Raw genomic sequence first — 72,089 nt, forward strand, 5'->3', positions numbered from 1 at the left:
TAATTTGTTTACAAAGAAGCTGAACTCCAGCAGAAATCTGTTGTTAGGTCTACCACAGTTCTTCATTTTAAGATCACATCCCAGCACACTAAACATGACAGCAGCAATACGAGCACCAACAGATGAGTTGGGTTTCTTTCAGATGCAGAAAAAAATCTAAGAAAACAAATTGCCAAACCCAAGTAAGTGACTATTAGGAAAAAGCAGCAGTCCTGCCTATCAGTTATGGTATATGTTCTAGCTGTTTCTTTCTGTTTTCTTGGTGTCTTTCATAATTCCTTGTCTCTCCATCTTCCTTCCACTGGACCTCCTTCTTTACTTTTACAATTTCTAAGAATCCAGCAATCACACTAACAATGACTCTTCCTGTGATCTGTCACAACATACTTGTGCTGCCAGTCTTCTGGTGGCTATTCTGTCTCCACTTTAAAAAAACCCACTATATTGCTGCATTATAATACTTCTCAGTCAGCTTAATATAATTAGTTAATATTTTCATCAAACTAAATACGCATTTACTTAGCTTATTTTTAGGAAAAAGAAATAGCATTGCTTACTTGCCTTGGTTATTAAGGCATGAAGATTTGGAGTCAGACTATAATTCTATAAGAGTACTGCCCTTTTTTGAAGTGCAGTCTTTGGAGTAATTTACTGTGTAAGAAAGTAAAATCTAAAAAAACAGGGAAGGATACCTATATGGAGGAGACATTGATAAATTTTGGGGTGCAGCAGATAAATCCATGCTATTCTGATGAAGCAATAGAATTTATCGCCCTGGAAAGACCAAGATACCAGGAAAGCTAGAACAGAAGTCCTGGAAAGCAATCCCCAAGTGGTAGTGCTTTGTTCACATAGTAAGATATTGTTTAATCGCTGCTGCAGGTGTAGTTACCTGCAGTCGATGGTGGATGTGACTATAGGAAAAGATTGACTTCTCCCTTGCTGTGATAAGATCTAGCTGTTCTTATCACAGTATCACAGAATAGTTTGGGTTGGAAGGTCACTTTTAAAGCTCATCTAGTCCTACCCCCCTGCAATAATCAGGACCTTCTTCAACTCAGATAGGTTGTTTAAAGTCCCCTCCAATCTGATCTTGAATATTTCCAGGAATGGGGCAGCTACCACCTCTCTGGACAAGATGTTCCAGCGTTCCACCTTGCTCATCATAAGAAATTTCTTTCTTGTATCTAATCAAAATCTACACTATTTTAGATTAAAACCAGTACTCATTGTCCTATTGCTACAGGCCCTACTAAAAAGCCTGTCCCATCTCTCTTTTAAGTCCACTTTAAATACTGAAAGGCCACAATAAGGTCTCCCCAGAGCCTTCTCCAAGCTGAACAACTCCAACTGTCTCAGCCTTTCCTCATAAGAGAGGTGCTCAAGCCCTCTGACCTCCTTGTGGGCCTCCTGTGGATTTGCTCCAACAAATCCATGTCCTTCTTTTGCTGGAAGTCCCAGGTCTGGATGCAGTACTCTAGCTGGGGTCTCATCAGGGCAGAGGAGAGGGGTAGAATCACTTCAACAAGCTCATGCTAATTAAGACAGCAAGCTGAATTAAAAATCCTGAGATACATCTTTCAGCCAGATCACAGCAGGTAGATATAGAGATATACAGGCAGACCAAAATGCCTGTATGCAGTTTCACCTGTCCATAGAACTATGTCCCTAAGAACTACTCAAGTGAAACACAGCTGGCTTCCATGGGTAAAACAATAAAAAGTACTTCCAACAAAGGCATGTTGTTCAAAAAAGGGCAGTGCAACTTTGGGAATAAACCTGAAAATGAGTTGCCTCCAAGGCTCCCTGAGATACTATCAGAAAGGTAATGTCACACCTCCTCTAGCTGTCCCTGCTGAAGAATAGTGTGTAAGCAGGATGTCCTCTGTACATGACACAATATAGTTAATGGATTTACACCTCCTGCTGAGGTAGAGTTTGAATGCAGTGAGACGAGAATGTCCTCTCTGATGTCACAGACAGTGAAGGTGACTGAGCTTTTAATAGACAGGAACACAGCAATCACATTTTCTTGCTAATTTTTTAAATAAAAAAAGGAAAGTTGCTGGATTTAAAAGGTATCAATTAGCTGCTTCATGCATAGGTCCCAGCATTTAGTTGATCCTCCAGAGTATCTCACTGATGTGAGTTTTCTGAGAGGTGTTACTGGCATATCATGGCAGTAACTAGCCCCTCAACACTGCCTGTCAGGAGCTGGTGCAATACACAGGATGAGCTGTGTGATTATTGTCTGCCAGGAGAGTACATGATGGCAATCCAACTGTTATCATTCCACTAATGTGTAACCAGCTGTCTTGTTGGCATGGACTCAAGATGAGTCCCTGGGATGAAAACACTGATTAGCACCTCCACTGGCCCAACTCAGGCCCCTGTGCAGTTCAAGTACAACCAAAAAGCAGCAGTATGCCCCACATTTAATGGATGTGAGCAGGCTTGTTGTGGTTGAATTATACACTACTTATCACAGACTGAAGGGGAAGTTACATTTTCCCTTTGGTAAGCTGTTTTTCATTTTAATTCACCATTTATTAAAAGGCCTGTTTTTCTCCCTTAAACACAGCACTGGATTCCTTGAATGGGTAGCACATCCATTTAGCTGAAGCCTATCAGCATTTCAAGTACATTACCGAGTCATCAGAGCACAACCTCCATCCCTGACAACCCATGACCTCCTTGCCTGACAATCACCAGAAATTTACTGCTCAGAAATTGACTGAGCAGTATGGTGCATATATTCTCCCAGGAAATCCTAGCACATCTGCTCAGGTACACATGTCCATTTTTGAATAAAACTGGCTTTACAATATTTGCCTCTTTTCTGTAGTTTTACTGTGATACCTCCTTGTCAGATTAGCTGTCCATTTCCCTTTGAGATTTCACTGAAACTGTGGGCAGAACTGACAGGCACCTTCCCTCTTTTTTCCACCTGTATTTCAGTGTCATTCATTCAAGGCAATGTGAAAAGACCAGCACTCCTAAACAAATGAAAACAAATGTTTTATTTACAGGAAAAAATCTGTACACTGTGTATACATAAAAATATACAAAATCATAATAGAAAATATAAAAAGTGTTAAAATGTATACAAACACTGCTTAAAAATGTGACTCCTGTAAAATCTTAAGGTTTGTTATTAGAGTACACATTCATTTAAAAAAATCATCATACAAAATAATTCTCAAAGCTATTAAAAAAGTACACAGTCTAAATTTGAATAGTTCATTGACTACGTATTTTAAGAGTGATGAGATGATATGAAAAAAAGTAAGGCTTTTACACAAAACTCTTATTTGAAGAACAAAATTCTGAATCTGATTGCTAAGCCAGAGAGAAGACATCTGCACTGTCAAATTTCATTAAGTGATTCATGTACCCCTGACATGGGCTACTTTAATTTCAAACAGTTGAATCAGGTATCGTCCTTGTGTGGGAGAGGACAGATGCTGGGAAAGATTCAAATAATTTTAACAGCAGGCTTCTGAATTACCTACTTCAAAGCAGGATTTCATTTAAATATGCATCAACTTTAGAGAGCATGAAGGGAAAAATAGTAACCATTTATTGTTGCAGTCAATGCATTTAATACTCCTTTCATAGTACATCTGTGTCACTGTCCAAACGGCATTTTCCATCCTTAAAAACTTCTGAAGAAAAAAAGAGATAAAAAACCCCACTATGGATTGCTCCACATGTGTTTTGAGCTCCTGTTTAATTCAGTCAGTCTCTAAAATGACTGTGCTCAGTCTGTGCAACCAGTGAGTGTAGACACTTGTCTTCACATAAAAAAGAACTCTTTTGGTTTTTCTAACTTTGGCAAGAGATCTACAGCAACAAGTTCAGAATTCAGATGTCTTCACCAAAGGAAATGTCTTTACCAAAGACAAGAAATGCTTAAATTAAATTTGTACAGAGCATATTAGAGTGTTTATATCACCCGTCTCTCTCTCCAAAGGTTCATCATGGTAATTTCACTGAATTTACCAGAGTTTCTACAGCATAAAATGGCACAACAAGGTAAAAAAAGATGTAGTAGTTTAATCCAAGGACTGACTGAGCTATGAGTTTATGCTGAGGTAACCTTTAAAACTGTAGAAGAATGGAACAAAATAATGATTTTTTTTTCTAGTAAAAAGATTTTGGCTCAAAATGAGGCAAAATATTTCGTAATTTTTTCTTGATTAAACAAAATAATACCTTGATTTAACCATCCAAAACTGAATGCATAAAATAACAGAGCACCGCAAGTCAGAAAGTTACAGAATTCACAGTGGGGAAAGAAGAGCATAATCAAATTCAGCATAAACTCAGTGCATTTCCTTAAACTGCTGCTGTGTTTCTGGTTTGTTCCAGTTAACTTTAACTGTTGTCCACAGCACCAGGGCACAGAAATGAGGCTTGATAGTGTTTGAAGGCAACTTGTTCCTACTTGTCAGTAAAATTCCATAAATTTAAAGCCTACAAGTGCAAAGGGAGCTCAGGGGCCCAATGGCAGAGGCAATTTCTTGGCTAATGATGCACCCTGAGATGCACCAGGTTTGTGCAAACCTCTCTTGTGTAAGTGCTGTCCCACTCTGTTAGTGTGGGACAGACACATGGGAGAGCTATGAAGCCATGCCTGTACCTTTTCTCCAAAAAGTCTCATTATCTTGGTGAAAAAATACACCTCCTTTCACATTGCTCCATTTAACATGCATCTAAACCCTGCACTCTCATCCATTATTTTTAGAAGAGCTGTGGTTCAAGTGTTGTTACATGTTGACTGCTTTAAATTTACTGAATGTGGTTCTTTTCAAACATTTCTCTGCCCTCAGAAGGGATGGGGAAATGCCCATGAATTCAAAAACACTCAGAGGGCTCTTATAAAAGCCTGAGTTCCAATGCCACAGAGAGTAAGAAGTGGTGAGAGGAGGACCTCTGCAGGTCCTCTATGTTTCCCCTTAATTTCTGCCCCTTCCCCCTTGCAGCAAGTGGACAGGAGCCCTCAATTAGCAGATCAAACACACTTGCACTTGTGCCAGAATTTGAAAGAGGACAAGACAAGGTAGGAGAGAAAATGCTCTTTAAACAACCACAATGTGTTTGAGCAGGCAGACCAGTAAATCATCACAGTGGATACCAGTGTTAGAAAGCCATTCCAGGCTCATTTTTTAAAGGTGGCATCACAGGTTGGTCTTCCAGGTTTGCAGCACAGCTCTGAAGCATCTTCTGAGGTGATGGTGCTGTAACAACTGCATTTGCACTCATGGAAGGAGGACTGACTGCCATATAAAGAAGGATATGGCAAAGAAACAATTTTGGCTGCAAGGGCTTGAGTGTGCAGTCCAGTAAATTAAAAATATACAGCTCATTTTATAATATCTCGGACCTGGTTCTGCATTGGTATATAAATGATGTACTGAGTAGGTATGCTTAGCACTTGTTACATGAAATGTTGTAATTTGCCTTGTTCTGAATAAGCAACAGTTATGTTGAAAAATTATTGAGAGAATAAATAATACTACACAATCCTGCTGTGGGTGGTTGAGCAATGCAGTTAGTATTTTTCTTCTTTGTGAAAATTGAAATTAGAAGTTAGTAGCTGAAGGCCAGTCAAAGTGATTTTTTTTTTCTTTTTGGAACTCTAGTAGTTCCTGCTTATTGAAAAGTAGCATATTCACTAGTCTTAGATAGCTAAACTCCCTTCCTTTACAGTTATGTCATAGCTAACCCAGGGTACAGCAGAGAGAGACATATTTGATCACACTGTTCAGACTGCTTATGTTTTGCAAACAGGGTACCAAACATATGGAAAAATAGATTAGTTCTGTGTAGGCTATCTATCCTCCATGCATTTAAATAAGAATGTTATTACCTTCAAGAATAAAAGTTGCCACCACACATAACATAGAAAAGAAATCGGTATGTAATACATCCAGAGTCCAAGCCTAGTGTGAGTAAAACTTATTGATTTTGATATGTACCAAAATGCATTATGGACATAACTATCCATACAACACAGAAGCACAGTTATTAGATCATCTACACATGATTTCTGTCAACAAGAAGAATCTTAAGATCATCATAAAACCCAAAAAAGAAGGCTAAGTCCTATGTAAGACATTTGTTCTTCATTTTGAGGAAGGAAAATAATCCTTTCAAAAGATCCTTCCAATACTGCTTCCCAAAGAGCTGGGCAAGAGAAAAAGGATTTTGTGATTATTCTTACATTAAAATTGAAGGTGAAATAATCATTAATGTTGTTTACTTTTCTTTGCCTTTCTGGCAAAAGGCTTTTTGCTTAAGTCAAAACACAAAAACCACTTTCCATCATAACCAGTCAGCTATTCTTTTCAATGTCCCTTTGAGTTGTCTGCTTTTTTTACTGGACGGACATGAGTAGGATATAGCTGTGCTTTTGTGTACACATATTCCTGCTGAACTTACTCTAAAAGAAAACGTACAGTCAGGTGGGAAAAAAACCAAACCAAAAAACTGATAAAACCACTCTAGACCATTAACTTTTAGAATTGCCTTAAAGAATATTGTTCTTGTGTGTTATGAATGAAAATATCAAGCCACCTCCATATGCAATCTGTTGTCAGTTTTTTTGCAGGCATTACAGCTTTTGGGGGTTATAGTCTTTCAAGCATTAAGTAAAAAATGGTGATATCATCTTCTTTTGTCAGAAAACTTCTCCTTTCTGAACAGCAAGAACTTGTGAACAAGTGACTTTGATTCAGATACCAATGAAACACCTAAAAATAATGTCGGTATTCCTGAATGCTATCTTTGTTGACAAGTGGCGAGCCCCTCTATGCTTCCTTTTCAGTGTATTGGGTGAATGCTGCACAGCCTCCCTTGGCTTTCTCTGGATCTTTTGTATCTGGGCAGACTGGGGGAAGGCACCATTTCCATCTCACACCTTCCTGATAGTCCATTCAGGGAGAGTTTTTCTTCCTAATTGGGTTACAAATATGTTCTTTTTTCTCTAAAGAAATGGTTTCTCTCTTCCCTCTTCAGTCAGTGTGAGCATGGGAGATGGGCATCCAAAGCCACATCCAGTAGTTTAACAGGTTTAGCTGTGTACAGCCATCTCTGACTGCATTTGCTTCAGGGCTGCCCTAAACCCCTGTTCAGCTGGAGGCCTAGAACTGAGCCTGTGTAGGAACAGGCATTCAAATCTGCTCTAGTGAATGACTGCACAGCTTGGAGTAGCAATTACTTCATTCTGGGAGAGTGTGAAAATCCCGTGGAGCCACGGGAAATGCTGCATTGTTCAACTGGCCACTCTGTACATACATGAACAACAGAGGCTGTTTCACAATGCCAGGTTTGACAGTTAAATAAATTCATTTTAAAAAACTTACAGCCTAGCATATGTGGCATGAGACCACTGACAAATTCTGACAGTCACACCAACAATGATATGTTATATTTCTGCCTAAGTATGTCCTTTGCACCTTCATGAACTAAGCTTTTACTTTTATTCTGTGACTATTTGCAAAGCAGTAATAAATACTCAGGCTCAGAAAAGAAGTATTTCTCATGCCTGCTACTTAATTACAATTTATAGACTCAAGACTAGATTGGTCTAAGATATATTTTTTCAAGTATTCTCTTCTTGTTTATAGTACGACAGTAGTACCTTATTGCACATTGTTTCTGAAAGATTTCCTTCTACAAGTGTGGGAAATTACTTCGTTTGGGGCACTTGACAGCTTTGAACCCTGGCAAAATGACTTTTCCCTTCCTATACAGATCATCCTGCAAACCTTTGTTCATCCTCTGCACCAGGAGCTTCTCGTAGAGCAGTGGATGGTAGGCTCCTAGGGTGCAAGCTGCATCGTAGTAGAGTTCATGGTAGTGGCACAGGTCGGTCTGTCGCACCGAAGGGATGTACTCGTACACGTGCACTTCATTACACATGGACATCATGATCAGGATACCTGCAACAAGAGGTGAAAACAAAAGTGAACACCAGCTTTCACTTTTCTTGCAGAAATTTCCCTGCACTCATCCAATCTATTTTTTCTTTCCTTCTTTTCTTTGCTGTGGCACACCTTAAACATTCTGTAAAATCATTAAGTTTAGCAATTTTTCCTTTTATTTGAGCAGCTTTCACTTGTTCCTGATACATAAAGATTGTGATCTCTGTAGAGTCAGTAGGGTAGGATAACAGTCATAAAGAAAGAGTGGAAAGCCTGTCAAGAACTCGCATATCACCATCATCCTCCTGAGTGAGAAGACTGCTCTTTCCCACTTCCCTCCATTAACTCTATGGACTGTCCACAAAACATTCCTCATAAGAATCCTTGAAACATCTCCACCTTATTGCAATGTCGGTCTTTCTTAGTCTGAAATGGAACCAATTCCACTTTGCTCATCCACTTGCTTCTCTATAAGCAGCCAGACTTGGCCAAACACATGCAGAGAGGCATATAAAGAAACATCACCCATGAAGTGGTGGCACAGAAGCCCACAGCTTCAGACAAGTCTCATGGAGAGACACCAGAGACGAATTCCTACTCAAAGCAGTGCTGTCATAAGGAAAAGCCCCTCACAACTTCCTTGCTCAGCAAGGAGAAATTCACAAAATGCCAATCCATTTTTTTCTGCCACATGCCAATGGCACACTATCATCAGCACCATCTTTATAGCTATGAAACAAGAGAAATATTGCTGTTGCAGCTGCACATTTTCAGATGGACTAATACCAGATAATGGTCAACAACATTGCCTAAACTACAATACTTTCACATCAATCACAGCTCCTGGAAGATTTTTCTGTTTCACAGAGCCACGCAAAAGGAAAGTGACATGAAGTAAGTTTTGGATGCCATTTAATTTTTTTTAAGATTTCACTTAGAAAATAAATGTGTGTAGAAAATGTACTGAGGCACTTGTAGAATTACTGGTATCCCTATCTGTGGAATAGGATTGTCAGCTCTCAGGGGAGGTAGATGTGTAACTCTGCTCACTTGGCACTTACAGATGAGAAGTGATGTAACTGTTGTTTGGGGCTTTTTTCTGAACAACAGCTTTGGCATCATCAAAGGTGATTTGGGTAGATCTCAGAAGTGAAATGAATTAACATAAAAAATATTTTTGTTTCTTAATTAAGAAAAGCCATTTTCTGAAGTTCACTTTACCATTTGGGAAGGCAGGGATTTCAATTACTTCCTAATGAAAAGAACCCTATGTTCTCCCTGCTGTGTATCATTAGATTATCAAAATGACTTTTCCCTGCCTGATGTGTGAGGTAACTGAAAACCAATTACTTCTGTGATTAAATGTTTTATCATAAATTAAAGGTTCTGAAAATATTCTATAATTTTTCTACAGCTTTACACTTTACAGAATCTACAGTGTTAGAAAAGCTAAGTATATCAATTCTGAAAATCTCAAATTTGAGTGAACTTTAGTCTTAAGCAGCAAGAAACACATATTCATGGTGAAAAAATATTTAATCTCTATTTGAAAAAAAAGTGCAATCTTAATAAACCAAGTTTCCTTGCATTGAAGGTGTTATAGAGATGCTCTGAACCATACCCTGCCAAGCAGCTATATCTAGAATTGTTTGGTTTTTTGTTGTTTTAGTTTTACAAATGCTTTCGCCAGCTTTTCCACTGCGAACCTCCTTCCTCCACTGATGGAGAGCCCACCTACCATTCCAAGGTAACCGTTATCCAGCTGGATCAGAGGGCAGACGGTGGGAACGTGTGCAATAATGAACCACATCCAGAAACAGACAGTAAAATGACTTCTCTCCTGTGCCCAGAGACAACTTCAAAAGCTATACCAGCACCATCTTAGAAAAACTGGCTCTGATGGAAAATACAAGCCTTAACCAAAGTGTGTTTTATTATTTCACTGCCACATTACCAAGCTAGCTCTACAAGTAATAAAGGAAGTTGCCATTTGGTGGGATTGAAAAACTGTCAAGAAAAAAAATTGTGACTCCCTAATAACAGAAAATTAGCCACTTAGCTCCAAATATGGTTCAACCATGACTAAATTTTAAGCAGTATCATTGACTTTCCTGTAAATCAATTAATGGAGGACTTCGAAGTGGTAGAGTTTTACCTTCTAGTCATCAGTGGTTCAGTGTCCTCCAGAATCAACCAAAAAGGTACTCTGGGCTATTTAATTTAGCTTCTTACTTTTCCTGCCTGGATTAATCCAGACCATTTCTTGGGATTTCAGTCTAGGTTGCTCATAAATAACCATAGCTTCTACTTTTTCTCATGCTGGACAACGATGTTTGGCAGGAGGAAAGACACTGACTTGGCAGACTATTTTTTGAGTGGTAACCGCTAAGTTATAGCACATTCTTGTGTTGAAGTCTGAAAGATGAGCTACAACAACAAGTAGAGATTACCACACACAGAACCATCCCTGTGCTAGAGGCTTATCTGTCCTGGAGGAACCAGGAGGACTCCTGAAACTTCCAGGCCTTGTTTACATGTCCAATGCTCAAACCCTAGTCTGGCTAAAAATGGTGGTCAGTGCCAGGCTGTTCTTTTAGCACCTCTAACACTACAGACCTCCACCCCATGGGACCAACAGTGTGGTACAACCAGGACTTCCATCCAAACCTTCTGTGGGTGAGATGCAGGATAACACATGAACCTGAGGAGGTAGGGCTCTCTACTTTGCTGGCAGAGCCCCCAGATTCTCCCTTGAAATTCTCTGCTGTTCTTCACTGCATTAAAAAAAAAAAAACAAAAAAAAACCAAAAAAAAAAAAACAAACAAACAAAAAAAACCAACACCAAAACAAAAAACCAAGGGGACGGAGAAGGAAGAATAAAAAAAAACATGTTCTTTTTGGAAAGGAAGCTATCTTTTTCGTACAGCCCTCTATGAAACAGAGAAGAAATGGTTTAATTTCTGTCTCATGCCTTGGAGTATGTGAAACCACTCCACAGGGGACAGTCCTAGTGTTATAGAGCCATTACTGCAAACTCAGTTTACAAAAAATGTTCATTGAACATTTTTAAAAGAATAGCAGTAATTCAGACCACTAGGACAATTACATCAGTCCATGTACTACGATATATTCAGGTTTTATTCTATGTTTTTTCTAATGCCATGTGTCTAGGTTGTTTTTCCTAAGTCCCTAAAACAGCACTGCCAACAGAGCTCCCTGGACTACAGGTCTCACATTCCATCCCATGTTTTTTCATACCACTCTTTAACTCCGTTCCTCTCTTTGCTTGGTTTTAACATTGCAGGGAGCTACTGACATCTTTATCCAGCAGATATAACTGTGCCAAGCTGTCTATATTTTCATCTACCTTCCCTTCTCCATTTAGCTTCAGTGGTATTATACATTTTTTAAATCACCAATTGCTTTGTGCCACTTACATGACCCCCAAAATAGTTTTTACATTTTGTTTGAACAATAATGTTTTGGTTGCAGTCTCAAAGCTAAAGAAGAGGAATGTGCCTAACTGCTTTCAGATTCCATCTTGGTTCCATTAACTCATTTTGCTCTCCTGTCTATTCTGAGAAGTATCACATTGCTTCCCAATTGTTAACTTTACACATTCTGTCTGTATTACTGCTTTCTAAGTTTCTCTTTTGTGGCTGAATTTCCTGGCATTTTCTCCCTCATCTGTAGTGCCAAAGTATGCCTTGTTTCTGCCCTATCCCCGTACTGCCCTCTGAGTATGTCTTTATACTTAGTTCTTTTGTCTGTGTACTTTTCACATCCCTGCCCAATTCAACATTATCCGCATCGACTTTGTTCCATATCTCAACACTCCTCCAGGATTATCAGTATGAATGAAAACCTCATTGTTTGATAGCCTGTAAGGTGAAGAATTTCCATATGATACACTTCAATATTTGTCTTTGGTAACAGTCCTTGCAACAATTTTCAGGTCAACGCACAATTATTATATATATATAAAACAGCACAGACTGTCTTACACGTGACCTAAGGAGCTATTAATAAACAGGATGGGACAGTCTTTGTCCCAACACAACACAGAGTTGATGCAGTAAGAATTATTAATACAGTAAGAATTAATCTTACTGAGCTGTTCATGCCCATCTCTGACCTTGCTGGTTTAAAGCACTCTTCACAGACTATGCAGGAGACAGGTATTTCTAGGGCAAAACTCATCTGACTTACTTTAGGTGTCTCCTTTAGGATGTGTTGAATTGTTCACTGATAGAGAACTGTCCTTTTAGTGTTGTTTCTCTCCACTGACTAGAAACCAAAATTAAGAGTCTGGCACTTGGCTATCAAGAACCTTCTCCTCTACTCTCCTCAGTAAGTAGCTTTTGGAGCATCCTGAAAAATAATATAATATTTTGTGCTTCTTTTCCAGAAGCACAATGAGAAGAAATAAAAACAAGGCAGGATCAATTGTCCCCCGGTGCAGTTACCCACACCTGAGATAGGTAGCACAGTCTGCTTTGCTGTCAGCAGAAGAAAGTGGGCACTTTTGGGAAGCAGTGCATGTCTAAAGGATCATACAAGCCATTCCCCAGAAGCTCCTGCCTTTTATTCTGTTGGCTGTAGGGGAAGCCTGGGAAGCAGCATGAATAGCTGCACTCCCAGTATGGAATGAAAATTTCCTATGTTGAGGACAATTTGGGGCTCACGGTAATATTTAAGAGGTCTAATAATTCTGAGAGTGACTAACACAAATACAGACCTGCACTGGAAACAGCTGAAGTCAGGAAGCACAAATCCTGCTCTCTGACTGACCCAGACATGGACCATACAGATATGGCAAATTTATGTGCAAGGATTAATCCTTGCTGAAGGGAGATGTGGGGTTTTTTTCCAGCATTCATAAACACTAAGGTACTGAAATGGGAGTAAAAACAGAGAATTACAAAGTATTTAGGGAAGGCCAGTAGACATGCACAACTTGAGAAAACATAAAACCTGAAAAGAAAAGCCTATAGGCTGTCTATAGCATCTAAATAGAAAAAAGATTTTTAGATCTTAGATATCTTATCCATGTTTCATATTAGTGAAAAGGTCAGGGTATCCAGCCTGATTTTAGTTTTGACAAGATAACTGGTGCTACCAGACATTCAAAATCACAACCAAAGATAATTCTGCATAGGCCACTCTAATCTAATTCTAATAGCCTTGCTTGATTTTTCAAAGTCCCATTTGGATTACAATTGTAAAACTGGAAAAATTCAAAATAATTCTGCCTGTTTTGTGGTAGAACATTCAAAGAAGGTGTGCTTTGTCAATGTTTTATAGTTGAATGGCAATGTTAGTGAACACCCAACTGAACATTTTAAAAAAAGAAAGGAAAAAAAAGAATTGTGACCATAGAATACTCTTTTAAAATATTATAAAAAATATTATTCCAAAGAAATTATATGTTTGTCAGAGAAACAGTCAAATGCAACTTTGTTATAACAGTGCAATTGTAGATGCAAAAACAGTATTACATTTTTTGAAATATAATATATTAGTGTTTCAAAATTCTTAGAAAAGTGTGTTATTTCTTCTTGTCATTTTGGTTAAGATCAAGTGGAATGCAGTAATTTCATTTTTTCCTATTTGGCAGATACCTTTGGTATTAGGAAGTGTTGGGTATAGTTTAAACTCAGTCCAAATGACACAAATAAACCTAGCTTTTACAATCTGCACTGAGAACATTTAAACTAGAATTATATGAAGATTTAATTCCTTGCATGGATGGTTTTTACAAATGAACGTGTTCTATGGATTCTAATCATAAGGAGAAAATGTTTTTTCATTTGTTCTTGGCAATTTGAATAATTCCAAAGGTTTTGATATTCCAACATGAATATTGTATGGTACAATTAAGCATTGTGGTTAGCACGCTAATTTAAAAAAGAATGTGTTCTAGTTTACAAATAAATAAAATACAGTTTAATATATCTGAATCAACAGATGCTGTATGAAAGCATCTAGAATTACAAGTGTAACTCCAACATTCATCAAGAACACAGAATCATTATAACATAATGCAAGAGATGCTGAAAACATTTAAATACACATAATCTGATTCATTCCCATAATGTATCATTTCACACACATCGTAAATTCAGTTACAGAAAATAATTTAGCTGAATATACTAGTAATTTTGTGTATTTGAAAGCATTAAAAACAAGCATAAAGCATTTAGAAGGCATAGTCTTCTATATGATAGTCTACTACTATAGTCTCTCTTGACTGGATTGCAGATACCACAGGAAACTCCTTCAAACTGGACCAAATGTGCCTCAGTTATTCTTTGGTACATGCAGTAAAAGTAGCTCTGGCTTTTTAAAACACTTTGTTTCTTAAAAAAGGTTCTCTTACCTCTGTTTAGTTCATGAACTATGTGAAAAATATTAACCACAAGAAAAACAAATTATTTATCAAAGAATTGTCACCAAACGGCCCTGTGCCTAAGCTTAATAATTTGTGCAATACTTGTCATCTTTGATGTATGGATACTAGCATTACATAGTAGACCTTGAAAATTACATATTTATAACCTGGTGAATGCAAAAAGCTCTACATTAATCACAATAATATATTCTGTAATATTAGCATGGACTGGAAAATACTGATCAGTAATATAATGTAATTCTAAATGTATTGTTTAATTTTGTGTGATACACTATAATAATAATTTTTTCCTGTGATTTAAGAGGAGAGTTTGCTCTTTTATGTCTCCATTTTGAGAAGTGGGAGATACTCAAATTTCAGTGGGCTTTTTATTAGAGTAAGAATAATTTGAAGCTTATGTATTGGAGGTATTATTTATTTGTGGGCTAATACTTGAACAACACTGAGCTGGCAAGAGTGAGCACTATTCTGTTCCTGCACCAACTGCTGTTAAAGCAACTGAATAACAGCAACAAAGGCAACTCTGAATATGTCCAGTTGTTTCTTTCAGTTCATGAAAGTGCATTTTTTTCTAAGCAGGGCTGGAGATCAGCTGTGTACTGATATACAACACGCTCTCCAAAGCTGTTTTAAATTTAAGTTCTTAGTCATACAATAACTTGCTAATGTTGCAGCATATTGATAACCTTGCTTGTACTATTATCTTGATGCATGCAAATGAAAATTAAAATAATGTTATCGACTATTACTGATGCATAATTGTTAAAACTGCAATGTCAGCTGTAAAGCCTCAAACAACATTACCCTCCTCCCAACAATAAAGTAATCTGGGCTTAGTTATTTTGTGTTCAGTGGACTGTATGTTATACTAAAATTTCTAGCACATATCAAAACTACCACCTACACAGACAACCTAAAATGTAAGAATCTACACAGGTCATGTTTTGACTGAAAACAAACAAACAAAAAAATGCAGTCACAGCTTTCAGCTAGCTTTTAAAAAGATAAAAGTCACTGCTCTCTAACAATACATAAATGTGAATTTCAATTAAAGTCACCTCTGAAGAGGTAAATCAGCAAAGTGTACTGATGAACTATGGTAAGTAGGAATTTATAGAAAATCCACTAAGTAAACAGTGGATAGGGCCAAAATCTCCACAGAAAAGCCTTTATATGATCTTGACATTATTAAAAAGTTCTCAGAATTTCCAAATGCTAATGTACCATCCTATCCAATGAGCACAGAATGCTGCTCTTGGGAAACTCTGCAGTTTTACTCATGGCCTTCAGATGACAAAAATTTAAGGATGGTATAGGCTGTTTACATTGGCTACCAAAGAGGGTACAGGAACAGTCAGTTCTTACAGCAGAATGGTAACAGTAGAGACTGACACTTTATATACTGTCAGATTCAATTAAAAACTGAGCTTTGATATGTACAGAAAGAAGTTCACATTTCACAGTGAAAGACTTATTAACAGGAAGTGAGAGGTGACTTCTTTTGCAAAAGGTAGGGCAAATCCTTCCCTAGTAACAGTACTAATTTAGGATTTGCCAGTGGAATCCAAGTCTGAGGTTTGGTGGTTGGATGCTTATATATCTTCCAGGAAATATGGCACAAATCCAAGTCCAAGACGAGATGTAAACCTATCAGTACTCATTTAGCAAACTGATTTTCAGCCAAATGTGAACCAACAACTTTAACTGTGAAAAGCCACCATGAAAATTGCCTAATGCTAATGCAGGATGATGGGAATACTGCGCAGAAATTTGTTTGGAAGTGTGAAGGCAGCAGCTGCAAAAGCAATGCAAAAATATGAAGGAAGGGCTACTCAAAGCTCTTACAAAGATTAGACTAGGAAGACAAAGAAATGGTTTATGGTGAGGAGAGAAATTAGCTAAGCTATGACATGTCACATAAGGCAGAGTTATAAGCCAGCTAAAGTCCATGCTGGTGTCACAGGAAACAAATGAAAAGAGACTCCCAGATTAAAATCAAAAGGTTGGTTTACCCTGTTGGACCTTAACCCACACATCCCCCCCCCTGCCCCAACCAATCCTGCTCTTCTCATGCTCTCATTTCCCCTCCACAGCTGGGACACACCCTGTGCTTCCCTCATCCAGCCACCAGCTGTCAAATGCTACTGCCTCTCCTGAGCAACACGGAGTGGTGCAGAGCTGATGTAGCAAGGTTTGAAGGAGGCAGGGGGTCCAGGCAGAGTTTATGCAGATATAGGGCAGCCCATACCCCAAAGGAAGAGCAAAACCATTGTTTTCCCTGGCTCCCAGGCAGCGAAAAGAACAGGGGAGAAGTTCTACCTCTTCTCTCTCTCTCATTCCTCTAAAGTCAAAGCACATGAGAGACTACCTCTTCCCCACTGGCTCCCTTTCTGAGAGATTTAATAATATTGTGACTTAAGCACTGTAATACAGTTATTAACAATGTTGAAGGATTCCCCTTGACATAAGTCACTGTGGAAGGATGCTGACTCATTGCAGCAGAACACCTTGAGGACACATTCCACCAACATCCTCCCTTTGGCAAGATTCAGTTTCTTATAAATAGTGCTAAGCAGCAGGAATATATACAATTGTCAGGAGAAAAATGTAATTACTGAAGAAACAGTGTAAGACCATGCTAAAACATTCTTGACATTTGTGAAAAGAAACATTCTGATGTTTCCATGTTTTAATTTATTTTGTAAATTGGGCCTAATGGAAGCTAAATGCTTGAAACAAAAGCGCCTCACTTGACTAAGAACCATTTTTGTAACCTTTTCTGTATGATTAGAATCATCATGGTTCTTGCTAGAAATTGCTCAGATTCAGGGATGTATATCTCTGTTAAAATTCATACCCCCTATTTAACAACAGCCTATTTCCTTCACATTGCTGTTTTAAGCACAGTGGCATTTAGTAGTGTGGTAATTTAATAAATTATTTTCTCTTCTTGAAATTAAGACACTCATATTTTATGATGGCCATCACTTACTCAATCTTTCCACTAATTCTATAGGAAATAATTTTATAGATTTCATAAGATCAGGTAGCAGCTCAGTATTCAGCATACCTCTTTCATACAGGTACACTAGTTGTGTCTGCCAGCTTCAGTTCCAACAGGATTATTTGCTTCATGAGTGATTGAGAGATACCTGCACTGAAGACCAACATGACTTTCAGCTTTCTGCCAAGCTGCATTATATTTTTTTGTGCTTTATCTTACCCTTTATGCCCCTGACAATATGCATTTGCTGTTTCTGTGCTACCTCTGTATTTAGATTATGTTACATGTGCAATGCATAGACATTAATTTGATAAGGTTATCAGAACAGGAAGACTCTCCCTAAAAAATATTTAAAATACATCTATCAGAACAGTAGCTAGTTATGAAATGGGGTGGATATGACATCCAATAAGCTCATCTTAATACCTTGTTTCTTTAAAGTTAGTAACAGCACACCAAAAGCACTGCTCCTTGGAAAAGAACAATTAAATAAAATTCCCACTTGAGAAGAAGGCAAATTTGCATCTGTACACAGAATATATTTTTCTGTACAGCTTTTGTTGATAAATTTTGCTTGTTTAATGGTTTATATTTTCAAAGCTTTCTCTGCTTGAAGGATATTTTTTTGTCACTAACATTTAGACTTGGGATTGAAGATTGCTGTTCTATTCTCATAGTGAAATTAATTCCAATTCTTCAAAGAAAGCTTTTGAAGTGTTTTTTATGCATCGTGGAAGTACAGATTGACAGCACAATGATCCTCTTCAATATTCTTACAATCAGCAGCTGTTAACCTATTTTTATCAACAACTTCATTGCTGCAAGAAACACTTTTGCAAAATGCAGCTGCTGAGATCATTCCACATGAACTGTCTTCTCCCTGTGAATTTTTACAAGCAGGTTCCAAAAAACCTCACTTCAAGAAGTAACCAACTGCCAAGGCCCCCTCCAACAATACACCAGGCATCCTTTACCTTCCACTTATGTTCCAGGTATGCACAACCCACTCAAGGCATAGATGGGCATCTCCCAGAAACCTCTGTATTCTCCCTCTGGGAGCTTCTGCACCCTCTCTAAGGCCTTTGGTGTGCTCCAAGGTGACCTAGGATGCCACTGCTGCATAGAGAACCCAAGATAAATGCTCAAAACTGGCTTTCCCATATCAGATGCAATCTCAGGTGTCTTTGCTTTCAGATTCAAATACAAAGAAAAAAAACCCAAACCATTTACTGACTGCAGCAAATACCTAGATCAATATCACAATGTCAGTGAGGAAAGGATGGAGTTTCCAAAGTGGAAGATGGTATTTGAAGCTCTACTGCCCTCTGAGTCTAGAAGCATAAGCCAGGATGACCCTGACTCAGCCTTGCCACTCTGCCTTCCTGCATCCTGTCCACACTCAGGACCTGCTGTACATCAGATAAGTTGTTCTGCTGTATGAATTGTGGGCAGAGTGCCAAATTATCCCCCCAAATATACTAAGGAAGGACCAAAAAATACAGTGAAACTCTATTGCTTCCAGTGAAGAAGAGAAGTGCTCAGACAGAGCACTAGAAGCCCTTGGCCTATGTAGGGAATACAGCTCAGCCTGCCATTGATTTCATCCTGTCTACATGATCTGCCATCTGCTTTCATTTGTTGTCTAAGGATTCTCTGCTTTATCATCCCAATGAGGAACTTCAGAATTGACAAGGTCCTCAAAAGATATATTACTGTGGAATAATACGAATTTCCCATGTTTTGATATATGCATGTTTTATAGATATGGTAGACATAATATGGATGTGGAGGGCAAGAAAGCAGAACATCAAATTCACTCAGCTATTTTCTAGTTCTCATACTGTGTGTTTTTGCTAGTCACTGTTTCTGTGCAGAGCACACAGTACACATTTATGGACTCGATCCTCATGCAGTGTATACGTTTGAAATTTTTTTTTTAATCTAACATGTCTACTGGGACCATCTTTGGTACACCTACCAATAAACCCTGAAGAAGGAGGGTTGGGCTGTATCTTCTCTTTAGTGTTCTCCTGAATGATGTCCCAGAGCTGCCATATAAACTTTGGATGGAGGATGTAGAATGGCTGGGTTGGATTCTTCCTGCGATGCTGTACGTAGGGAGTGAACAGATTGTAGTCTGGCTTCTTATACCACTGGGAGGAAAGAAGTCACACGTTTTTTAACAGTAAGAAACATGTTTTGAACACTGCATGTACAATAGCATAAACTGGCTTCATTTGGGTTTTGCAGAACAGAAGCAAAGGCGACAAAGCTGCCTGCACTGTTGTATGCTTCTGCTAGAAAGACATTCCTCACTCTAAGCTATTCTGCTTCTTCTCTTCATACAGAAACTCCCAATAAGTAATTGACTGCTGTGGGATGAGCCAAGACCATTTTTCCCCTCACAGATCCACATTAAAGAAGAGGTTCAAAGAGCTTTGACATGGTATCTGGGCCTGGGGGTGAAATCTTCCTGTGAAAGCGTCCCTGTCCCTGACGGAGGCAGCAGCAGCAGCTGTGACGCAGGGCGATGGCAGCCTGCGTGGGAGCAGGCAGCCTCTGGCATCTGTTGCTAAGGCAGTTCAGCAGATGAAGGCTTACTTTCTACTCTGCAGCCTGCTCAGCTCTGAGCTCCCTGTGCCAAAAGCCATCAGATCAACTTGTCTGCTGGAGCTGCAGCAACAGCCAAAGTAGAGACTCCCCCAGTGACAAGCAGATGGACGTCTGCTGCTCTCAGTCAGGGGGTGGACAGCAGGGCACAGATGGCTGTGGGACAGTGGACATAAAGGAGTGCTGGTGGGGAGGAGGCCTGAGAAATGGGGAAGGCACCCAGAGAGACTTTCACTAGGATGTTATATTTTGTTTGGGAAGGCAGAAGGGGAAGATGGGGAAAAATTGATGCAGTTTTTCACCTTTCCTGATAAAACCTACTTCTGAAATCTAGCGATGTTCCCTCCTTGGCAAACACACAGAAAACTCACTGTTATGTGAAAACAGCAACGTGTTATCAAACAAATGCCACCATTCATCTATCCTAGCATCTCAGAACAGTCCCTTCCAGTATAATTGCTGGCTACTAAAAAAGTTTTTGACCAATAAACCAATTTTGACCAATTCCTATAGACATAGCATTCTCCACTCAGATACAGACAAAACCTGGGGCTCATGGTGAAAAGGGAGAACCAGGAGACTAAAGCAGTAAATTAATTTTCTCCATTACTTTCAAATAATTGGGAAGAAAGGTCTAAGTGGATATCTTACCACGTTCAGATTTGCAGAGTAGGGAGCAGGATCCCAGGCTACTAAGATAACATCTTTATACAAGGAGCTGTCAACAAAGTGATGGTTTGGATTGGTGAGAATCTGCAAACACAAATGCAAAGAATTCCACAGCATTAAAAGCAAGTGGGATACAAAAAAAAGGCAAACCCTTCTCTCAAGTGAACAGCTCTACCCACGCTGCTGTTTGTTATGCTTCAGTTCTGGTTGATTTTAAGCATCTTGTTTTGTTAAAAAAATATACAAAAAAAGCTTAGCCATAAACAGCACTCATAATGGTCTGAAGTAGCAGTATGCTGAATTGCTCTCCATCTGTGAGGGATGTGACGGTACCACTTGAGATGCTGTGTTATTGTGTATCAACATTACTGAGTACTCTGGAACTTGAAAGTGAAACGGTATTTCAGATCACCTGTGGGATCCCCTTGGACACAAAGCAGCTTTCTTTGAAGGGCTACAGCCCCCAAGGGTACTGTCTTTCTCTACCAGCCACCTTTTTCATGGTTTTCTCATTTTAACAGAAAGTCAGTGTCACTTCAATCAAAAAAATGCAAATTAACCATGACTGTACAAACTGGAATACCTAGAGAAACAATTCCAACAGCAGGCATGTTACAGGGCTATTTTTGAAGGAATTGTCATTTTGCTCTAATCTACTGCTCTCATATAACTCCTTCCTGAACCTCCCAGTACTTTGTCTGATCATCCCAGCACACTGGAAGTCTACTCCTCACTCCTGCTAGCTCACCCCTTCCAGAACCCTCCATGTCTAACTAGATCTCTTTGATTCCTGGCGCATCCAATGCCAGGCAGTTCAGCATTGATCAAAACAGCATGAATTTTCTTCCAGCTGTTAAAATAATCAACATTCCAGACAAATAAATTCATAATAATTTTCATTTCCCTTTAGGATCCAATGAGCCATATTTAATTATGCATATTTTTCTTCAGAAAAATAATATTGTTGCCATAGCAATATTCTTCCTACCATAAACTTTGAGTTTAATGATTTCCATCAGCTTTCTACAGTAAGAACAGAATTAGTCATGCTGCTATCAGCATCCCCAACTTAATTTCTCAGAACAATTTTCACTTCAGAATGTAAACACCTTTTTTGAGTATACAGAGCAAATAGACCAAAAGGCCAAGATTTTAAAAGCTTGGTTCCACACTTACCACACAAAGGAGCTCTTACTTGCCTTCCACTTAACAAGAGTCCTCTGGAGGTTCTGTCCACATCAATTTCACTTTCAGAGAGTCTGCATTATTACCTATGAATTTTTGCTGCAATAACAGTATCTATTAATGCTGTTATTGCAGCCAGTGCACAGGCTTCCTTCATGTCCTTTGGGCTTTCACAGTGGAGAATATGAAGGAAGAAGGGGCCACAGCAGCCTTGTCATCAAGTGAATGCCAGAGTTTCCAACAGCGAGGAGGGGAGGGGGGTCACAAAACCAGTACAGGTAATCCAGCTACAGTACAGGTAGGGAAAGCAACTTCCATCAGGTGGCCTGTGCGGATTTCACTCTCAGAGAGGGCAAGGCTAATTTCTCACCAGGTGGACAGACCACCATGGAGGGCTTCTAACCTCTTTAAAGGAGCACAAAGGTGGTGGGAATACAAACAAGCCCTGTGAGGAAGCCATGAGAACTGACCCAGCCAGAATTTTGCTCTCTGTTTTCTTGAGAGGTCTTATGGGGAGCAAGCCTTACACAGTGCAGAAGAGAAGACCACAGGACCCTCCCTCCATTACCATCCCAGTGGGAATGTACTGCAGCAGCTCTGGGAGCCAGAAGACCCCAGTCTGCCCTGCATGGGGAGTAGCTAATTTAACCACAATCTCTCTGAATTCACTGGGGAGCTAAAAAGCTCAGATCACTCCCTGAGAACATTTCTCTCTTCTACAGGAAGCCTACTGAATCTAGTAAACTATAAAGAGTTTCTAAACCTTTATCCTTGCCCAGTTCAGGAGTTCAGGCATGGTCAATGTCAGGACATTTTGGCTAACAGTAAAATGGAGAATCATCAAAGAAAAGGGAAAAAACCAACAAAACCAAAAAAAGTAAAATAAAATACATGAAAATCCATGTTCCCTGATACACCGATTACAACACTTAAGGCAGAATAAGATATTTCTGCTTTCTTCTTGCAAACAAAAGAAAGGGGGCATATTTAACCCAAATCACTTCAAAGATCTAGTCTGTTCTGCAGCCTCACAAATAGCTACAAAATGAATGTGAAGAGAACAACAGTGAATAGTCCTACTTTTGATGGCAAAGAACATGAACTTATTCACATAAAGAAAACACCCACCAAGAAAACACTTAGCATGGGCAGCCACTCAAAGCAAAAGAAAAAATGAACTCAAAAAAAATTACAGTAACTGAAAATTTTGCTATCCTTCAACAAAAATCAATATGCAGAGCATACTACATGGTCAACCATACTCCTGGTGTTGACTCATTTCAGTATGTCATAAAATTTCACAGAAATTATGTTGCTGATTTTTTGTCTGCATTTCATAAAGAGCAAAGAGGTTTGGTTTGCCCAAGACAGGAATTCAGGCAATTGCATTTTTGAACTTGAAAAACTAATTTCAACCATAAGGTGTCACTGTAGCTCAAGTCACAATTATTTATTTACACCCATACACAGAAAATCCCATTTTCTCTCGTTTCCATTCAGATGACAAACTCACCTGATGTATAATACCCAGTACATACTAAAGTTTTTTACTAGTTCTTTCCAGATTTTTAAACCATGATGACTTGCCTAGTGTTACACAACCCAGTTCCCATTTCTTTTGCCTTCCAGCGAGGAAATAATTGGGGAACTGGAAAATATGAGAAAACAGCTTTGGAATCACCACAGCCTGAGCTCTATGAAAATCCTGCAGGCAATGGCTTCTCCAGGAGGTCAAGGTCTTCTGTAACAGCTCTCTGGCATCCTGCAGAGTCTTTACAGATTAGTTCACATGAGAAACTTTACAAACTGGTTCTCTGAAGCGAGGCTATCGAGCCACTCCACGCTGACAGCAGTGCCAACATCCCTGTAAGGGGAAACTTTCACCTTCTCTGCATGACAACTGTTGAATCACTACCTGCTTCCCATACCACCCAACACTTTTTCAGAGGTTATTAACTTGCTGTCATATTCCACAGAAGAGACATTCACTTGAACTCTGAAAAGGAAGATCTTACCTGAGAATTAATGATCCTCATGGTTGTTTTATTGCCAACATCTTTTTCATAGCCACGTGTTGGAGCAGAATTAAATCTTAAAACAGCATCATGAGAATCTAGAAGCACAAATGAGGGGGTAACTCTTTTTTCTTAATATACAGAACAGTAAGATAAAACCAGTTATCTAAACTAATACAAAGCTTACACATTTGTCCTAATCTGGGTGTTCTAAGGATGATGAATATTCTGCTATGCACAAACTAAAATCCTCTTGCATCTGCCATATGTTATTAACATAAAAGCCCACTGGGAAAAAGTTCAGATTCATCTATTAATTTAGCATGCAATACTAAAATACTTCTCTTAATTGGATAGACTTATTGTGGGAAGACTATTAGTACACCCAGTAAATACAACTGCTCACTACTTCTATCACAAAATTTACAGAGAATTACTCCATGCAAAAGCATGTAAACTGCAAGGATATCTAATTGCAGATTTGAATGAACAACAATGCTTAACTATAAGCTTGTGTTTCACAGTATTTTATAATACCTGAAAATCTCAGACTACCCTAAATCTACAAATCATACATTCTCAAGCTCAGTACAAATCTTAAAGAGCCTCTGTATGGAAGCCAGCCCACACATCTGCTCACACAAAGAAACCTCAGGATCCCTTGGTAGCAGAGATCTAACAGAGCTGAACTGTCAAAGTTACTCCACAAGCAGTTGACCTTGGAGTCATGGAGAAGAGAAAGAAGCTCTAGGTCAAGTATGGGTCAAGGGCAGACACCACATGCAAGCCTCCATTGGATAAGAGATAATCACCCTCACTGAGCTTCTTTTAAGGGGATCTCAAAGCCCAAAAGGTGTGAAGGAGAGCAAGACATTTTATCCACTGTCTAGAAACAATGGCCCCCTCTGGTAGCCGATATTTGGTGGGTTTTTATCCCTTCTATCCATAGAACCTGAGAATATGAAATGCCCTCACCCACAGGTAGTCTGCATAGCTGTTTGTCTCTAGTCATTTAAAATGAGTTCTCTGTAGCTCAAAACTGGAAGAGGCAGAAGTCTCCAAAGATAACCAACATCCCTCAATGGAGTCTTGGCTCGCTCCTATCAAACTGGGATCTTTCATCTTTTCCCTCCTTTCCTCTGCACTTGTTGTACTCCACACAAGGAAACACAGAGCAGCATGCAGCCTGCAGTCTGATCTCTGACACACATGTTAGCATTAATATGTCATGTCTGAAAAGATGAACCTAAGGAGTGGAAGTATATTCTGTGTCCCCATGCAGGGACAGCCCTAGCCTCAACACCCAGACTTCATCTACCAAGTATCTTGATTGTGCAGGAACTAAAGAAAATTAATAGAATCTGCAGGTACTTCACATAACTGGAGAAGGAAAAGAAAAGAAAAACACAAGCTTGTGGTAATGACTTTAAGAACATAAATTTGGAACCGTGACTGACAACTTTTAGACAATCTGTTGACTGAGAACTGGATTATGAAATGGGAATTGTATGATTTGCACCTTAATTGAGAGACAGTGTGATGCATTTCCAACAACACTCATGCTGGTTATTCATATACAGATGAAAAACTTCTTCTTTGCCAAAAATAGCTGGTTTTAAATAAACTGATTTTAATCTTAGTATGTGTTTGCAGATAAGCATTTTAATGACCAAAAAAAGTCTGAGGTTTGATCACAGATCCCTGTTACTTCCTGTGATGCCAAAGTAATTGGTTCTCTCAATTAATAGCATGAACACGATGGGAGTGTTTGCTAGACTTGCACAGTATTTCCATGCCTACTTTCATTTAAAAACAGTCAGAGGGGTGGGGGAGAGGAGGGCAAAAGGCAGAACACAAATTAACATTTTTGCTTGTGTTTCTAATAGGAACACAGAAGAGGGAGCTAAAGGCCTATAAAGAGAAATGTCCTTCTTTACTTCTTTCATAGGCATTTTTTTCTTTCTTGGGAGAATAAACCATAGAATCACAGAATGGTTTGGGTGGGGAGGGACCTTTAAGACCATCTAGTTCCAACCAGCCTGCCATAGTCAGGGACATTTCCACTAGACCAGATTGCTCAGAGCTCCATCCAACTTGGCCTTAAACACTTCCAGGGATAGGGCATCCACAATTTCTCTGGACACTCTGTTCCAGGGCTTCACCACCCTCACTGTAAAGAGTTTCTTCCTAACATTTAATCTAAGCCTCCTCTCTTTTAGCTTAAAATCGTCCTCCTTTGTCTACTATTGCTGTTAGCAGTCACTTGGCCTCCCACAGTCTGGGCCAAACCCTCTCTTCAGTCACTGGTATCTTCCCTGAGAGAGTTTTATAAAAAACCTTCTCTGATTCCTGGTGCCCCAACATCTCCTGGCACAAAATGTATGAGATCTGAAAATCCTATGTGGGCTTTTTCCAACCCAATCTTCCACCCTTTAGGTGGCATCAGATGACAATTTCCCATTTAAATCCAAAGTTCTTCTGTAGGAAATGACCTAAGCTTCTGTGCCCAGAAGCTTCCTAAGAAAATGGGTACACAGAGGAGCAAGCAGGCCCCAGGTGCCATGTCAAGCACCCAAGTCCATGCCTGGGCTGCACCTGAGTGTGCAAATATAACTTGAAGCATGCCGTAATATGTGATTATGTAAATATGTTACAATGTGCTATGGAGTCTACAGTACAGCACTAGTCCATACTGGTGTAAACTGGTTTTACTGGAGAACTGAAAGAAGATTCTGTTGCAGTCAAAGATAACACGCTGGAGAAGGTAGGAACTGCTAAGCTTTTTCACCCCAAAGATTTCTACATCAGTGAGGCTTCCAATAGAATTAGGGGTTACCCAGGTGTGATTTTAGCTGCAGGCTAGCTGGGCACCTCTGCTGTGCTGGAAGCCTATGGCAGGAGTTTGATAATCCTAGAAGCTCCAACATATCCCAGAGATTTAAAGAAAACCTATCTGTGTCAAAGAGATGACAGAGAGTGATGAGGCAAGTATTGGGATGTGAAGTCCTGGAAGATGGGGAGGATTAATGAGTGAACATCAAAAGGTTTTTTATAGAGAGCTGAAGGAGATAACTCTTCTTGTTTCAGAAACAAGTTCTGAAACCTTTCATCCTTCTTTCAACACTCTTAGCATACTGCACATGTACTACTAAAATGAAGAACTACTGAGACATTAACACAGCAATATTTGAAAAGAAAAAGTAGAAGTGACCTGGATTCGTTTTATGGTCCCACCATCCTTTTCTGAATAGCTACTACAAAACTCCCACCTCGAGGTGGGGGATTCTGAGTGACACTGACATCTCAGCACACCTGTAACCTCACTGACTCAGTGTAGCAATGGGAAAACAATGGGAGAACACGCTTGAACTCATTTAAATTCAGTCTCAGAAAAGAGGCCAGGGGACATAATCTCAGTGCATGAAGCTACTCAAGGGTCTGAATTCTTTATCTCTGTGAACTCTAAACTAGTGAGAGATGAAGAGGACACTCTACTGCTCTTTGACATGGAGACAAATGTCTGGGAACAGACATACAATAGCAATTTCTCATGAGCTACTGCAAAATAAAGACCAGCATAACACAGCTTTACAGAATAAAACCTGAACATAGCCCTAATCAGCTGAAGAAATAAACACATGTTGCACACAAATGTTGAATATGGCAGATCTGATGAAAGCAGTTCTGCCTCCCTACTACAAGCTGTAATATGATAAAAAAGCATCATTGTTTTCTTTAAATTAGATTATGACTTCAGTCCTGATTTTCCTTTCAGTTATATTGTTCTGAAAGTGAACAGCCTCACTGAAGTCCATTAGTTTACATTCCTGCAACTCTAGTGAGAGAGAACAACCAGACTTTACAGATCTGTGCTTGAGAAGCATGAAACTTTTGAAATTTAAACATGAAGACACACATATACATATATATACACATACATATATATATATATACACATATATATATATATATATATACACACACACAAATAGATGCATTTCACCCACCTATTTCATCCCCTAGAGAGGAGTTCAGTATTGCACCAGCAGACATAACTACTGCACAGCTCCCAAAGCCATGTGTATATAATTTGACCAGTGGAATTTGGGGAACGTGCTTTTCCCATCCAAGAGTGGAGAAGGGAGCCTCCTTGCCATCTATTGTTTTCACATTCACTCTTTCTTTTAGCTCACAGAATAGCTGGTCTCCTGTCAACTTGGAGTTTCGTTTCCCCTTGAACCGCACCCCATGCTTATTGGTACTCAAATAATCTTTCATCGCCTTCTGCAGTCGAGGGTTTAGCATCTTGGAAGAGACATCCCCTTTCCAAAGCTTGTAAAGAAAGGATTTCGACATTGTGGAATACAGCCCATCCCAGTCATCAGATTCATCAAGCATCTGGCCTCTCCTATGCTTTGTGCTCCTTCTCCTCATTCTTCTCTGATGGCTCCAGCTGTTCTGTAAAATATTTCCTTTTGGATTATTCACATCAACCGAAATGAACTTTTCTATCTCTTGAAGGTGGTTGTGGGACTGAGGCTGACCAGCAGCAAATAAATAATCATCATTCACTTGGTAGAAAGCACTTTTTGATTTTCTTCCTAACTGGGGTGGAAAAAACTCATCTTCATTTCTAAAGGCCTCTTCCAATACAGTCCATTTCTTAGAATTTCCAGTCCCCGATTTAAAAGTACCTAGGAGATCTTCATTAAGAAGTACTTCATTCCCATCAATGGTTTCAGAGAATGATGGGTCATGAATGGCTCCCATGATGACTCTCTGCTTGCCCTGAAGGGGCAGAAGTCTCTTAGTTTCAATGTAAGAAAAGGAACTTGGAACTGGTTCAGCAGTGTTGCTATCTGTAAAATAGATGAATATCACCAAGAAAAGCAGGCCCCATGCAAAGATACCAAAAAGCATGAGTTGTTTCCATTGCTTCAAGTTCGGTTTCATGGCAATGCCTTTACCAGCTCCTCTGTGCCTTGAAGTATTGGTGAAGAAAAATGAAACCTGTGGAGAACATCAAATGCTATTAAAAATCATTCGAAAACAAAACCAACTCAGAAATATCTTAACACATACTGATAGATGGTGCAGAATTAATCTCCAGGCAGTAGCACCAAGGATTCAGTAGCAGAAACGAACTCCAGATCCCGCAGACACTGTAGGAGTGACACGCTTTGGCCGTAACCACACCATGACAGCTGCTAGCTACAAAAGAAGCTGGTGGCCAGTTTCTACAGTAACACTGGATCCTGCCTTCAGGGAGATCCTGTGCCTGCCTGCTTCTGCTGTACCCAGCGTAGCATTAAGAGAGCAAAAGCAAAGCCCATGCCTGGCTGCATGCACAGTGGGTGCAACAGAAGCTGTCCTCTCTCTACCACTAAAAGTCCTTACGCAGGGAAACTGTGAGCAAGCCTGTCTCCAAAGGGACCAGGCAGGGAGCCCAAGCTCTATGTTGCAGCCTTCCTCTGCCCACAGCCTGGAAAGGATGGTGTTCTGTGCACATCATCAGGGGGTGAAGGGTAGAGCATCACACAAATGGGTCAGAGGGGAACCTCTTCCTCTGCTGGTATGAACTGGCACAGCCCCAGTTGCTACATCATTTCTTGCCTGGTATCAGACCTGAATAAGAACAACTCCTGTACCTCTGCTACGGATGCTGCATGCACACTGAAGTGGCATGAAGGAGTTGTACACATCAAGGTGCCAGAGGTTTAGATTTTCCAAAAAGGAGAATGGCTGGCACAACTATCTAAACACATTCATTTAAGATAAGATTGAGATTTACATAAAGGCGGTGGGTAGAGAATGTCAGACCTAGTCCTGGAAATATGTGCCCTACTAATACCTGGGGGTTTTGGACAGCTTGTGCATTAGTGGAGGGATGTATGGTCCAAATGAAACAAAGTCTGACTGAGGGGGCTGTGTTCCAAGGAAAATACATACCACATTGCTAGACCATCGAGCACACTATGCCCTTACACGAACTCACTTGCTTAATCAAGTGGTGTGACTATCAGTTGCAAGCCTGACTGAAGCAAATCCCCACCATAAGCCTTACCATTCACCTCCCTGCACCACAGACATCATGAGTGTAACTCAGTGTGCTAATTAGTGACAGATCACTCGCCTGATCCAAATTAAAAATAAGCCAAATCCCTTCTTCTGGAGTTTTCTTTCTAACCCATTTGTTTGCATGGCAACTTAATGGTGGGAGTTAAGAGCCACTTGTAGCAGCCAACTGTGCTCAGCAAAGGGGAATGGGAGCAGGGGCAAGCTTGGATTTCATTACCAGCCTGCGCCTCAGAAGCCACCATCCATCACATCATATCCAAACAGCTTACAGGCCTGTGAGAACACACTGCCTGCTCACCTGGCCATCAGGAGGGACCAAAACCACAGTCACCACACGCTATCACCTTTCTGCAAGCTGCTCAAGTACATCAAAGTTGAGTGCAAAGTTTAAACCAAAGCTGTAACTAAGACTGTGTTTTCACCTGAAAAAGAACCCAGCAGTAACACCAGTGTAAGATGTTCTCTTTCTGTCCTTCATTCCTGCACTGCGCCTCTGCTGCTGCCAACACCCCGTGTGTGGAACTGATACAGTAGGGAAATACATGCTAGAGGGTTTTCTTGGTTTTTTTTTTTTGGTTTGTTTGTTTGTTTGTTTGTTTTTAACTGGGCCAGCCCCTTTATCCACTTCAGTGTGGTCACACATCCAGTTGTTTCAGCACAAATGGGGAAATCACCCACCACAATGCAGGGGCGAGAACAAACCGCAGGTGGTATTAGCAGAGATACTTCAGGCTGTGTTTCTGCTGACCTCCTGAGAATGTGAGACTGCACTATTACGTTTCCAAACACAGTTTGTTCTAATGATCTCAATAAAGACAGCTGACTCGGGGGCTCAAGGCAGTGTCCAGCCAGAGGGAGGATTCATAAAGTTACGCTTGGATGACCAAATTTCATTGCAATTTCTAATACACAGGGGGAAAAAATCATGACTGTGATAACCCAGTGCTCCACATATGTTTGGCTTGGCTCAGCTCACAGAAACCACACGGAAGAAAGCTATTACTCCAACTGACCCATTTCCTACTTGCACTCTGTTGCTGCAAGATTGCTCTCTGCAGTACCTCGACACTCCCACACCTTCCAATTTTAAATCACTGCAGGTGATGTCCTGTGGGAGTTGCCTTACAGTATATGGCTGTTGTGCCAGTTAGGTCTGCCCTGAAGTTATTGCAGCCTGCCCACTCATCAGTGTTCAGATGGTTCGCATTTTAAAATCAGCATTCTTCACCCATCTGAACTGCTTTCATCTCTTTTTTATCATTTTCCCTGATGTGTTTCCCCAGCACTTTTCAACATGTGGCTTCCAAACCACTTTGTAAGTTAGTCTTTGCTCAGTCAGATGTTTCTCCTGCTGAATATACATTTCTTACAAGATCTGCAATGGAAGCATCTCACATGATCTTTTCAACAGATAAGCTTGCAGGAAGTCAAAGTCATAAAGGAAGAGGTCACTAATATTTTGCACTGAGTCACGTAGCAAGTCCAGACACAATTTAATCTATAAATCCTACAATTTACTCGTTTCCCTCGCCCTCCCAAGTTTAATTGTATCTTGTAACCAGAAGTTGCTAAGAAATAGAAAGGTTTAGCCCTAATTCAGGCTCGAGAATACAAATTTCTAATTGTCTGTGATCATATATGTTTGGCACAGCAGACTGCCACAGCATAATAAGCCAAGACTCAGTATTCAGCCTAAAATGTGAAAAAGGATTGAGATGCAATTATTAATTATTTTTAAATTAAAGCTAACAAAAATCTGCCCCCCCAAGCCCTCCACAACACATGTCATGAAAGCACACTCATCTTGGTCAGCATGTACATATTAGGATGCATATGATTAGCTTCTCTGTGCAGCAAAAAATTACGCACATAAAACAAAAAACTAGCATCCAACAGTGTATTTGTCAACACTACAAGCAAAAGGAGAGGCACCAGTGAGAATAAATCCAAAAACTTTACACATTAACTACTGCAGAAGCTTATCTGCAATTCCTTGTGGCAAGTGGGGCCTCAGAAAGGATACCCAAATCTCTTGAAGACTGGAGCTATGCAGGCAAATCTCTGGGCTGCTTTTATGTTTTTTGCTCACAAGCAATGCCTTGTCCTCCAGCAGTGCAGCTGAGCTGGAAGCAAATTCAAGGTCATTACTGTATTAGTTGCAAGAGGACCTCTACAACCTGACAGGATCTTGAAGGCTTTGTGTCGAAAGCTGCTCGAAGTTCAGAGAAATATCAGTTTATCTTATCTTCCTCTAAACATCCAGTCCTCTCCCCCTCAGCCCTTGCACCTTCTCATACCTCACAGTCCCTGGCTTTGAAAACGTTTGGGAGGAGAGGGCAGCCCTTCCACAAGCTGCCCACCATCTTCCTGCTGGCAGCAGACGCCTCTGCTGCTCAAGGGGGTATCTTCCCCAGCACCATCTGGGGATGCACTTGGACTCCTGCCCTGTGCTGCCTTCAGCAGCACATTTCAATTGCAAAGAGAAAAGCATTTGTGTAGGAAACCAGAAACGATGATTGCAACAAATTACACTGGCTAAATAAATAAAAACAGGTGGTTTCATGGGTGCAATTACTGAAGTCCACTGGATGCTCCAGGGTAAACTTCCATCTTTTTAACCTATGCTCAACATACAGCTTTTAAACTGTTAAAGCAATTCTACACAAGTTTTTATATTATCATTAGCATTTCTTATTGTCTCCAACTTCACCCCCCCCTGCTGTAATAATCCTCCCTACTTACAGACTGCTGGAGTCAAAGCTGCTGCAGAGGAGGAGCAGAGGAATAAGTCTACCCCTGGGGGAAACACTGGAGACTTAACCCAACCCAGCTTCCTCTCCAGTAGAAGTGATAAGCCTGTTTTGTCCCAGGGCTGAAGACCTCATTTTCCTATGTATCTCCCTTCTGATGGGCTCCTTCAATCATTAACTGATTTAAGTTCCAGCTACCATATGGAGAATGGCTTTTCTCCTTTCCCAGTCTGGCCATTCACACAAAAGCCCTGGAAAACACTAGGCAAGGTACAAACCAGTGAAGTGGGCAGAAAGGGAAGACTTTCTTAGTTGCTTAATAGAAGTATTGTCAGCAGCTATGAAAAAGAAAGGCAAACCCCAATGGTATCTTTGAGGCATTCCAGGAAATAAAGGCAATTCCCCAGTGGAAATTAAAGGCTGATTTTCCAGAAGCAGCACCCACTTGTGGGAAATTTCATCTTGCCAAGCTAAGATGCAAGAAACCAAAGAGTTCCCCCTCCCTTTATAAAGCCCATTGTTTTGCAACAAGGAGCACTTTTCATTTTTCTAAAGTAGGCCTCCTGACTATTTCTTAAATGAGAAGAGATGGATAAGGGAGATTTTTTTAATTCCTTTGAAACATTCCTTCCTTTCAACACTGTCTATTGTTAAAATTAATTTGTACAGACCCTGGCAGCTCAGAGGTCAGGATGGTTCAAGTTGATGTGCTAAGATGTGCACTGTTATGTTAAACAGGGTTTTTCTTGGCTGCAGCTTTGCAGGGAAGGTCACCACGGGGTTATTTGGGGTAGCAAATGTTAGCTGTGGGCAAGCATTCCCAAAGGGCTGAGAATCAAACCAAAGTTTATTTGATGGAAAGCTCAGGCAGCCTGAACAGATAGCAAATGCTCTGTTAGTTTGCTGCATCTCTTAGTCAGCTAATTCCAGAGTATTAAGAAACCTCTGGCATAGGGCAGGACAGCTGGAGGCTGCATTTCCAGGGTGGGGAATATACTTGTCCTCTCATGTGGAAAGTGCCAAATTGGTTTTAGTGTTATCACATCATTTCTGCGGTGGAAGCCATACAGTAGGCAGCAACAGACAGGCAAGCCTGTGGGGAGTGGTGACTGCCAAAAGATGTATATTAGTCTGTGGATGGCCTGTGCATTTGTCTTATTGGCTCTGATTAGGCCTCCTAATTAATGAATCTCTTTTGGACAACTTCCTTGTTAGTCCCAATAAATCTGGCTCTTTCCTTCAGAGGAGTCAAGCTGCGTTCAGTATTGTTTGTGGCAACCTGAGAAACTGTCTTCTGAAATAAAGAAAAAACACCCAAAGAAATCTGAAGTAGGATTTTTTTTTTCCTAATATTGCCTTTTAAACCTATATTTAATTATCTACTTAGAGAAAATTCCTTGGGAGGTATTGCTAACCTGAATCACCTATTAAATGTGAGCCAAGTGTCCCAGGTCAGAACATCTGAAAAGACCAGTCTCAGGCTCTTACTTCTGAGGATGCAGGCAGGCAGAGTGCCTGTTTTTAGGTCCTCAGATAAAACCTAGGATTTCGAGTTAAAGGGGGTAGGAGTGAAGCAACTTTTTAATTTATTTTTACTAATGACCCATTTCCAGGAGCTTAGGCTGTAAGAAAATTGCCAAATATAGTGAAACTTGCAGTAAAACTCACTCAAGCTGGCAACCCGGCAGCTGGAGAAATGCTCAGTGGGGTTTCTGCCAAGGAACGTGTCCTAGATTATTATGTAGGAGCATGGAGGCTTAGATGCATCAGTCTCTGGGGCTTAGTGGAAGGTCAAAGTTATCCTCTATGCATCTGATATCCAGTCTCCATGCTCCATCATCAAGTTCAAGCTTCCTGGTATTGAAGCCAGCTATCACTTTCCCACAGCCCACAGACCACATACAGGTTGTCCGAGTGTGGGCTGACAGGAGGGAAGTAAAAAAAGAAAAGAAAAGCTGCACAAGCTCTGATCCTTCACATGCAGACCTTCCCACCACCAGTGGAAATGTTTAACAGAGCAACAACTGCCAGGGAGAATCTGGTTTCCCAGGGACTGACTGCACCTTGCAGGTCAAACCTCCACCTACCCAACCTGCAGCAGCTTTTCTCAGGAGCCATGAGAGGAGCTCTCACTCTGAATTGCCCTGAGATTCACCACTCCAGCCAGGATTTCCTCACAAATTTCAGGTCAGGGGAGGCAACTGAACTTCTGTCTTTTCCAGAGAGGTATGAGCTGACCATGGTCTTGTTATCCTAACTGAGGGTTTCTATAGAAATGTAGTACATACCACTTTGTGTGAGATTCAGTACAACTTTAGTGTAAATCACTTCCAGGCTCTTTAATCAAAACTACAAAGGGGCAGAAGTGTCACAGAGTTGTGTGAAGACAAGCAGTTTTCACAACATAACTGAAATCACCCCCCACAGCCTCTCAAGGAGTGTCTCACAGAGCTCTGTACTACCTGCACTCAGCCTTATCTGCTTCTGAACCCCTTCTATGCCCTTTGCTCTTGCCACACCTTTGCTGTGTCCTGGTCCTGCTCCCAGCAAGATGCAAAGGTTCAAGGCTGCTTAAGTTGCTGCAGTTGCCAGTGGAGCTTGGTTGCACCAGGGCACACAGGTGCAGAAACCACCACTTTGGCCACAGTCCCTAGCATGCCCTCACACACAGCAAAGCAGCAGATGAAGTATTTTCACTGCCCTTGCAGATCTACCAGCTGGGTGTTTTGGATGGGTTTTGGTCATATTTCAGCTGTCTCTTGATCCAGATGGCAGGGGAAAAGAAATCCACTTGTACCTACACCAATATAAAACCACTGCAAATACCCAAAACAGTACAAGTCACTTCTCCAAAGTGAAATTCAGTGTGCCACAGCCCACAGTCATGGAGGGATCTGGGTTTGCACAAACACCACCCCAGCAGGCTCCACTCTTCCACCTCAGGAGTTCCTCTGCAGATCGAACCACAGAGCTGCATGTGGTTTTTCTGTGCTACCTTTGTGCAGCTCTCCTCCCTCTCACAAACTGCAGGTTGCAGAGGAACTGCACTTCTTCCCAGGGCATCTGATCACCATGAAGGTCCTAGGAAGCTGAATGCTGTGCAGACTGAAGCATCAAGCTGGCTGGAGATAAAAGCCAGGTGTGGAAACAAGGTGACCAGACTGATGGCCATCACTTACTTGCACATCCTCCACTCATACATAACCACTTTATTAAAGTCTTTAGGTTTATTGCTGCAGTGAGGCCAGTGAGGAGGAAGTGAGCTGTACACCAGCACAGGGAGGAAGAAGCAGGGGCTGGGGGAGGCTGTGGCACTGGGCCAGGAAAGAAGGAAGCCTGGCTGCAGGGCAGCAGAGAGGGCAGGAAGGCAGAGAGACTGAAAATAAACTACACCCATAGTGCTGGTGGAGGAGCAAAACAACACCTGCCAGAGAGGCAGCGACACCTCAGCACCACAGGGATGAGAACTGGAAGTGAAAACTTCCTCCCACCAGAATGATCACATCCTTCCCTTTGGGGAAGCAGCATGAGAGCCTTGCTACTGCTGAGGGAAGGCTCTGGACTTGAGCATCCTATCCTATTCCTCCCAAGATGGGAAAGAGGCTGCCACGTTCCTTCAGCAGATGGGAAGCCTGGGTGAGTGGCAGGACCCACGCTGTGTCTTTGCCCCGTACTCTGGACGGCCACTCCCAGGTCAATGTGCTGCTCCCTGCCACCCCTGTGACTGGGAAAGGGGACCCTGGAGCACTGACCCTGGTCCTTGCAGGTGGAGCACAACCCTTGCACCAGGGCATTTTCAGGCTGAGCTTTGCAATGGATCAGCACCCAGAAGAGTTGCACCTATTTCCCCTGTGAAGGTTACTTCATACCCCGTGCAGGGATGCTCTAACAAACAGACACAGATGGTGCCTGAGCACACACAACACAACCAGCAGTTTATGCCCATCTTCAGCACAGCCTGGCATTCTGTGGGACTTATTCCCCACCCACAAAGTAAGGTTTTAATCCCAATCCCCCCAGCAAAAGCAGAGTTCAGGAGCAGCCTGTGCTTATGCTCTGCTTTCATGTGTAACTGAACAGGATGGCAGGAACCTCTTAATGCACCAAAACAAGACAGAGAGGCACAGAGAAATGGATAATACTACTCAGTGTCTAATAGAACAGAAGAAAAAAAATCCAGCCAACACACATAACTGTATTGGGTTCCCCTCCCTCTTTTTAAGGGACAGCTTTTGATACCATACTTGCAAAAACACATAATTCAAAAAAGGAAGGAAGTGCTTTGAGGGTTTTTATTTAAAGCTTGACAGGATAAACGAATCACAGTCTCATTAAATCACACAAATCTCAGGCTGCACACAAGACTAAACCATGAGAAATAGGACGTTACAAATCCTCATGCAGTTCTACACTTCCAGCACAACAGCTCATTTTATTTCTGCTCTTGGCAAGGTTAGAATAAAAGGCTTCTTTTCTTTGCTCCATAAATGTTTTTAGATGCTATATTACTTGAACTTAACACAGCAGTAATTGCCCTGAAAAAGGGCAATCTGAATTGCTTCCATAAAGAAGGAAACATTTATAATAGCACACACATGAACAGAGAGTACAGTTACAAAAGACCTGCTTCAATCCCATCACAAAAACTTGACCAAATTCACTAACTCTTCCAGGCAGAAGTGATTGGAGAATTTTGATTTTTATCAAAAAGCAATAAAATGCAAGACTTCTGAGATATACTAAGTATGCACATACTAAACCAAGACTTCTGAGATATACTAAGTATCCACATCTCTGTGTAGCAATGTGTTTTTCATCTGCCAAGTATGTTCTTACTGTACATTTCTAACACTGTAGGCACCGTTTCTCTTTCTTTCTAATTACTAACTTCTTTATTGGACTGTAGTTTGTCTTTTTACATTTGTTCCAGAAAGCAAGCAACTCAGCCCTTGTTTAAAAACTCTAATACAGAACAATGTTAAACAAATTGTTCCCTATTTCTCAGCTCTATCTCAGTGCCAGTTCCCATTTGTTTATGTTAGCAAAATAATTGTAGGAGGATATTTAGAAAATTATCATTGTTAACATCTCATTTCTGTGTATTCATACATATACATACAAACAACATGCCTTCTATGTGCTTATTTGCCTTAGTCTAAAAGCTTCAGTGAAAAATTTCGCCCTGGAAGAAGGCTTGCCAAACTGAAGGATGAAGTCAGTTCAGCCCTTTGTTACATTACAATCTAAAAATGAAATTTCCTGGACTGAAACAATTTTCCCCTCTTTTTTGTATATTTTAATACTTAACATGATTATGCTGATAATAAGCCAACCTACACTAGCTGGGGTATTTTGGTTGGCTTCCTAAAACAAAATGAAGTGGTATTAGTATTTCCCCCCCCCACCTCTTTCTTTCTCTCTCCATTCTGGCACTGTTTTATGCATGGCTGTGGGCAAAATTAGTTTAAACTATGACTAGCTCAACAGAAATCTCTTCTGTGGGGGATACAGCTGTTTCTAACCTGACATGAACCACTGGAACATGAATCCTATCTGTCTGGAAATTTTACAGAGAAACAAGATCTCTAACAACTACCAGCATGAAACTAGCAGGAGCAATAGTGACAAACTGAGGCTGCTGGCTGGGTGCTTCATCCCCTTTGTCACTGATGCCCATGTGCAGCACATGGGATGTCTCTTCCCCCAGCACTTGCCATTCTCTCCCTACAAATACAACTGACTTTTACAAGATGGAAGGCAGCACAAAAAGGATGAGGTTCTCTGAAAGCTCTGACACCATTAAAACAATGAGACACAGAGGTAAGTGAGAAGCAATGCAGAGCTGGCTAGTTCCCAAGATTATTTACATTAGTTGTTTTTGTTATAAAAGTTAGAATCATGGGATAAGGTTGAGACCATCCTCACTGGATATAACTGTGGAATCACCATGTGATGGTAATTTTCACCATCATAAGAGACAACAACACCTAAAGCCTTGTATTTTGAAACCTACAGGCTACTACTGAGTCTGTGAAAGAGTAAATACTTCACTTTCCAAGATACTTGGTAGATATTTTTTGGTGTCTTTATTTCTAGAGTAAAGTCTCAATTTAAATACTGACTTTAAAACCTGAAGCTAACCAGTATATCTGCAATATATTCCCTTCCTTTGATTGTTCAACAGGTGGCATAATCAAAATTTTCATTAAAATATTTCTTAGTATTTCAAATACTGGCTATGCATTTCTTGATTTTCAGCCACCAAGAAGGCCTTTGAAATACCACCAATTTCATTATAAAGCCCTCCTTCTAACACTGCCTTTAAGCAGCAAAGACATGCAAGACCCTGTCCACCTTTTGCACACTCTGTTTGGAAGATGTAGATGCATCTGCTGAGAAGGTGACAACGAAGTGCATCCTCTTGCCCAGAGCAGAGCACAGCCATCCTCTCATCAGGATGTCAGAAACATCTGAAACTCTCCCTCTCCTCTCCCTCTCCTCAGCATCTATGGGAACAGACCTGCGTTGAGGAGCAAGTGGGATGTGCTCACACTGCCCTAGCAAACCCACCTGCTTCCTTTCCCAGGGAGCAGGGGACTCTTCTGAGACAGTGCTTGCTTCCCTTCTGGCTCATTTCCTTCCCAGGAAACAGGAGTTTTCCCCCATCATGGCACCATTTGCCATTTAGGAAACCTACTGGCAACACCCAAATCAACCATTGGGAGAATGAGGGAAAAGGTTTGCAATGGTGGAGATGAAACATTTATGTGATTTTGGCCCTTGCTTAGGATAATACAACCCCAACCCTTGCCTGCAGCTTTGAAGTGCTAAAGGCATAAGGTAAGTAATAAAGTAAAGCCAATTCACTGCCCTAAATCAATCACAAGAAGGTTTTCTCTACCAACATGAAGAGACTTGTGAAAAAGAAATCCTTGTTTTAACATAGATTGATTCCTCAGCAACACTCAATCCTGTCAAATATATTCTGCTAATGGAGTTTAGTCTTCCTTCAATCCCATTCAGACAACTTAAAATGGGGGAAAAGGTTAGTCTGATCTCAAAACTAATGCTTAACGTTTCTAAAATTTTCAGGATTTTTGCTTTTATTTTCTGATTTACATCTATATTTCTAGTCAGCGTGTTAGTAGAGATGTTTTACTAACAGTTAAAACTACTACAGCAGATATAGATTATCCTACACAGGATGACTGCAAGCAAAGCAAAATTTTCCTACTTTCATCACACTGGGTTGTTAGGTCTTCTTAAATGTTGGAGAAAAATGCACTGAAGTTCATACTAAGGACGAGTATAAAAATGCAAATAGATAAATAAGAAGCAATCATAAATTATGTCAAGTAGTGACAAGACTTTTGTTCTGGTGTTCAGCTGTGTTCAATCTCCTCCAAACTCTTTCAAAATTTTTAGTATCTATGCAAAACAGTCTGTTGTGCTTGCTCTGCTCTAGGAAAAGAGTAGAATTCTTACAAATCAATATTTGGACATGCAGCAGTACAGCAAGGTGCTGGCAATCAGGCAGGACACCTGCCACCAAGAGTAAACCTACCAATTACCAAACCTGGTTTGGTAAATTGATTAAACCAAATTTACCATTCCAATAAAGCAGAAGGAAATCTATATGGGAAGAGTAATGTTTTAATCCATTTTAATGCACTGTATAATTTCAAGGTACTTCCAGTAACTGCAGTGACTTTCATTACATAAACCCTCCAAATGTGAAAACTGATAATGGATCCAACATACCTGGAGGGTCATGAGAGACACCAGGGACTATTGGCAGAACTCTGTGTGTTCCCATTACCCACTAGTGCATTGATGCAAAGCTACAGGAGAATTCTACAGCACCTCACAATTCTAAAGGGTAGAGGGAGTGGTATATTCAGGTAGGGGCGTACAAAGATTTTAAGATGAATTTAGGGGCAGCTATTGGCTGGTCTACTTACAAACTACATTTATTCAAACATTTCTTGTACCTCAAATTCTGCTTTTCCACTTAAAGAGCCCAAAGCTGTGAACACTAACAGCCACATAATCTGGTTTTTTGACTTCAGCATAAGAAAATGAGTACCACTGAGCTTTTCTTTAACAAGAAGGCAGGCAATATGTTATGCCCTACAAGAACCAAGAGAAACATTGTTTGAAGTTAGACGGGGAGTGAGGAGTGAGTACTCACATTCACAGATCTGAGGTTCAGCTCTGGACCCAGAACCCCACTGACAACATTTGCACACAAGCAAGATCTCAGAATCTGGATACTGTCAAAATTTTGTCTAAATATGCTGTGCTATTACAGATTTTCTTCTATTTTAGCTACTTTTCAGATTCTCAAACTCCTTCAGATCGCTCCAAAAGTGGCAGAAACTATTAACAGAGAATTAATTTCTGATGAAATGGACTTATCGTACTAACTAGAGATAATTTTTTAAACTTTAATTGTTCAGATTTGATACAGCTCTTTAAGAATCCTATGCAATGTGCTTTCTCAAGTCTCAATGGATAATATTTATCTGACTTATTGACTAATTACTTCCAAGTTACAAGGTCCCTCAGGTCTGAATCATTTCTGATGAAAGAATGAGCAGACTTCTCTTCCCATGAGGGAAGAGAAATTAAAGGAGAAGAATTTGTATGGTTCAGATCAGGCTAAAGGCAAGTTTGATTTCTTTAAAGTGTTTTCTAACTTTATCATCACATGCAGTTAACAATTGGTATTTGCTAAGTCTTCTATGCAATTGCCTTGCCTAGATCTCCTAGGGTTTTATTTAGTAAAAGGAGATAATCATTAAGAGCTATGGCAAAAGCAGTATTCCAGACTGCAGATACTGTAAATATCACATAAAACTCTCCATAAACAAACTGAGCATGGACAAGCACATGAGGAATAACCACGCATTTTCAAGACACTTAAGCAGAACATGCCTAAGGGCACAGTGTAGAGGAGCCCATGTTCCACCAGTGGGTAACATATACAGTCTCCTTTCCAGGAGCTGAAGAATCCAAGTTTATGTGAATTCTAATACATCACTTTTCTGCCAAGCACACTTGTACAAAACAGGCACACTTCAGTTTAAAATCAATTCACTTGGCTTGGGCATCAGAGAATCGGGGGGAATAAATAGACTTTTAGTAAACGACATTAGCTCTCTAAAAGCATTGTCTTTCTTGGAAAAATAATATTGTTAATATAATAAATACTTTATGCACTCTGTGTACTTTCTCTACTGCTGCTATTTCTCCAGCATTTCAGCCAGTGACTGAAAACTCCAGATCACAGCAGTGTGTCTCCTCTGGCATCACCATATCACTATAATCACCTTGATTTCCAAAATTCAGAAGTAGTACCTCTATTCTGAACTCCAAGACCTATGAACCAGTCACACTGCTATAAGTCTTGACCCAATTTCTCTTTCTCCTGATGACACTCTTATTTAGCATGCCTGTTTCCAAGTCACTTGATATTTTCCCTACATACTTTACATACATGGGACTTGCAACTGTCTTCTTTGGGACCTCATTTCAGATTGGCAGAAAATAAATGAGGGGAACCTTTTACTTTAAAAGATATAACATTTCAAATAACATTTTGTTTAGGAACTCTAAATGAAAAAAAAAGTGAAAAGTATTCTTTAGAAAATAAGTAAGAAAATTCAGAAACAGGGTTAAAGCAGCTCAGTCAAAAAGCAAACTGCTGTGGGAAGATGCCTTTACTTTCTTGAGCTGGATCAGATGTCTATCTTAGCCGTGCTGAATTTCTCAGCAGTCAAGGCTATGAATTACTATTGGCTGCTTGACTGATTAACCATGGTGCTGGTATGCCTGAGACCTTCCAAACACAGCAGGGTTATTGCAGCAGTAGACAATACTATAATATTGCAGTATTACAGGCTTTGCAGTTTTCTGTTCCTTCTCTCAGCTGGTGCAAGTGGTTTATGACACTCCTTGGAAACTTTCATCTGGGAGCACAGGATGGAGCAGTACCAGTAGTAACTCAAAGCTTTCCAGCTCTGCAGCCTGAAGAGTGCAGACATACTATTTCTAGAAACACCGAGAAGGTAAAAATTCTTTGGGGTGACCTCCTCCTTTGAGGTCCTGCTTACCAAAGAAATCATGCAGAGAGTCACTGTGCAGGCGCTCCAATGCCATGCAGTGATATGTATCTGAGTTAACTTGAGAACCAAAAGATGCTTCTCCTTACCTACATATTTTGCTGTGCATTTCCCCTCTGATGGCTCTGGTTTTGGTGCCATCATCACCTGAAGAATTCTTAGGGCACTTTCAACTGCAACTAGTCATTGTTTCACAAAAATAAAGAGCCTAATGTCACACAGGACAGAAGCAAAGTTCCACTTATACAGTGTGCTCTACCTAGTGCTACTGTCCCTATTTATCTCATGATGACCTTGCAAGAGCAATATATATTTCATAGACTGCAAGACTTAATTATTTTAATTCCGTGGTCCAGGAGGAGTTTTCCATAGGGTTTCTCTCGTGCTTAAAGCTTTTGCAGACTGTAGTGGTATCACTGGTTTAAGTGGCTGTGATCACATTACCTGCACCCTTCTCAGTGGCTGCCTATACAGAGGCACATTGATTTTTAGCTGACTCTGTTGGTCTTTTCAGTGCTCCTAATAACAAAAGGCCTGAGCAAACAGAAAACCTACTGATCCCTATTTTATGCAGATACCTTTTTACAGGAGTTAACCCAGAGTAAACTAACGTAGCAATTGTATTTTTGGTGTGGGGTGTGTTAGGCAAGAAGCAGGCATGCCCCTCTGCTACAGCTGCTAGCCAGTAACAGCACAGATGGCAAACAGGACAAACCTGGCCTTGCACAGACACACAGAGCACCTCCTGGCTCCAGTGACTGCAGAGTTGGGCAGGTGCTGAGTGATCCAGCCTGAAAGGCAGCCCTAGCAAACAGTGATGCACAGCACCCTCTCTCATCAGGAGCAGCACCTCCTGACTTCGGCCAGGTCTCTCCTGGAGCTTCATAACTTAAGCCCCAGAAAGAAAAATACAGGCAAGCAGTGACTTTAAACACTCTGAGTCTCTGCCTCAGGGTGAGGGCTCGTTCCAGCCTGACATCTGTTCCAGCCCTGCCTGCTCTGTCTATACAGTGGCTCAATCAAACGAATTCAATGTCTTGAAATAAGCATATTTAGAGACCTTTGCTCATGTGGCTCCCTCCAGCAATATCAAGTATCTACAATAGCATGCTGTGGTCTTCTCATCATTCAGAAAACAGTAGTCAGAGCAGAGGAAAGGGCTGGTGCACAACCAGGTCTCACCCTGGTACAGAAGACACTGCTAAGGTGCCTCTAAGTTGAAAAATAAAAGGCACTTCCAGGCCCACCATCATTTTCTCTCTGTTTTCTAATGCCTGTCTGAAATCTTGCAATTTTGAAAGCTAGACATTTCAGCCTACAGATTTTTAGACATGAGAAAGAGCAGCTCAAAAGCACACAGAGAATACTGATCCCCATCTTAGGCCACTGCGACCCTCACAGCTTTCCACAGCAGGAGCTGCCACTAGGGAAACCCTAAATGCCAAGCTGGCCATCAATCAGAAACATTTTTTGCCTTGAGGTCAGAGTATAACTAGGCCAACAGAGATACCCTCTTCTACCGAGCAGAGAGGGAAGAGCTGTACAAAATAGTGATCTCTCAAACCAGACACTCCAAAAAGCTCTCAGTGACAGTAGGACTCCAAGTGCAAATCCTTCTTCAGCAGTTACTAGGCTAATGCTTCTGCCTTACCACATGTGCCTATAGAGAGCCATGCACACTTTGGCTCCAATCTACAGTGCTCTGAATTTACCCTTGAAAAAAATTCCCCTCCCAAAAAAACCAACCCTGAAATAAATCGCAAAAATAGAATCAGTCTGTACAAGCAGTGAACAATGACAATGGAATGAATATTAAATATGCACAAATATTTCTAATGGAGAGATTAGCTTTTTATAACAAACTCTGGTTTTAACCTTCATAACTTCAACAAAGTAAAACCAGTCACATGAAATTTCAGTCGTGGTCTCATGCCAAGGAAAGCTCCTCTGGAAAGTTTGAGGCAGATCAGCCAAGGCATCTTGAAGATATGAGAGTTCCTGAAAAGTGAGGTGTTCTCCATTTCTTGGACTGGTCCCTAATTTTTTTTGGCCCACCATAACTTAAAAATGGTTGGCTTGCACATTCCAAATTTGCTTGGCTACTACTGGTGCCTTTGACTAGTTGCAGGCTATTTTATTACTGAATGTGGGTTTGTGCAAACCCTGAGCGCTGCAGTTGTTAACACAATACGTTGGCTTGCACGTGCCGCAGGCAAGCCAGCCTGGCCCGCTGCAGGCTCCTCCATCACCTCATCAGCTGTGCTCAGGAGGCAGCCTGGAAGCCCAGGACCCTTCCCTCAGGTCCAGCTGGGTGTAAGAACTTGGCTGGACTTTACAGATTCCATGAGGAGACATTCTGTCAAGCTGGAGAGGAATGGTCCTGGGGTGCTTCCCATCCTTGCCAGTACCAAAGTGCTTTGCTTCTCTTGGAAAGGTGAGCAAACACCAGACACAGATGGTTTCCTCCCCTGACTTACTGTTGTCCTCTTCCTACTCCTTCAATCCATACTTAGCTTTACTCTCTGATGAACCCAAAAAATTTCCTCAGTGAACATCCACATAGTTCCCAACCCTTTCCTCCATGGATCACTGATCCTATCTATTTCCCATTTAAACATTGATTGCAGAATCTGTGCAGGGGTCTGGGTGCTTCTTCTGCAGCAGATTCCCCCTCTCTGCTCCACTCTCTTGATCTCCAAGGCCCTCTTCTAGACTAGGAGCCTTGTACACATTGGCACAACATAGGGCATTTGACTTCTGGACAGGAACACCCAGGGGGAACATTTCAGCCCTCAAGAAGCAAATTTGCTCCCCTGAGCAAACTTCTAATTTGCCTGATGAGTGAGCCCTGAAGAGACTGTGGGTAAGGAATTCACTCCTGATGGGGACTGTTCTGTTCACAATCTTGATTCTGATAACAGATACTATGGCAACCACATGTATCACTTGACACAGCTTTCAGCATGGTCAACTACTTTAAACAACTCTCCTTAGTGTTTGATATTTCCTTTGACAATGACTGTCACCTGCGACCTTGCCAGGGAAACAAGCAGTGCACAGCTGACTGGCGGTGGGAAACATGAGGTTATTAAAACACTTCCCAGTGAAGTATGTTTCTACATGGAAGCATGTGCTACAAAGAGACCCATTCTGTTTGAGATGCACACATGCATGACTCCCATTCACAGGAGCTACGCCAGTGAATCCAAAGTAAAACAGGCTCGAAAGTGTCTATATCTACCAAACACTCATCCCACACAGAAAGCTCCTTTTAAGAATGACATTTCCTTTGACCTCCTGCATCTTACTTTTGCTCTTCAAAAACAAAAGACTTTGCAATGACCACGACCCCTACATTAAAAACCTAAACCAGTACTATAATCACCAAAAACACCCATAAAATAAGAATTATCTACCTAATAGACAGCAGGAACAGAAGTTTTTTTTTCACATTTCTTATCCAGTTGGAGATATATCAGAGCTCTTATTTGTACCAACTTCAAATATCTGCTCTTTCACCTTTAAAATGCAGATAATCTAACTCACAGGTGTTCTCTTCTCAGCAGAGACCACACAATATCCAATCAAGTTTTACAAAATACATAGGCCTGTGCTGGACCAGCACAAACCCGCAGAGCACCAAGGAAAAGCTACAGGAGGAGAACTTCTTGCAGTCTCTCCCAGAGCTCCAGCCTCCACTGCCCTTTGGGAAGGGTGCTTCCCAACTCCAGCCCGCCTGCCGCCCTGTGAGCTAATGAAAAGAGCATGGGAGGATCCGCAGGCACTTTTCTCCCCCTCTCAATCCACAAAGGGTGAGTCACAGTCTGACCCTAACTTAACACTCAGGCTGTAAACTTACTTAACACTTGTAGAAGAATTTATTATTTTTAAACATACTGATGGCAGCATATGGCCCATCGACAGGTTTATTATTATAAGACACTTTTTCCACCAGGTTATAGTCTTTTTTATAAACATATGTTTCAGCACATAATAAAACCCGTAAGAACTGTTTCAGAAATGTGCAGGCACAGAAACTACTTTTCAAGGTTTGTCAAGACAATGAAAGAAATAATGTTCAAAGAGACTTCTATTTTTCTAAAGGTCTTTCTCTAAATGTCTTTTAAATCCAAGGGTGCTTGAGAGTTATGCATGCTTAAAAAAACAAAAGAAAGAAAAATAAAAATGAGTTCTCTTTGTTAATGCCACATTCTTCTCTATTTTGTCAAAGCTATCATTTTTATACTTAGTAAGATTTCTTCCACTAAATAGACCCTTTAACTACACTTTATATCAGAACAGGTGGTTTATAGGTGAATGATAAGATTCTAAAAATTAGGTGGCATATCATAAAGAAAATGTCAACACCACACTACAGTCACACAAACTCATTGCTGCAAAGCCACCCTTGATACTCTGTGCCCTTCATCTGCACTAATAAAGATGTGAGCACGCAGTCAAGGTGGTTTGGTCACAAACTTCCATCCATCTGCAAGACTGGATCCAAGTTAAATGCCTAAAGATAAGTCACAGCTTGATTTTCCTATAGGACTCATTTGTGTTCTTAAGAAAGAAGGCTTCTTGCCTTCTTGCCTTCTCTGTGCAGCTATAATGCAATTTCTGCGCTAGCACCACAATCTTTAGGGGAAGAAAAAAAAGCCACATAGTGTACACTGCTTTACTCCCAAAAAATCCTACACTCCTTTTATTCTTAATGCTTTCCCCCTAACATCTCACAATATATTAGCCTGGGCAGGCTTGATTTTAAAAGCAGCTTCCTCAATACATCAAAATATGACCCAACTCAGGTATGTTTGCTAGCAGCTTTGTTTCCTACCACCCAAGTTCAGAGTGTCCTGTTAAGAGGAGCCTGCAGCTAGAACACAAACTAGGATTCACTGGGGTCTAGACCCTGAGCTCACTTAAAGGTGATACAAAACCTTTTCCTAGTTTTATGGGAGGGGATATTAGACCTGTGGTTCACTGAAGACAACAGAGACCTTACATAATGTGTGATACCATATATTAAATACCCCTTAGCACTAAAAAGGAATTTTGCAATCGCTTTGAATGTTTCATTGGTATTTAGGGTATTTTGAGAAAGAAAGAGCACTTCTTTTCTATGTGTGTTTGTCCCCTTCCCCCAGTGATACTCCCCACAAAAGGCAGATGTTTTAGGACACTGGAAAAAATAATCATACACAAGCAGATCTGAAGCTTAAATAATAAAAATCTCTAATTTTATCATAGGCATACTGTTATAATTGTCATGCATGAGCTTGCATTCAAAGAAAACTCATTTGTTAAAATTAATCACTGACTTCTCAGCCAATTTGTCAGCTAACTACTACCACGTCTGGACATGATTAGCCAGCTTCACTGGGAGATACAGGGTGCCCTCTATAAAGCTTCCACAGGATGAAATCCTAAACCCAGTAAAGCCTTCGAACATTTTGCAAGCAACTTATTCACATGGAGCCAGGACCTCATGGATGCTTCTGTGGGCTCTACTTTTTTCTGCTTTCACAGCTTAAGCCTTTCTAGGAGAAAAAGGCCAACAGCTTTGACAATAAACACGCTCTTTCTCCACCGGCAGACAGAGCAATCCTGGGTCCCTGGGCTGTGTTTGGAAACACTTAACTGGCAGGATTGGTTTGAGGCTAAGATGAGGCACGATGAACGAGGCTGCTGACAAGGGGGCTGGCTCTGCTCATCTAATTGCGGTTGCTGCTCCTATGATGTGGAAACCTGTCTATTAGAAACCACATTTCACAGGTGACTGAACAGCCATCAGATAGCAACAGCTTTCATTTGTTACTGACCTCCCCCCCCGACACAGCCAAAGGGTGAATGGCCCGATATTCCATTGGCAGTCCAGAGCCAAACACCTCCTCCTTTGTACAGTGAATTATAAAATATCTGCATTTTCCAGATTGTGTTGAAACATCACTCTTAACTAGCATTTTCTCATCTAGGCATCAGCCTCATAAGAGAATGGCAAATTCTTCACTACTCAATTATGCAGAGTTTGAGGGCATTTTGGACTAACGTAGATTGTAGAGTACATCACTACATTTTTATACACAGAAGGTATTTACTCAGAACATGGTGGGCAGATGTGACTTGGTATTTCACAGAGACAGGATGAGAGCCTTTGCTGAGACCCCAATATGACAGTGACTGGACCAAAAGTAGTCCTTGCAGTGATGGACAGAGAGACTGCTCTGCTACCAAAATTATCTATAGAACTTAGCACACTTACTTTAAACTGAGGATGCTGTAAAGAGACTTCATCAAATTTTATACCCTCCAGACCTCTGGCTCCATTGATGACAAAAGGGATTCAGAAAGAAAGAAACAAATCTCCCCATCTTGAAGCCTTCTGTATTTGGTTGGCCACATATCTTCCAGTCAGACAAATACACATCCCATGTGAAGAAGAAACTTTCCAAAGTTAACAGGTTATTACAAAGATTTTGTGATCATACCTCAGAGCACTCACAGTTATTTCACAACCCCAGCTATGTCACCCCCTGCTCTGGAATAGCATTGGTGGAATTTAATACAATAAACAGGGGACTGCACAAAACCCTCAGTGAATCCTGCTCTGATGACAATGGCAGAGTTATGCCATGAATAACATTTACTTTTAATTTACATTTAGATTTCTTCAGCACACCTTCCAGAAAGCACAGTGTGCTAACACACACACAACCAGCTGTACGGCTGCATCTCCAGTGAAATGCAACAGCAATCCAGACTGCCACACCTCTCAGCTAAACTCTGTTCCACCTCCTCAGCTCCTCCAAGCCTCTGGCCATCTTCAGCAGCATGGAAGAACTGGCCTCTCCAAAGTGACTGGTGTCAAAGAGGGCTTTGAAGGTCTGAAGACCAATAAGGTCTGCCAGAACATCGGTCCTGTGAGAGCTCCAAGGTCAAGGACACTCATCAAGAACATTGGGAACCACTGCCTGATATTTAACTCTTCAAGAGTTTATCCTTCTGGAAAGAGACAATCTCTGAGAGATGCATACAGCAAACAGAATGATTTTGGCATGCTTTGCCCTTGAGGCCAACTATTGAAGCACTAGTCTATGTAAAATTTTCAGACCAGATAAAAAGAAATCTGAATTTCTTTGCAAGATTTTTTTTTTACAAGATTATTTTTTTAGAATTCTTTACAAGAATTATTTTTTGTTACATATCAAGAAAATCGGTTTTCTATGGTTGTACCTTAGAAAAAACTGGATCTAAAATACAAAATGTTCACAAACCCAGTAACAAGTATCAGGGGTTTTTACAGGTACAATATGGTAGTCATACTCAGCTTTTCACATGATCTTGCATTCTAAATATGTCACCATGAGTTCTACTAGAGGAAGATGGCATTTATTGTGAAATTATTATACATAATTAAGCACATAAAGAAGGGCTTGCTGAATCTGAACCCTTTATTGTAAATCCTTTGTGGTGCTGATTTCATCCCATGCCACTCCTTTCACATTTTTAACATAATTTTCAATACATACAATGTCACTGGAAAAAATACTTTTAACTTCAGTAGCAATTTAAAAATTTCAAAAGAAAATTATTACAACTTTCCCATTTGTGTCATGGATTGATTGATACCTAAATATGAATTAGAGAATTTTAAGGAAGCTCAAAACACATTAACATATGAATGGCATGCAGAAAAATTGCTCTGAATTACTACCACCAAAATCAAAACACAAATGCTTTCAGTTACCAGCATGTAACTAAAATGTAGAATCAGGACTGCAGAGAACCTAAGAAGTGCAAAGTTCAGGGAAAAGCCATGCATGCAGCTGCTCCAAAAATAACCAGAGTCAGATAAAAGTCTGAAAGCAATTATTTGGGGTGAATATTGTACACAGACCACTGCACTAAGCTTCTATAATTAAACAAGGCAAAAGTTCAGATGGCACCTAATAAGCCATTTACTACATTAATTATATTCAAGTGTGGTAGTCTAATGCTTGGTAATAACTAACAAGGGAAATAAGTTGAAGAAACTATCTGATGTTGTAAATTTCTCTCTTTTTCATTCATCAGTACCAGTGTTGCCAGCCAGCCTTTCTAACACACTTGAAACACATCAAAAGGACACTGCTTATTATCAGGAAGAGCTATTTAAGAGTTGTAAACCTTTAGGCTGAGGAAACCAACAGCCTTACTCAACAAAAATGATCCCTTCACTACAAAAGTAGCAGTAAAGTCAGATTTTCCATTCCTTGAAGCAAGTCCCTATGTCTTTGTTCCAAAGTTAGAATGCCACAGGAGCAAACAATTCTTTTGTAGCAACAACAGCATCTTAGAAAACCTTTGCAGATCAACAGATTTCCCACTGACCCTATTCCCTGGATTTGCCTTCACACTGATCACACCACCCTTGTACACATCTGTGATTTTAATAGTATTTTCAGCAAATTTTTAACCAGATAATTAATATTAGAGAGGTATTTAATGTATTTTGGCTTATTTTAATGCCATTAGTAGCTAAATACATGGAAAATGTGGCTATACCATATGCCCAAGTACTTCTCTGCAGATTGCTAGCCAATTCCCTAGCAAGTACAGAGAAGTTTCCAAATCACAGTCTGAAAATTACTGCAGAGAGATTTGCATACTATTTCTGATGGGCCAGTAGCATTCCAACAACTCATGTAAAAGTCAGCATGCCCCAATAGTTTATGCAGCAAGCAGCACACAGAGCATCATTTTACAATGCAATTGTCAGGATGCTACCACCAGGATGCTATTCTACCTTATTTAACTAATCTCCTATTAAAAAAAAAAAATCTGTACTATTACAATTATTTTTAAATTTTGCTTTCTTCATTTTAAATGATGCACAAATTATGCTTTCTGATTTTACTTATGCACAAATCTACATTTAACCTAAGAGAGCATGTAACAATCATTTTGCAGATTCCAAAGAACAAGAGATCAGATGGCCATACAGCTTCATCCATGATGTCTTTCCACTATGACGTTTACACATGCAACCCTAGCATCTCTTTAAGCTCCATTTAAAAAGTTTTTGTAACGTTTTCCCTATTGTTTGGCCTTTCTTTTCATGTCCTTGGTAGAAAACACATAACAAACCACAGATGTAGAACTCTGTAACCTTGCAAGAAACCTCTAACACTTTGCATACATCCTCTAACTCTGAATGTGCAGTGAGTGTGGACAATGCTGGGAAATCCTGTCCTCTGCCCAGATGAAGTGTGGAACAGAATAGTTCTCTGACTACTACACCAGGAGTTTTAGACATCCTAAACTCAACCAGAGAAGACTTCTGCCTACGAATAGTTTGAAGTCTTCACTTACAAGACCTCAAATCCAGCACTTCCACAGCAAATGGCAAGAGGAACCTGCCTCCTATAGCAGAGGTGTCCACAAAGTTGTCAGCTGCAGAAATCAGTGTTGAGTCCTTGGGTTTAAGTACACGGATGGGACCCCAGCTCCAGACCCTTTACCACAGCTTCTCATTCAGCAAATATAGCACATGTTTTCCCAATAGTGCTGCAGTTGGTCTTTGCAAGACACTCACAAAATTAGTAGGTATCCACGGCAGGATTTCCATCAAAGAGTATTGATTCAGAAACTGCCCATGAAAGAATAATACTTCTAAACCATACTTCAGATTTGCAAAATATAAAACCCCCTTAAAAAAAAAAACACAAAAAAACTGCAAGAGCTCCATCTTTAAATGGAAAAAAATGTGGTAATTCTTTCCCCATATTCAACAGCCCCACACTATGCAAACCAGTTGAATTATTTTCACCTAAGTTTTCCAAACAAGAAAAAAATATATACATATATATATATGTATTAAAATTACCTGGATGCAGACGCCACGCCTGGAAAGTTTCATTGCAAAAGGGTTAAAGTTCAGAAAGTTTGCAAGACTGAGAAAGGAAAGTCAAATTTAAAAATGAGCAAAAACCTAAACCTTGAGGTTTGTCACTGCCTCCTGCCTTTCTCTTAGCATTTCCCTCCACATCTGAAACGAGATGACTAAACGTTCCTCCAAGTTATCAACTAAATTACTTGAATGAGTAACCCAACCAATTTTTTTTTCTACAGAAACAGATTGCCATAACAAAATAAACTAGAAATGGTAGTTGAGCATTAGAGACTATAACATTCCCGATAAATTATAAAACCAGACCACAGAAGTGATCCACACCTCTTAGCAGAGGTGAATTCTCAGAGACTTTCTTTTTACCTTTGAGAACATCGATTTTTATATGCTACCACAGCTGCCTAACTATTGATAAGAGCAATCTGCAAAAGCAAATATAGAACTAACAGAACAGCCTCGAAAAGCAACCACAAAAAAAGGGTCTCATTTAAATTCCTGGAAAGCGCTGCTTCTCTAAACGTATCTATTCAAGCTCTCTTGAGCAGCCGAGCCCTCCTAAAACACACCCTGCACACTCCCCGCCCGAAAACTGTTAAGCCAAGAAGGCACTAAGCCATGCCACTGAGAACCCATATGGCTTCACCTACAGGGTTTTCTTTCCAGCAAACGCTGCACAGTAGAAATCCTCCCCTTCATCATCACCACCCGCCTCCTAGAAACAAAAAAAAAAAAAAAAAAAAAAAAAAAGAAGAAGAAAACCAAGCCAAAAAACAATACCCCCCAAAACCCAAAAGAATAATAATCAAAGAGAGAAGCGCTCTCCGCCCGGGGTCGCCCCTACGTACCGCCGGGCGCTCAGGGCTCTCTGGGGGCCCTGCCCCCCGAGGTGCAGCAGCCGGGGCGGCGCGGGCGCTCCGCCTCGCCGCGTCCCACGCGGAGCCTCTCCCCCCGCATGCTGCTGGCCGCCGCACGCACAAAGCGCAGGGCGCGGGCAGCGGCCGGGGGCGGGCGGCACCGCCGCTCGGCCGGATCGCGGCGGCACGGGCGGCTCGGCTCGGCACGGCACGGCGTGGCTCAGCACGGCACGGCACGGCACGGCACGGCTCAGCACCGCCCCCGCCCCCCGGGAGCCGCCCCCCGCACACGGCCGAGCGCCCCCCGCGCCGCCGCCCGGCCCCTCCCGGGATGGGGGTGCTCCCGCCCCCGGTACCTCGCGGGCGGAGCCGGGCGCTACGGCGGCGGGGCGGGAGGCTGCGCTCGCTGGCGGGCGGAGGGGGCCGGGCGGACATGCCGGGATTGCCCCGCGGCTGTGCCGCGCTGTCCCGGTTCATTGTTCGGGAAAGGCAGCGGCGGGAGAGGCGGGAACTGCGGCGGGAGGGGGTCACCCCGGCGGCGGGGGTACTGCCGCGCTTTCCTCCGCACGGGCAGGGGCTGGGGACAGCCTTGCATCTTGACCGCGTGGGGGGAATGCGTGGGGCCGGCGGCAGCGGGGCATCTTCCTCCGCTCCGGCGGGGACGGGGGGATGCTCGGGAATGGGGCGCTGGCCCTGCGCCTTCCCCTGGCGTGGCGTGGCGTGCTGGGGCCGCGCTGCACCTTCGGGGGTCTGTGCTGGAGAAGTTCAAAGCGGCAGGGAAGGGTGGGAGGGGCGCGGGCGAGGGGCCGGCAGCTTTCTCCCCTTGTCTCTGTCACCCCCCTCCCGCCTGCCGAGCGCGGAAAGCCCCGGAGCGTTCCGGGACTCGGGGGGCCAGCCGGGGACGCGGGGTCTCTCCGTGACCGGTCGGCAAGTTAAAGACATGGTTCTTTCCTCAGCATCCCCCGTGAGCCGGGGCGGTGGGATTCCCGCACTCACGCGGTGTGGAAGCGCCGCAGCCGGCTTTGGCTCTTTAAGATTAGGCTCCGTTAATTAAAGAAATATTTTAAGCTTAAAGGTCTCCTGAGAAGAAACACATTAACTCGCTAATAAAGCGGGTAGAAAAACAATGCGAAACAGGGCTGTTGGATCAGCGATCACAAAGGAAAGGCGAGATCAGAGAGATGCTACCGGAGCGCGGTAAATGCGCTCTCCCGCCGCCGGACCCACACGGCGCTGATCGCTCCGCTGGGACTTCCAGAGCCTGTCCAGCGGCACGGGAAAAGGGAAATGTTTTCCGTGCAGTCTTTGGTGTGCTTTCTCAGCTTGCCGAAAGGCTAGAAATACCTTAAAGCATATTTTACTCTTGGTTCAAATGTAATAGTAGTTTACTTTGCAAATAGTCTAAGTAAGTCATCACTTACAAATAATTAGGATAATGACAGACAACCTTTTTTTTGTGCCGAGTCTGTGCTCCAAGATAAGCATCTGTGTAAATGCATCTGAGACTGAAGCTTCTTTGTGCCCATATTTGTAAGGTGTAAGCTGATCGGAGCAGCATGCCTGCAAAAGGCACGCCTTCTAAGCTGCGAAACAAGTGTAGAAGTAAAAGCCATTAGAACTAAAGGAAAAAAGGTGCCATTTCCTAAATTAAGAGGTGGCATCACAAGGATGTGAAAGGCAAAGCACAATCAAGAGTAGGTTAACAGGTTAAAAAAATATGATTGTTTGAAATGCCAAAAGCAAATAATGTTTCTAAATTCTGGGTAAGTTCATGCACTTTCTTGTTCCATTTTGAGGAATTTCATGAATAGCAAAGCAATTAATGAATAAAAAGATCATATTTTCCCCCAGTCTCAGCCGTTTTGAAAGCATGTTTCAAACTTAGTGCTAATTCAAAAAAAAAAAAAAAAAAAAAAATCCTTGTTTATCGGTGTGATAGGAGAGGTTGTCTTACGTACATAAAGACAGCAAAAATTCTATTCAGGGACACTGTGATGTAGATATATCAACAAACTGGTTTTTTGGGACAACAGTGCTGCTTGAGGAATAGTCCTGTATAGCATTCATTCAAAAATCTAAATTTATAAAATAGTTAGCAGTTAAGGGATGGATATTTTCCCAGTAATTTAATTTTTTTGCCTAGACTTGCTGCATCTGTCTAGAAAATTATATTATATTGCATGCTGGCTCATAGAACAAACTATAAGCACGTGTTTCAAGAAACCAAGTGAAAGGTGGATACTACTTACTCAATTTTTAAAAATTATATAATTAAAGTAGGAATCTAAATCTGCACTACTCTACAGACATATCCATCTGTTACTATTTTAAAATGCACCATTCTTTAGTATGCTCATTTTAATATGCCAGTGAAATAGAACTTCAATTTGGAATAGAATGTAAATGAATAGCATAAATTAGGTGAGTATTTCAGGGAAGCTGGTAAAGCTAAGAGATTCTATGTGGGAATCTGAGATAGTTTAAACACAGTATCAGGAATGCTTGTTGCCTGAAGACTCCCTTTTTTCAGCAAAGCACTTACAGAATGGGTAGTTGGATTGGTGATAAATAACGCTGGATGAGCATAATTTTTATTGACTGCAGTGGGAGTCTCCCCTATGCATCTAAATGTAAAATTTATCTACAGAAGGCAGAAAGAGTTATTCTGCAATCCAATAAGGTTTGCTTCAGCCTTTGACACTCTGCTTTTGGCTTAGACTCTGAACTCCAAAATGGAAGAACTCTGAGTTCTGTGTATTTCCAATCATTGGCCTGATTCTGCCTTCAATTTCAGCAGAGTAATAAAGAACAGCTTCTCTGGAAGCCAGAAAGTGAATTGGGATGAAGTCTGTGAGATCAACATCAGGTCTCCATGGTGTGGGAGCTGCCTGGGGAAGGATTTTAGATCAGAAGACGTAGTAATAGCTGGAAGTCCAGAAAGGTAAAGAATTTACTTTCACCTGTTTGCAGCTTAAAGAATTTGTCTTTTATATAAATTGATAGCAATAGGGTAAAGTTACATACAGTTGCTGTTGCTTTGTTATTGAGTTTGGTGACTGGTACAGATGTATCTATCACTTTGGTTTGTTGCTCTGTTAGAGCAGTGCATATAAATAAAAGGGATAAATAACCTAATTTACTATGAGCAAGAGTCACAGTATATTAAAAACAGTGGCACAGAGAAAGCTTTTGCCTCTCCTGGAAAAAGTTTTATAACAGATCTTTGCAGTCATCATTTAAACTGGCAGGTACAGTACACAAAGAACCTTAAAGCCCAGGCACAAGCTTATTTACCTTCTCAGAATATATTCTTAGCTGATATGACTCCACTGATGGAATAGAGAATTTTTCTCTTGACTCTATTAAAACCGAGTTTCACCCAAGTAATTGCAATTTTAATTTAGAACTTTTTTGGTTTTGCACAAATAACTGCTATTAAGGTTATGTGAATGAGTAAGCTTTGGGTGTCCACAGACTGTGCACCTCCCACTTCTCCTGGTTCCCTGAGGTATTATTCTGTTTTCACTTCCAAAGGAGACTTGTTAGGTGGGTTCCCACTGCCTTTCTGCAAACCCTCAAACATCTTGGGGAAAGGTGCTTTCCCTCCTTGGGGTGGGAAGGAAGAAACATGCTTCACACTGGTCCCTTTAGCAATGGGGTGGTGAATCTCCAGCAGTGCTGCCTCTGGGTAAGGCTCTTTTGGCCTGGCCTTTGTATCCTGCTGCACCAGGAGGGACCTGCAGTTTTCACACTCCATGATTTTTGTTAGTGCAGACCTGCAGTTTGTTTCTAGTCCTCAAGCATATTTTTAATAAGCTGAAGATACTGTTGTTGGTTTCTGCACACATCAGATGCATTTCAGCACGGCAGTTGTTCAGTTGCCTATGTGGATTTAGGATTGGAACCTACAGACCTCAATTAACAGCTCTCCCTTAGGAGAGAGAGTGGCCTGGTTTCTTTTTCTCATCTCATCTCATGGCAGATGATTGGCAGAATTGCCTCCTCTCCCAAGCAAGCTGTTTCTCTGCCCTTCAGGAACATCGTGACAAAATTCTCCCTGACTCAGTGGCGAGGTGGTTTAGTTTCAGAGGTGTGTGCACATTTGGCTGTGCTCACAAGGCTCATTACATCCTTGCTGATGGATGTCTGCACAAAGTTACATCCTTGCTCTGTGCGTGCACAAAGTTCTTCCAAGGACTCTTTTTGCTTGCACAGAGCTGGCAGGGGAAAAAAGAAGGGAAGAAATAGCATTTGCCAGCCTGGCATAGATGATGTCAGGAAGAATTCTGCGTGTATCCTGTTGCATGTGTGTCTGAAGAGCCAGCCCATTGCTGGCTAATGTTCTTTGTGTCTGGGCAAGGTGCAGTAGGAAACAGAATGGATTACAAATCCAGAGTCTGCCCATCAAGAATGAGCTACACCATCTCTGAAGCAGCCCTGGGACTTAAAGATGTAATGGACACAATTTCTTTCTAGTTTTCCTTGGTCTTGAAGGAAAGTGCTAACTTACTGCTGACCTGACCTGTATTAATAACTAATTCTTATCCTTCAGTACTGGCTCAGATGTGGAAGCCAATAAGCAGAGTCAGAGCCTATTCTTTGCTTTCCTCTCCCTCATATTTTCCTTAGGAAGGAAACATGGACTTCCATGAACTTTTAACAACACTAGGGTCACCTGTCCATTTACTCCATTATACATGCAAGTCACCTCTCTGACTTCTCATCGAGTCAGTTTTTACTGTTTTCAGTCTTTACTGTTTCATAAGAAACAGTAAAGAGCTGAAAATAAAAAAACAAAGGTACCAGAGCTACCTTCAGCTTGGGGTTTTTTTTTGCTAGTCGTCACATTATTGCAGAAGTTATCCCCAAGCTGTGAAAAAGGCTGGACTTCAGCTGCATTTGTAAAACAAGTGAGTAGCAGGGTTGGGACTTCAAAATCAGCGGGGCCAGGAGCTCCCTGCTGTGGCCTCTGGTGCTCTGTCCCACTGACCTCAGCAGTCATCCTCCAGCCAGTGTTTTCATGGCACTGAACAAAAATTATAGGCATGATAGTCACACAGATAAAATCACAAATGTCATAAATCTCGGTTTGTCATGTTAGCAAGGTCACAAATCCTACACAAGCAAAAGACTAACAGCATCCTAAAGACATGGGCAGTAGAATGTTCCTAAAACCTGACTGCTTTGATGAACTTGAACAATGTTCTCATCCAGTTTTCTGCTGAAGTACAGGAACTTTCTGTCCATTTTTCCCACTGTTATTTATTATTACTGGCAGCACTCATTGAGTACTATGTGCCTTGACTCCTTGTCAACTTCTAGTGGAAGCTGAAGATGCTAAAATAATTTGTAGTGTTTGGGGAATTTTTATTAAAAATCAGTCAGTGCTGGAATTCAAACCCTGGATATTCTGTATAGGTAAATAAATATCTGAAGACAGATGAGTTTTGGAGCAAATTTTATACACAAAATTGCACTGAATTAATCTCTGCCTGCACTGTGAGTGGTTGTGATGTATGGAGGCACTACTGATGAGCTGCAGTGAGCTGGCTCTTTGGGTGAAAAGGTTAACTGAAACAAACATGGGTTTATGTAGCAGGTTTTTGAGGAAAAAGTAAAGTGCCTTATCTGCTGAATCATCAAGATGGGAGAATGGAGAAAAAAAAAATTGTGTTTGGAATCAGAGTTTTCTCAATGTACAGCGGAATACTTCCTTCCAAAGAAGAAATACATATTTGCCTGGATGGTGTAGTAGGGAAACAGATGCATATTTACTTCCCAAAACTTTTGCAGGTGAAGAGGCTGCTCTGCCCAGCCTGGCCAGGGCAGCAGACACTGGCTCAGAGGCAGCCCAGCCTGTCAGAGCGAGGCAGGGCAGCCTGCAAGGGCAGGAGTTATCCCTGCAGTCCAGGCAGAGCAGGGCAGCACAGCTAAGTGGGCACCTGCATGGAGGATTAGACCTCTCCTGTTCTGCCATCTCTTCCCCTTCTCTGACCTCCTACTCACCACTGTGGAGGCCTGATTTGGGGCATTTGTACCTGAAGGCATCTAGAAGATCCTTCCATCTTTCCTGATCACCACAACCAGCCTTCATCTCCTTAAATTAAGGGTTTATCAGACATAACCAAAAAGTCATCCGATGCCAACCAAAAGCCTTCTGATGCTGCTTGATCAGAAGGCACTCATGAATTCATCCTTGGTGCCTGCTCCCCCTGCAAGTGTCCCCTCCTAATGTTGTCTGGCCAGCAGCATTTGCAGTTCCAGGGCAATGAGCAGAAGTCCCATACACTGGTTTTGCCTTGGTAGGAACTGCTGAAGAAAGTTAGTTTTCTTACAGGAATGACTTTATGCTTTAAAAATGGGTCATCATTTTCTTTTTTATTTAAAATGCAGGGGCTCTTTCCCAGGAGTAACTTGGTTGCTGGCTGTTCTTTGCTCCAGAGCTGGTTATTGCTAGTTTGTTACTACTCTGTTTCATGTAACTTCGCATCTGGCCTGGGAAATGCTGCCTTGGTTTCTGCTGTACACAGCCTAAAAACCCCCTGGCATTGTCTCTGCTGCGAGGGAGTGCAGATAGATCAGTGTAGCAAAGCTGCTCTCATCGTGTATACTTTCCTAATGCTTTAAGACAAGTAAAGAAATCTGAAGAGTGCTGTGGTTTAATGGTGGTTTGCATACACACAGGTTATGTATCATACATTAAATATGCAGATACATTTTTAAGACAGTTAAAACCACAATTAAAGTACAGGGAGGTTTAGCCAATTAGTGTCACAAAGTGAGTCAGCAGCTTTTAGCCTCCACTGTTAATAGGAAGAGTTGGCAAAACCTGTTCCTACCTTGCTTGGTATTTTGAGTTCAGAACTTTACAGTGCAAACATTATCTGGTTTGTTTAAATAACAAAGGCAGAAGTTTCTGACGTCAATATGGGGAAACAACTCTTAGGCAAATTGATCTTGTATTCCCCATGTTTTTGGATACACCAAATATACCATAGAATTTTATCCTACTTCACTGGGCTCTTGACTTTACTGGCTCTTAACTTGCATTGCAGTTACTTTTGCAACGATATTAAATATGTTGCTGAAATTGGTTAAATAGAAGGCATTGTATGAAAAATGAGAAAACAAATAGAGGCATATGAGAAAAGCTGAGTTTTGAAATGTTGTCACTTTTCTGCAAGGAATAGGCATTGAAAAGACAACTTTAATTAAAGTCTTTATTTTCCAGCATATTTCACGGTTTAAAGATAGTAAACAGTAAGAGCTGCTTCCCATTTGGTGATAAAATTTAGTCTTTTCCTGAAAAAAAAAATATTATGGCCATTTAGTGTAGGGAATATTCTCCTCCTGTAGATAGCACCAAGTATAAACAGGAGGAGCTTTGTCCTGCTGTCAGAAGCTAGGTGGCATCCAGGCACCTGTCACCATGGCTGTAAGATCATGTCCCTGTTCCTGATTCCTTTGGCCATCTGACATTGCTTCAGTCCCTGTCTCAGCCAGTTCTTCTGCACAAAATTGAACTTTAATATTTTTGGTTTTTATGCTCTTGTTGAAGGAAATGGAAGCCTTTCTCTCTTGATCCTCCCCTCCAAACCTACCCCTTTGATGTTCTAAATTTTCTGCAGATTTCTTGCTGGAATGATACCCTTCTCAAATTTGCAGTTTGCTCCAAGACAGAAATATCTCTGTTCCAAAACCAAGACAGTTTATAGCAAGAGGTGAGTCAGCTTGCTAAAATCTTACTGAAAAAGTTGGAGATCAATGCTTGAGAAGCATTGTTTTATTCTTCCAGTTGTTTATAAGGCTAAGATAGAGCCTTGGTTCCTGTGTATGGGCCCTCTTCCATCTCCCAAATATTTATTTCAGCCTCACAGAAAAGGTGGCAGAGAGATGGAAAATGAAAATTAAAGTTACCCTTCTGCTGGAAGGGAAAATGGAATTTTAGTTTGAAAAAAGAGAAAAAAAATCAAAGGAAAATGTCAGGGCTTTGTTCTTAATCAAAGTGAAACTGAAGCTTTTTGAATAGGTTCAAGGGAACACAGGCTTCCAGAAGAGCCAGTCATCACTGTACTTTTCTGAAGTGTGGAAGATTTCAGGTATATATTTTTACTCTTCCTCATAAGGAGCAGACACTTGAAACCCATATTCCTTCCACTTGGACAACTTGTGGCTTCTGGCTTGCCCCCAGTGAATGCTTCTCTTTCCCTCTGGATTTTGAACAAGGGTCTTGAACTGCAAATGGGAATTTCATTGAAACTGCTGTGTTTCTATTTTCATCAAATTGTCACTTCCTGGCAAAAATAACAGTTTGGAAAATTCTGACAAGACTGACTGACAGAGCACATACAGCTCTCAGAACAGAGGGGATGCTGAAGACAGGTTTTTTAGGTCCAAACTCTGTTCTTGGCTTTAGAGGCAAAACATGGGTGCAGCTCAGGGCACGCACCCTTTGATTTGCCAGGGACGTAAAGCATTTCTCCAAACAAGTGAATTGAATATTGTGTCCCTTTTAGTGCAGTGATGATTGCACAACTCTGTTTATTCTCTGGGGGGTTTTTTCAGCTCATCCATCATTCACAGCTCAGATTTCTACAGTGATTTCACCAAGTTGGTTTGCTGTATGATGCAAAATGGAAGTCAAGTTAATTTCGCGCTCTACCCACCTCAGTCTGATTAACTCAAATTAAATTTTGTGCTAATAAGTCTGAGTGTGTGACCATAATTGGAAACCCTTGAGCTCCACTGACTGCAGGGAAAGTGCTGTTTTCCCCTGCATCATGAAAACATTTGAATCATAACATCTGGGAAATTTGCAACAAACAATGGTATCAATTTGAGGCCTCTATACAAAGTTTTTTTCTGTTTCTCATCAGAGACCATGAATACATATCTGTGTCAGATTGCAGCTCTTGGAACATTTGGCCCATCTGCCCACCAGAGGAAAACTAAAGAAGCAGGGACATTCACCTATTAGGAGGAAACTGCAGAACATCTGTGTTTCTCCATTACATGGAAATCCTCTTGGACTAATAAGTGGCTGTGTCTTAAATAACCAGACAATTACCTAAATCTGCTACAAAAGTCTGAACCAGTCAAGTCAGTGGGAAGTCTAGCTAAGGTTGTAATCATTCACTAGCAATTTTGAGAAAAAGGAAAAAAACACAGAAATGAGAGCTGAAAGATGGAAGGCAAGGCAAGACAAGGCAAGGCTAGGCAAGGCTTTGATCTTATGATAAAGAAACTTTCAGCATGGTAAGGAAAAAGTGCAGTGGACGTGAATTTGAGCTTATAGCCCTATAAGATCTATATCCTTCTTGTATTTGCTAAGGCAAAGAGCCACTGTTTTTCTTAACCCCAGACAGAAAGACCTTTTGCTCCAATTATCACCTGGTCCCAGAAGAATGAAATCATAAACCCAAAGTAAAACTACAGCAGGTGGAGTTTGAAAAACTCTGTGTTCTGAGAAATCCTGATATCTGTGAAGAAGACCAAGGATATGTGCCTGGTGCCAGAGATGATGCCGGAGCACGCTGAGATTTCAGCAATGTAGGAGCATGTAAATCTGGTTGGATTGCAAACAAAAAAGTCTAGTGAATGTCAAACAGGATGGAAGTGGTTGTAAATATACCTGCACTATAGCAGAACATCTACAGCTCCTGATGGGAATTCATGGGGATGTACATCATCCATGGGCTGTCTCCCATAGCAGCAGGAACATCATGACTGCACAGCAAGTTTATTAAGTATGAAACAAGCCAGCAAACCCTAATGAAGGGTTTGAGAGTCAAAAATGTCAGCACTCACCAGAGAGCTGTTCAGCAGATGTTTTGAAGTCAAGCCCTGCTCTCTAACCTTGGGATCAATGGGGATTTGCTGTTATTTTCCACAGAGGTAGGATCAAAAGCAGAGGCTTGATGAAATTGGAAGGACTGTGGCACCACTTCTATCATATCTGAATTTAGTTTTAGCAATATGGAACGGGCCTCTCCTATTTGTCCTCTGTCTCTCCAACAAATAGCCTTATAAACAAAGCATTCTCAAAGCAGAAAAAACAGATTGTACATGGCTCTAACAACAACATGTTTTTGGTCTGACTGCCCTATAATATAGGAAAATCAGAGTACAAAATAACTGCAAATAAGACAAGCTAGCCTACTTGTACGTCATTTCTATTGCAAAATGAAGCAATGGGATCTGGGCTTGTGTAGCATAGCCCTACATTTCTCCCCTCCCTACTGCCATGGGAGTTTAATTTAGCCAGTATTGTCTGTATGTGACATCATCTTGAAACAACAGCTTTAAAAGTGGAGACAGGTAATATTATCCATTAATTATATTCCACATCTGTAAAGCATATACAGTGCACTGTGGATAAATAGCACAACCTTTGGCAGGGAATTTCCTGAATATCTGTAGCCAGACTTCTCATTTAGAGTTTTCTTATGGTTTTGTACAGTGGGAGCAGATTGACCTCTAGCAGTGGATGGGGAAGGGAAGGATTTTAATGAGGAATGAGCATGAAGCACATGAAGGGGGCTCCATCTTCTCCATCTTCCAGTACTGTGTACTGCCACCCACCGTTGTGGAAGTCAGCTGTAAAACCTGGTGCTTGAAAACATAACATGCACCCAATGGGCCAACACTTATGATGATGTCTTTTTTTTTTTTTTACATTAGGTCTGAGGAGTATTTCTATTTTAGCAAATAAAAAGCATGAGCTGAGGTCCCAAGGATGGAGTTGCTGCACCAGTAGTTGTGGATTGACATGTATATTGTCAGTCATGGTTTGATTTAGGTGCCTGCTGAGCCCCTTGCTTTAAGTCTTATGTTTGGCAGCAACAGGACAGTCACAGAACAGAAGAGAAATCTCTTCAAGAGCTAAAGATCTTACCTGAACTATGGGAGACCCTCAAAGCATAGAGATTTCCTTCTGACAAACGAGAGGAAATAGGACCCCAAGCACGGTGTGATGTTCTCCTGTTGATCTCAGTAGGTGCTGTTATTCAGGAGTCTGCTTCAAACTGGTGGTGCTGTCTCAGAGCCTGCCAGTACGTGCCAAGTGTGGGCTCTCTCCCACATCCAGACTGGCTAGAGAGGAGGCTCCAAGTCACGCTGCTCTGCTCTTTTCCAAGTGCTCCCACTCTCTTACTCCTCACACTTCTTCGTGCCAGAGGATGAGGCAAGGATAGACGTCAGCCCACTCAAGCTGTGGTATGCTTTTGAGTGGTTTGTTTGGCCTCAATAGATAAGGCACAAATTTTATTGTCATTGTGACTGGCTCTTGCTATATTATCAGCTTGAATGTTGTTGAGGGGTTTTTGAGCTAGGGATGTGACTGGGCTTGTAACAGTCTGTGGCATACAGGAATATACACTAGGCCATTGAGAATATTTCATCACAAAGGAGCTTTGGAAAGAACATGTCATATGCACCTGCCAAGAGGCATCTCAAATAATTGAGCTGATGATAGGGGAACGAGTAAACTGTTTGTGAGACAGTGACACTGCATCCAGCACACAGAGGACTAGCATTATAATTAATTAATGCTCATAGATGTTTCCCTAGCACAGATACTATGGCTTTCTGTACTTCCTCTTCCATAGGGGAATGCAGGAGGAGTGAAAATGCTCTGTCATTTTTGTCATGTCTTCCCTCTTGTTAATGCTTCACACAATTGGTAGTTTCAAGGTCACTTTATTTACTGGTGATTCTCAGTCTGCAGCAATACTAATGTTGTGCTAAAAGGAATCAAAATATATTTATTGCATCACCCTCTAGATCCCTTACTTTATCTCCATTCCTAACAGAGGTAAAATTGCAATAAGGTAAGTTCAATTAGTGTAAACATAAAATTGCTTAGAGTATGTCTTTTAGAGACCTGGTATTTAATGACAAAGCACATTATTCAAATAGGAATAAAAATATTTCTAGATTGTAATTTTCAGATGGGTTTGCAATAGAGCCAGCATGGGTAATGTATGATGAGATTCCACAATCACATTCCTCCCACACATGTATTGATGGAAACCCTCTCAGCCAAACACAATTGCATACATCTCTTTTTTCAATCTGTGCATACATTATTATTGTAGAGCTGGAAGAGCTGCATACATAAACTGCTCACTGCCCTACCTGCAGTAACAGAGCCACAAGTCATCTCTTGGATGCATCCATCTGAATTTTTATTATTTACTTCATTTGATGAAGGTGGATTCCTGCCAGCATCCCATGGAAATGCAATTGTTAACAGATCTGAGTGTTACCAAGACTTCTGAAAAATAAGGTAAAAGCTTGGCAAGATAACTTGTAACCTCTAATATCTTTTAAAGTCATATACACAAGAACAGTATCACATCTTTCTACCAATTATTTAGAACCCTAAAGCTGAAAGAACAGGATGAAAATATTTTACTCTGATGATGCATTTGTTCCTTTCTTAGGTGTCTGGAACATGATGCAGATTTGTGTCATGCTGTATCCTGGACTGAAGTTCTCAGGATCTGAGTACAGGAATGGCAGTTCTACACAACCTGAATGTTGGATCCATATGTGCTTGAATATGCAGTGTGCTTGTGGACACACTTGACATGATGATTAGCAATTCTGTCCTTTATAAAAAAATCTCTGCCTGACAATTTTGCAAGGTTTGGGAGCTGTGACTGCTTATGGACTTTTACAAGCATCATTTTGACTGGTGTACTGGAATTTTGCTTGGGCTTTGTAGTGGCATTCATCTTAGGAATAATATCTGGTCTCTTACTGACAAGGTGACATTAGTTCTGATGTGATCCTTACTTTCCTTAACTTTCTTCTTCATTAAGGCAGCATCTTTGGTCTATTTGCTACCCATATATTGCTCTCATTTTGAAGAGTGATTTTTCTTTTACTCTGGCAGCATAATTTCTTGTGACAGCCACCCACTGTGTTTGTGGCTTCTCACTCATTTGCCACAGACTTTCGTTCATTTGCAGGTGTAAAACCTCCACATAGGATGCAAACACTGACAGCTATGTTTTGATTGGGAATGGATTTTATCAGCACTTTCATCATCCCAATAGTTTTAGTGTACTTTTTGCTTAGTTTTAGTCAACCTAAATGAATTCTTACTGATTTTTTCTCATATATTACTTAGTATTGGATCAATTTCATCCCTATAAATAAACACAGAATCCTTCATTAGCAAACGTGTCATAAACCACTCTGTGGGCTCCCTTTGGATCTTGTTCCAAGTCATTAAATTCATGGCTTGCCAATACTGGATTAGCTTTTTGGAGAGAACAGTTTAGATATTCAGCTAAAATCTAGCCAAGCTCTATCCATGTTGCTGTCTCTTCTTCCTACTCAGGTTAAACAGAAAATGTGTAGTTCCTTCTTTATTGTGACCTGCAGTGAAATGCAAGCCAATCTTTGTCTGTTTACTGGAGTCCTACTGCTTGGCAGAAGAGCTGCCTTTCTGTCCTTCAGCTACATTAAGGGTGCACTCCAGAATATTCTGTCCTCTCAAGGAGTGTCCTGTCCTTTGCTTTGTGTGAAGCCCTATCATATGTTGCTCTGTACTGAGATTTGGAAATTAGGACTCTGTACAATGGGAATTATGGCACTGCAAAATGCTCCAAAATATGTTGGAAAGTGTGTGTATACAAGACCAGTGTTAGAATTATTTTCCTATTTGCTTTACCATATGCAGGTATAGTAAAGAAGGGCAGTGAAGTCAAAACAGAGCAGTAACAATTACAGAATAACAAGAGAATATGCTAAAACCCTTTTTACTATTCTTGTGACAAAGTACAGTCTCAGCATCATTAGCGAATTTTGCTCCTGGAGATACCCTGTAGGCATCAGCTGTGCCTTAAAAAAATCCAGTGAGAAGAACAGCACCCTTTCCTGCTGATCTGATCAGCTTCCAAGCATATCAAATGGAAATAAGCACATTAGAAAGAACTGAGCAGACCTCATGAAATTATTTACAATAGTGTCACAGGGTGATTTCCAATAAATTGAGCCTGTGGTAATTGCTCACTGTAAGCTGACTGTAAGCTTTCAGGTGTAAACTAAAAAGAATGAAACAAACAAAAGTATGGTATTCTAGCCAATAATTGTAAGTTCAACACTGTTCAGCAGAACATTAGCATATTAATTACATGGTAATCTTGTACCAACCATAATGTGTTGCTAGTTACTATCTTTGGGTAGCATTTTGATAGCAGCCTTCATGCTTTAGGAACCAATGCCAAGATAATGAGGGTGCCTGCATCTCACTGAAGGTTACTGAAGAAATTTTGAGAATGCTGCTGAGAATGCTTCCCTTGCCTTCAAAGCACCCTTCATCCTGATGTTGTCATTTCATTTGTTATTACTAATCTTGTAGTTTTAAATTAGTTTATTAGTTGGTTTCTCATGAGCTTTTAAATGGTTTTGGGAGTCTCCCACAGATTGCAAGGCCCTACAGAGGAGTGGCACTGTCCTGTGGCATGGCCCTTCCAATTCCATGTCTCCTGGCAGGCTCAGGTTGATGCCTGACATCTAAGCCATTGGCTACAGTTTCACCACTAGATGGGAGCATCAGTTATTTAGCCTTTACTTCGAAATGGTGCTCTCCCAGCCTTGGAAAATGATATTCCCTCTTGGCTTTTGTTTCAAACTTGCAGGAATATCCTCCCATTGCTGTGCAGCACATTCCAGAAACACTGGCTAACACTGATCCCTAGAGAACCCTCACCAGAAACACTGGCTAACAATGATGCCTAGAGAACATCCCTCTCAGCTGATGCCTGACATGACCAGAGTTCAAAGTGGTCCCTACTGTTTAGTATGGAAGCACGCAGTTACTGCCCAAGTCTTGAGGGACATGCTGAGAATTGCAAGAATGGTCTAGTAAAGTTGTTTTATTGCTTATTGTTTCATTGGAAAATGGAGCATCAGTAGTTTGCCAAATGTCTTAAAACAACCCTGATCAACAGAGAAAATGAAGGAAAAGGAAAGACAGACTTGAGTTCTGTGGTTCAAAAAACAGCAGTGGAGTTGCTGCATTTCTAGAAAGATGCACAGAAAGAAAGGAAACATTATAGTCTAATCCAGCTGCAGGACATCTTCTCCAGCTCCTGCAGCTGCTGGGATGCTTCCACATCTCCTTAAGGTGACCTCCAAAATTTAAATGGGGCCATGGTCCAGTGAATGTCCCTCAAAAAGGATCTCCCTCTAGAGGTGTCTCTGATTCTTAGGGGCTCTGTTCAGTTAAAATATACCCTTCATCACCCAAGCTGTGTTTGTGCTGCTTGAACTTGATACTCTTTAGCACATTTTCCACACAACCATTGCCTGTTCTTGCCTTGCTGCTGCTTGAATAGGAAGAAGGCATACAGAAAACCAAGCTAAGGGATGTCCCTGGGCTCAGATTAATTATAAACAAGCTGTTCATCTATTATGAGAGAAATGCTGCCTAGAGAAGTACGATGGAGTACAGACCTCAATGTACTGCCTCTTTTTGAGTTGAGAACTTAATTGTCTTCACATATTCATGACTGACAGTCACACTTAAGAAACAACCAAAAGAAATACTGCATGTGGACCACCACTAGCTCAGGACTGAGACTTGGCATGAGTGCAGCCCAAAAGCTACTGGGTGGTAAAGGGTTCATTGTGTGCCTCCTGCCCTGGGCTGTGAGTGTTATGAGAAACAGGATCTGCAGCAGTCAATCAGCTTTCTCCCAAGTAGCCATTCTTTCCTGAGAAAAATATCTGAGAAAGGACATGTGGCCAAGGAAAGGTAATGATTCAATTCAGCAGTTATGTGAGAGACAGCCTAGAGATTTCAGGGAATGGAAGGAGATCACAAACCAAGAAGGCACGAGGATGAAGAATCAGGCTCTGTCTGCTAGCCGAGTGAGAATGAGCAGTGGAGAAGATGCAACAAGTCTCTGTGGTGTGGGCATGGACAACTGAAATTTGCTAATCAGAGCAGAGAGTGGGTTGCTTAGGTGGCAGGACACAGGGATAATGAAGTGCCTCAGGACAGCCACTGACTGTCAGCATTGAGCTTTGGCAGGAGAGATGTGCCACTCAGGAAATAGCTGGCGGCATTGGGCTGCTGGAACACGAGGCATGGGCTGCACTTAGGAGGCGTGACATGTGGCTGCATCAAGGGAGTTTCACTTTTCTCCAAGCACCCCTCACTTCCAGCTTCACAAAAATAAGACTTAGCCTCTACAGCTAGGAAGAACCTCTTGAAAAGGGGGAGGCTGCTATGCCTTCAGGACCCTGAAAACTGAAGGCAAATGGAAAACACAAAACTTGGGGGAAAATGTACTTTTAACACAGCCATGATTTTCTCTGAGCATGACATTTCAGATAGTGGATGAGAGGCTGAATATGAGCTGACAGTGCAGTGCTTTTCAGTGCAGTGCAGCTGCAGTGCTTTTCTCACAGCTCAGAAAAGCAATTTGCTGGGCTGCATCCAAAGCAGTGTGGCCAGCAGGGTGAGGGAGGTGATTCTGCCCTGCTGCCCTCCTCTGCTCAGCTCTGCTCTGGTGAGACCCCACATGGAACACTGCACCAGCTCTGGGATCCCAACAGAGAAGGACATCAACCTGTTGGAGCAAGTCCAGAGGAGGGCCATGAAGATGATTAGAGGGATGGCACACCTTTCTCCAAGTTATGAGGAAAGGCTAAGAAAATTTGGATTGTTCCATCTGGAAAGGAGAAGGCTTTGGGGTGACCAAACTGCAGCCTTTTTCATGTCTAAAGTTGATGTTACCATAAGCCCCCTTCTGCTGTGCCAGAAGCTCTAGCTTGAAGTGTCTCATTATCTTTGGCTGTAATGACTCGAGCCTCCTAGCTGTGTCCTGACAGCCTGCTTTTCCAAGGCATGATGCAGAACCATGTTCCTCACCAGCTGCCAGCAGCAGAGATGAAGACGCTCTCTGAAGTCTGGGAAGTGTGAGGAATTGCATTTCCTCCTCATTAGCACCCAGGGAGCTTCGGTGTGCACACTTGCAGGAGCACACAGGAGTGCACACCACACCCACAGGGAAATGGCATCCCAGTTTATGGCTGGATGGAGCCTACCTGATTAAAGCATAGCAAACAGTGGAGCCCCAAAGCACACAGATTTGCTGTAAAACACAAATACTATGTTGAAACCAACTAGCTTTTCTCAAAATCATTCAATTTATCTGCAACCTCAAAAGAGATTGTGGTTTATTGACCAAGTGAGTAGTGAAGTGGCTGAGTATCACATTCCATCAAAAAAGGCTTTACTCCTTACTCAGCTAGGAGTAAAGCCTGTCTTCAGCTTAGTTCCATGCAAGACTGATGTGACTAACATTGAGATCAGATTTCATTGGCAAATCAAGTAAGAAGCAAAGTGAGGTGCAGAGAACTCATTTAAAATCACAGCTGAAATAATACCAAACATGCAAGTGAAAAAGTTACTGACAAAGTTAATTGCTTTTCTTCCATATTAAAATAGTTTCAAGTTTGTTCCAGTGTGAAAGTCACTTGCAAAGACTCTAGGGCATTAAAATTAAGCTTTCTTCTTTTGATTTAGTCAAGGAATTAGCTGTATTAGAAACTCAGGCAGGGACACCAGCTAGAAGAAAATCAGAACCATCAAAGATATGAGATCTGGCAAAGCTCTCAAAGGCAGTACATTGACAATTAAGTTTCTCACTAATCCCCATGATACATGTGTGCTTATAAGCCTATGGATATTGTGTTTGATTCGTTTTTTCCCTAGATTAGTAGGTTATTTCTCCAGTTTTTCATTAGACTTTTTTCTTTCTTTTCTTTTCTTTTCTTTCTTTTCTTTTCTTTTCTTTCTTTTCTTTTCTTTCTTTCTTTTCTTTTCTTTTCTTTTCTTTTCTTTTCTTTTCTTTTCTTTTCTTTCTTTTCTTTTCTTTCTTTTCTTTTCTTTTCTTTCTTTTCTTTTCTTTTCTTTCTTTTCTTTTCTTCTTTCTTCCCCTCCCCTGACCTTTATGACCATGACAAAATCAGAATGAAAAATGTTGGAGCAAATTTCACCTTATTTATATACATGCAAGTCCAATTTAATTAATAATGTTGCATAGTTAATACAGCTAATTTTTATAAGTAAGGCCTATTCTGGATTTCATTTATTCAGTAACTCACTAAAACATATTGGTTTGTTTTAAAACATTCTAATCTCTAGCTACTTAAAATGCAGCTCATGGGATTGATAAATATGCTTGGCTCAGGAGGAAAAATATCACATTTACAAAGATGCATATCAGCATTAAGTATGGGATTCAAAAGCTCATAGAAATGTTGGCGTGACAGAGGAAGATGGAACATCCACTCTCTTCCTCTGAGGCTAGGTAACTTCATTAGTGTTCAGCTTGGAGTGGGTACATTGCCTCCTTCACCACTCACATTCCATTCTTTCAAAGGGCACAGCCCTCCTTTATAAGCAGAGGCTCACACCTTGGATGCAGAGCTCCTGGCCAGCAAGGGCTCCACAGGAGCATTTAAAGAAACAACTCTTACATTTTGCTAACATATACTGAGCTTCTGTAGATTACTCTGCTCGGTATCCAAAGTTCAGTGCCTTGG

At 41.1% G+C, this 72,089-nt stretch overlaps 1 protein-coding gene across 1 annotated transcript; it reads right to left on the reverse strand.

The window, feature by feature from the left end:
- Positions 1-3,005: 3,005 nt before the first annotated feature.
- On the reverse strand, positions 3,006-28,829 carry ST6GAL2 (ST6 beta-galactoside alpha-2,6-sialyltransferase 2). Its single transcript, XM_009085436.4, has 5 exons — positions 27,832-28,829; positions 23,825-23,922; positions 20,607-20,708; positions 19,324-19,498; positions 3,006-7,946 (listed from the first exon to the last, which is right to left on the reverse strand). The coding sequence occupies exons 1-5, from the start codon at positions 28,775-28,777 to the stop codon at positions 7,678-7,680; spliced, it is 1,590 nt and encodes a 529-aa protein (XP_009083684.3). The 5' UTR covers positions 28,778-28,829; the 3' UTR covers positions 3,006-7,677.
- Positions 28,830-72,089: the final 43,260 nt, after the last annotated feature.

Source organism: Serinus canaria, chromosome 1 (assembly GCF_022539315.1).
Source record: "Serinus canaria isolate serCan28SL12 chromosome 1, serCan2020, whole genome shotgun sequence".
Lineage (NCBI taxonomy): Eukaryota > Metazoa > Chordata > Aves > Passeriformes > Fringillidae > Serinus > Serinus canaria.

Bases quoted from the DNA above. Each gene is read 5' to 3' on its own strand.
- ST6GAL2 (XM_009085436.4), bottom strand. From the start codon at position 28,777: ATGAAACCGAACTTGAAGCAATGGAAACAACTCATGCTTTTTGGTATC. The intron at 20,709-23,824 runs GTAAGATCTTCC...TTGTGTTTGCAG, and splicing joins TGAGGATCATTAATTCTCAG to ATTCTCACCAATCCAAACCA. The intron at 19,499-20,606 runs GTAAGATATCCA...CTTTCCTCCCAG, and splicing joins ACTCTGCAAATCTGAACGTG to TGGTATAAGAAGCCAGACTA.